Here is a 70346-nt window from a genome sequence, read left to right on the forward strand (position 1 = left end):
ACATCGACAAATCCTCGTACCAAAGCCTTTATTCCAGAAAGATTAGCTTGGCTCAACATTGTCGACAGCGAAGTAAAAATAAAATTTTTGACACAGTAAAGCAGAGATATCAACTGAGGTCGGCAAGGGCAGCCGACCCAGAAGAAATATCCCCAAAGACGAGAACTTTAAAGCAAGCACATAGAGGAAGATGAGACTGCCAAACCTTGAAGACGGTAGAGAAGAGAACTGGTGGGTGGGATCAAAGGCCATGAGATGGCCAAGGTCTACCGTCTCCATTGTTCTCTCCACAACTCGAAGCTCTGTACTTCCTTCGCCCCCCTTGAAACCCTAATAAGCTGCCGGGAGGTTTTGTTTGGTCATCACCAGTAATCGAGTATTTATTTAGATATATACAGGTATTGAAGCAGCCCGTACAGTACCTGGTGGGCGTGCCGGAGTGGTTATCGGGCATGACTAGAAATCATGTGGGCTTTGCCCGCGCAGGATCGAATCCTGCCGCTCACGCTTACTTTATTTTATTTCTAATTTCCTTGTCATGGTTTTTTCAGAATTCCCTTTTTTTTTTAAATTGTTTTTAAGGGTTTGAGGTTTTTTTTTAATATGTTTTTATTATTCTTTATTCTTTTAATATATAACCAACTAGTACGAAAATGGCATACAATGCACATAGAAAAAATCTCATTCACCTCACCATATTACGTATTATAGATGATACATAATAGTAACTATTGAAACAAAGAATCGCATAAAATTCATATTTTATATATTGGTGTTTAATTTTAGTGTCTTTTTTTCCTCACATATATTTAGTTTGAATTTTACATGAATTGCATTTCAAATATTAATTTATCATTCAAGTATCATAATTAAGAATGAAAAATCGAAGAACGTATATCTCAGCAAATATAAGATGATAAAAGGATGAAAACGAAATGCCAGTGTTTCATATGATAAGGCAGAGAAATTCACAAACTGGAGAAAGATGAAATATAAAATTGGAGCAAATTTACCGTGGCAAATAAAAAGACGAAGAATAAAAAAGAAATTGAAAATGTAGTCCTTCGTGTAGAATATCTACAAGCTTGTCCAGGAGCCATCGAATTGCCTTTGCTATATTAAGCGTGTTGTGATTCCAGCATCGAATAAAGCCGTAAATTGAGCCAATGACTGGCATTGCCGCAACCATATGATCCACAGGTTGGGTCCTCTGTGACCACCAACTGGTGGAGGAGGAGGAGCAACACGATAAATCATCAGCGTGGTGCACAAAATAGTGCGAATGGAGCTTGAAGGGTGGGGGCGGCAGCGACAATGCCACGGTCGGGAACAGGGAAATGGGGGTCGGCCATGGTTTGGTTTGGGGCCGGGGGTGGTACAGGAGATTGGAACATTTTTCTCATGTTTGAGAAGGGAGGGGACATATGATAGAGGATAGTTGCAATTCAAGAATAATCAATGTGACTACACGACAGACAGGAGCAAATGCGCTTGCTAGAAGTATTGGTAGCAATAGATTCTCTTTTAATATGAATGAATCTATAAATTTAAAACGTAAAAATTAATATCTTGAATGGACATATAATTAAAGTTAAAGAGTGATGGAGAAACTAAAATATTGACAGAAAAACTTTTTCCCACTTCTTAGTACCGTGCTTACATATATTCGTACTTATAAATTGCAAAGAAAAAAAAAGAGTATACTATCACTATTGCCCTCCACTTATTCATTAGTAATCGTTTTTGCCCATGACATATTTTTGTTACTAATTAGCTCCAAACGTTGGCATTCCGTTTAACATTTATAACCTTTTGTGACGGAAAACATAACGCCGTCCATGAATTTTCCATTACAGAAGTTAACGGAATGGTATAAATGTTAGACAAAAATATGTCATGGGCAAAAACGGTTACTAATGAATAAGTGGAGAACGACAATGATAGTCACTCAAGAAAAAACTTACATTTTCGTATAATGTCCTGTGCAAAGGTAGATAATTCTCTATAGAATAAAAATAAAATACAATTAAAATGACGAGGTTTATATAAAATGCTAGTGAGTTAAACTATCAAAATATCTTATCATTAAAGTTATTATATAACTGCAATTGTCAATCCAATAAATTCCCTTATTGTTTTTGCTTATGATGATCCATTGTAGAAACCCAATCAAATAACGTAGTCATTATATCAAGTGGGCGCGTCGGAGTAATTATCGGGCATGACTAGAAATCATGTGGGCTCTGTATGCGCATGTTCGAATCATGCCGCTCACATCTTTTATTTTCTATGTTTTTCTTTTTAAATTCTCATAATTCTTTTAGCTTTATCTATAAACTATAATGATTATTACGATACGGATCACAACATATTAATTTTCGACTTTTTTATACTAGCTGATATGGACATGAATAAGAAATGTGCTCGGCCTAATATAAGAGATTCGATGATCCTCAGAGGTTGTTCGCAGATGGTCCAACTCAAGACCCTCGGGACCTCGCGTATGCTGGATAGCTCCTCTGGTGTGATGGCTCAAATGGGATACTGATGGCTCATCCATTGGAAAACCGAGCCCCTCAGGAATTGACGGAGTCTCACGCAACTTAGATGGTTCCTTTATTTGCCTTTTTACTGCCCCGACTGGAATCATAGATTCCAATCTCGCAGAACTACTTGCCATAAAGCAAGCTCTTCATCTTTGAGTTCTCATTAGGTGATATCTGGTTCCTCTCTTATTATCGAATCGGCCTCTTCAACTGTTGTTGGTTGGATACAAAAGGGATCGGGTGATCCATGGAAAAACCGTTAGATCTTCATTGACATTCATCTTTTCTCTCTTCACTTCAATCGTATTAGGTTTCAGCACACTTTCAGGGAATGAAACGTTGTAGTTGACTGGTTAGCTAAATCTGGCGTTAAGAGAAACCATGATTTTGTTGCTTGGCTTGAAGTTCTTTATTGTTGGCTTTACTTTTCCTACTGTCACTCCTCTTCATGTTTTCTTCTTTGTTGCTGATTCTATGTTATATTGACTCTATATGACTTTTGTAGCCACATTTTACTAATGATAATCTGGGTTGATTAATAAAAAAAAACAGCTTTCACATTTTTCTAATAAGTGAGTTCATCGCTAGTTATACACAAAAATCTTCCTTTTACCTGCGTAAAACCTACTTTTAATAGTATTTTCTATTATTTTGTATTTATTTATGGATATCATTTGCTCCCTATATGGTTTGATTTACTTTTCATTACTATTTATAAGTTTTAAATTAAGTATTAAAAACTAATAGATAAGATTGAAATCTAATCTAAATCAAAAGGTGATAGGAAATATATTATCATTTGAAGGATGAAAAATATATATATATATATATATATATGTATGTATATTATGTAAACCAATATTTATTTTAAGAATATGCAAAATAATTGTATAAAATTACCTTATCTTCGTGTGAAAGACATGTCGCACACGATGGTTATCTTACTAGTATATATACATGAAAGGGCTGCTAATATCCTTTTCACCCTTTTAGTGCTCATCAATATTTTTTGCTGCGTTTGGTTTCAAAGTAAAATTTTAAAATCAGATTTTGATTTTGAAAAAGAGTGGTATAAATGGGGCATACCATTTGACTTTATATGAGTTATTTTGTTTTGTTGTGGAAAAAGAGTGATATAAATGGGGCACACCCTTTGACTTTGTATAAATTATTTTATTTTGTTGTAAGTAGAATTAAGTTAAAGTAGGATTTTAAAATCCTACTTTGAAATCAAACAAGCCTTTTCATGATGCTTTTCATGTTCATCGTATTTCTTCAACTTTCTTTTATAGGATGAATTCCAGAAGAATTGCTTTGTCTGATAAATTATAATCTTCCAGATAAGGATATATATGAAGATCATTATGGTCATTTTCCTCTGGTCCACATGCAAAAATGAGATAGAGCCTAAATAAAGCATTAGGATCCTATCATTTGGCACCATGTTTTTTTCTCTGAAGTACGTAAAAGACACGTTGTTCCCAAGATATATATTCAGATATTTCATTAACCATCGACGGAATCCGGCTAGTTTCGAGTCGCAGAGTTATCACAATGCGCTATATCCCTAACAATAATTTGTTCCGATTCGGATGAGATTTATCTCTTATATATATATAAATACATATATGTTTGAGTTCTCTTTGTTGGGAAGCAGAGAACATATATCTTCTATATATATATATATATATATATATATGTGCACGATATATATGTGACAACCAGCCGGGATTTGTCTTATATATTACGGTGTCGTGTACTGTATAGAATTTCAGCTGGTTGTCACATATACAGTACACGATATTGTAATGTTATATATATATATATATATATATTATATTTTTGAACTTCAAAGTAGTCCCCGGTCTTCATTGAGATCTTACACATGGGCAAAACAACAAACTGGGAGAGTTCGAGTGGAAGATAACTTTCCATTAACAATCAACAAAAGTGCTCCTGTCTTTATAAAGAAAAAAGGGTCACTCCCTTACCCCCCCCAAAAAAAAAGGTCACTTACATACCTTTCCCACGCCCATCAAAAAAGTTCGTAGATCAATAAATATAGGAGCGATCATGGACGAAAGAAATCACGAGAAGTACTGTATTAGTAAAATGTATTACATGTTGTGGACTTTATCTGTAATAAAAGAGGTTCAAAAAACCTTATAGAAAGCACATAATGAACATGGTTAACTTGATAGTAAAATGAGATTTAATTTCAGTTAATAAATTGAAAACATCTCACGATTCCATAAAAATAGAATTATTGGGAAAGGGTAGTGGAGGGAAAAGAAAACTGAATGATACTTTAGAAAGGATGCCTCAAAAATATCTAGCCATTGGCAGGTTGAATGTACCAAAAGCGCGAGCACTTAAGAGTCAAGTTCAAGGAGTAAACTTGCATTATAATAAAGCCATTTCGACCCGTAACTTAAGAAACTTATTTTTAACGTGTCCATATTTTATATTTGACTCATAGATCTAGACCAGCACTACGTGCTAACCTATCAAATAAATATTACTTTAGCTATTGTTTATTTCTTGACACATTACATGAATATATATGTGTAAAATATTTAATTAATGATACTAAAGAAAAGCAATAAAAAAATCCACTGCCGCAAAAATAAATAATTAAATAAAAATACTGTTGAAAAATGAACTTTTAACATCAAAGGATAGCAAGTTGAGATCTAAAGTGATATACAGAGAGAAGAAGAAAAGGAGATGAGGGAGCAGATGGAGTGTTGCAAATATTGTTGGTGCACAGTCTTGAGGGAGTTCTAGGGAAAAAAAAAAGATTTTTACATCGTACAACATCCGTGGAAATTAATTTTTCATAAGTGGTTTCTATTGTTGTGATATTTGTCATTTCCATCCCAAGAACTAATACCATTAATTTTAATTTAATTTTATCTTTACAAATTAATGTTATCATACGTAGAGTATTGATTTTCTATAATAATCTATATATATATTTAATATATATATATATATATAAAAGGAAGGATCATGATAGTTTTATTTAAAAATCCTAACCTCTCGGTTAGATGTGGAAAACCCACAACTCTTCTTGGTGAGTGTCTTGAGTTGTTCCATTTAATAGAAAATATCTCATCGATCACCACAATCTCAATCAATCCCATACTCACTGCAAAAGCTTCAAACGGTCTGCTTACATCTCCCTCTCTCTTAATCAAATAACGAGACGTATTGGTATTATTTATCAAATGGATGCTGCATAGAATTACTTTATATTCGATGGGTAATCGAAATGAGTTGTACGTAGCTTAACGCAACGTTATTTAATTTATGTTTTCACGGTGCACAAGTCCAACAAATTTACTTAACTAGGCCTTTTTGCATCATATGATACACAATACAATTCTAACGTGCTTTCTAAAATGACAGCATAAAGTATATTATCTATCTAAAAGTGACTACACAAAATCGCCAGCGCAACGCGCTGGATGACGGGCTAGTTACAATTTAAATGAGAAATGATCACAAACAATGTGTAAAATATACAAAATTTCTAAACTTCTTTGTACATTCGTTATCCTCTTCTCCAATATTCTCCAAGCTCCATGAAATTTCAATCAGAGAAGTTAACAAAAATTCATGTTGATGGGTGGCCACAAAGTGATACAACATAATTTTACTTTAACATCTTCAAGTAGCAATTTATTTATAAGGTTGCTAAAGAAGCAAAAATTTTGAGAAGAATCTCAAATCTTTAATGAAATCAAATAGATATAATGAATGACTTCCCGGTAGATTATACATAACTCAATTACTATGAAAAATTAAATTAAAACAAGAAATAAAAAAGTGTAAATTTTGTAACTTGTTTACATTAGTCTTTTGCCATTGTTGAGCAGAGTAGTGACCCCCTTATTGGATCTTTTGCTGTCCATGGAGCTTAAAGAATATTCAGACAATGGCGGAAAATGTGGAGTTCTAGAGTGAAAGGTTTGGAGACTCAGACTGATGTAAATGATTTTTTTTTTCGGTGTAAACTCTGGTATCTGTAAAGCCCAATTGAGTATGACTAATCCGGTCGAGTCAGGTCGGCTCACTAAGGGTAAAGTTTTCTCAACATGGATTTTCTGCATTTATAAAGACTTGAATCCGAGACCTTATTTAAACGGAACAAATTTCAAATTGCTTGAACCAATTCACATTGGTAATGCGAAGGATATTTAGACTAGAGGATCTGAATGGCATGGAGGTCAGAATTGATGGTTCAGAAAAACTACCGCCACTACCGAGGAAATTTACCGGTCAGAATTGAATTCCAGAAGAACTGATGGTATTTTCCTATATTCCTATCATTTTGTCTCCATGTATGTTTGTTTTTCCTCAATAAACATTATCTTAAAGAAACTCTCTTCCTAAGCTTTTGAAGATGATACGTAAAGTCTCGATTTAATTTGTAAAACCAGAGACTATGCGTTCCTGCTGACCATAGATGGGACCCTGTTCTAGAAGCACAATCCTCCTCGTGGTTTCGAATTGCAATGTTATCACAAATGATGCGCTATCTCTAATGATAAATATTTATGTTCGGATTCGGATGAGATTGAAGTCATGTTTGTATATGTTTTTCTCCATAGTGGGAGGCACAGGCCCAGTCGTGCTTCAACATACGGTACACTATTGGGCTATTACTTAAACTAATAAACTTAAAGTAGTCTATGGTTCTCATTGAGATCATCCATATGGACAAAACGATAACGGGAAGAGTTCAAATGGAAAATGACTACCGTCGTTCAATCACAAAGTTCTACCTTTAAAAAGGAAAAGGGTCATTTACCTACCGTTCCCACGCCCATCCAAAATTAAACAAACAAATAAATAAATAAATAAGAGAGAGATATTTATTGTAATTATATAAATGGACAGAATCGCGAGAAGTGATATAGTTGACAAATTACTCCAATACTTTGGAGGTGTAAATTTTACTTGTAATACAAATAATTCAAAAACTTCTAAAAACTACCTCGTGAATAGGATGAGATGATTGATGTTGCATGGAGGATTTGTTTCAGTTACTACGTTGAGATGGATATGCAAGTTAAAAATATGTGTATGTGTGTGTGGGGAAGAGGTTAAGGGAGGGAAAAGAAAATTGACAGATCCTCAATACAGACAGGAATGCCACGAAAACATCCAGCCATTGGTATGTTGAATGCACCAAAAAAAGCGAGTTCTAGCTTGACGGTTACGTTCAGTATTGTACGTAGTAAATACATGCACAAAAGCCATCTCTACAAATATGATTAATAGGTTCCAAGTTCGATATTTGTTGTGGAACTATCCATATTTTTTTTATTAAGATATTAGATTTTTATTTTAGTATACTAAGTCTATGAGCCTCCTTTGTAATTGAGGAAAAAAAATCATCTCGATCCATCACGCGAAACTTATATTTAATGCGTCCCATGCTCTATATATATTTGACTTAATATAACTCTATATGACATCAATTATGTATATATGCATATATGCAACCGTATTGTGGCTGGAATCAAAATCATGACTAGCCCCATGCTTGGCAACTCCTATTGTGGTTGGCCCAGCCGACACACGTGATCTTTGCCATGGACTCTCTGTGTATTAGTATACTAGGCCCATGAGTCACCCTTGTAATCGAGAAAAAAAAATTCATCTTGACCCATGACTCAAAACTTATTTTTAATGTGTCCCATGCTCTATATATATTTGACTTAATATAACTCCATATATGACATCGATTATGTATACTGTACATATGCAACTGTACTGTAGCCGGAATCAAAATTATGACAAGCCCATGCTTGGTAACTCCAATTGTGGTTGGGCCAGTTGAGGTATGTGATCTTAGTTACGGATTCTCCGTGTATTAGTGTACTAAGCTCATGAGCCTCCTTTATAATCAAGAAAAAAAAAATCATCTTGACCCATGACTCAAAACTTATTTTTAATGTTTCCCATGCTCTATATATTATCTATATATATATTTGACTTAATATAACTCCATATATGACATCGATTATGAATATATGTATATATGCAACCGTCTGTGGCCGGAATCAAAATCATGACGAGCCCCGCGCTCGGCAACTCCAATTGTGTGGTCGGCCCAGCTGACTCTCCATGTATTATATATGTGGATGCATACCATGCATGAAGGATAACTAATGTCGTTGATCGTTGTTGCTCGGTAGTCTTCCGCCACGACTATAGCCACGCAGCTGGGTATTATTGCGCTCTCACCGGTTGCGTATCTACTTAATTAATTTATATTACATGCCAAAATTGTTCGACTTTACAATAGTGTTGATTTGGTGAACATCCTAACCTTATGTGTACCTTTTACTCGAGATTATTCTTGCTAGAATTCATATTAAAAAAAAGAAAAGGACTTCCTTAGCTAAAGTAAAAGATCTAGTGGAGGACCTCCTTAATTAAAATAACTAAATCAAGACAGAGCAAATAAACTTTTATAAAGTCCCAAAAGAAATCACCTTATGAGGATTATTGAGCTTTTGAAGCACAACATTTTTGAAGCGTAGCTACCCGTGAAAAGTTCAATAATATCTAACCCCACAATAGATGAAGATGGAATAATCCAGATGTCAGCTGCCCGAGCATCTGATCAACCCCAATTTGACCTTTTTCAGCGGAAAAATGGTCCTAATAATATGTTAATGAAAAGCAAGCAAATGATTTAATTGAAGTTCTTTTTCTCTATTCTAAACATTTATATGTATGTGGAGATTGCACGCTGCTGTAATGCATATATATATATATATATAGCCATTTAACTCAATCATATACATCTAAATATATTTATATATATCTAATTTAGTTTGCTAGCCAGCATTACCCTACACAAATGTAGCAAAGATGGCAAGAAACAACATCAGACAATTATCTTTACGACAAATTATGTTAGTGGCTTAGTGCGCAAATACATATCTTATCTCCAACAGGACATTCTTAATTAATAATAATTAATGCTGCTGGTAATTTTTCATGACATGAAACATATTGTTATTAAGAACTATACAGTGTCGGGCATGCTCACGATTCTCTCATAATAAATAATTCATGGTGCGATCGAGATTTATACGCAAAAGAAACTTATTGTAAATAAATTAATCTAACACTTGGAAAGAAGTCTTCATCGTATTAATAGAGTATGTATGTGCGTAAGTCAAATGAAAGGTGTATATATATATATATATATATATATATTCTTTTCGGTGGATTGAAAGGTATACTTTTTATTAGTTTTTGTCGTATTTTAATCTCATTTTATCGATTTTCTAGAGATATCGACTGATGATGTAGAGATATCATATATGCACAAGGCGGCCAGCCACTAGTGTTCAAAACAAGTGCTTTTGTACTATACCATTGATCGCTGTTAGTTTAAAATTCTTCATCGCGCACAGAAAAGCTTATTACAAGCTGATTCTTGTGTACATACTTATGTTCGTGTATCTTATTACAATTTGATTTGCACTGAAGAGCTATATACCAAATTCTAGTACAACGTATCGCTAACCCTTTATCGTTTGCCAGGTCCTTGCTTCCTGTTAATGATCTATATCACGGGGTATGAGAATGAAGTACGTACAAGGAACAATAACCGGGTGTATCTATACTAGGATGTAATGAGAGGTGTACATAAACTAAGTGGGCATTAATCTAGCTAATTAATAGAGACTAGAGTGCAATTGCTTGAATTAACGTGGACTGACCCCTAAAGTTCATATATATATATACATACACGTACTATTAAAATAACCAAATGCGTTGAGCGTGAAGATAATGTAATTTGATATAATATTTGCCAAATTTTAAAATAAAATATTTGTTACTACGTACATGAATGTAGAAATTTTATATTATTCATTTTCAAATGGTAATATATTTCCAAAGACGTTTTGATTTTGATTATATTTCAAGGTATTTCATCCATTAGTTTTTATGTTTAAATAAAATATTACATAGATAACTAAAAATTAATCAAAACATATAGTAAATGATATGTATAAAAATATATAAAATGATAGAAAACACTCAACTCTCAGAAAAAAATGTTAAGAGTTACTTATTTTATTTAAGTAGAATATGGGAAGTCAAAGCAAAAAATGGATGTGTTTATTCAGTAATACAATTTAAAAATGTGTTTATTCGTCTAACATATATCACTGTTTGTAATTTCTTATTTAAATATTTGTTACACGTCGTACTTGTATAAAATATCGACTAATTTACTAAAAGCTATCATCGGAGCAAGCTCATGATGTATTTTGGTTTGGGATAATTCCAACCAAAGATGGTGAGAGAAAACGAGAAAATATAATTCTATCTCATACTGACGTGGTGAAAAAAAATCAATAATAATTATTTAATAAAAAATAATTATGTTAATTATCCGAGTGATTAGTATAAATTTATCTATTTCATGCAATTCAATTGGTGTTTCTTCATGTCATATGACGAGGTAAGAACACCTCAATAACTTCTTGAGACAAACCTTTTTCAACGTCAATCTGTTAAGCAGGATTAATTAAGAAAGATATTAAATTATAAGGAAATTAAATAATGTGATCAATGGTACTAATAAGATAATTTCTAAATAAATCGAAATTGTATAGTCACAAATAAAATTAGTCTCTATACATCAAATAATAAAAATAGTCTAAATGTATGAAATGAAATAAAATATATATATAGGTATATTGATAGTGTAAAAATTATCTAAATATACCTCAAAAACTTATGAGATGGAAAAAAAAATGTGACTAGATATATTGAAATGACAAAAGTGAAATTACGAAAATTCGAAAAATAATCCGTTAATATATCTATAGTTTTATATTAGTTATATATATATATATATATATAATAAGTGAATCTATACATGCTTGACTTTTGAAAGGTTTCTTGATTAAGTGGTAAGACATAATAATAATCTTATTAGTTGGTTTAAAGGTACCAAATCAATAAATATGAACTACTTAGTATCATTAGTGTATGTTGATAATTTTTTATTTAGATATACATAATTTAATATCAATAATTATAAATAATTAATTCAATTTTTTGCCATAATTAACTCAATTTTCCTTTAAAAAATTAAGATTAATATAAGAAGTCAAGGTATCATCTTTTAATATTTCACATTCCCAAACTATTGAACATTTATTGGAATTTTGAGGTAGTTAGTTGAAACAAAAGAAGAAAAAAATTTCCATTCTAATGTTTAATAGAAAAAAAAACTGTAATAAATATTCATTTTAAGACACTAGTAAGTTAATATTCTTGTTGTATTACACACATAATAAATTTTAAAATACGTAAAAATAAAATGTGAGCAATAACGAATTAATGTAAAAAGCCTTAGCTGAATACATGATTAAAATCATGCTAATAAAGAACAAAAAGAGTGAACATTGTTAAAGGAAAATGAGAAAAGCAGAATATCAAAAAAAGATTGTCTAATTGCTTATAATTCTAATTCTTCATAAAAAATTATTTCGAAAGTAATGAATAATTATTACTAATCTTCTTTTATCTGTAAATCACATATAATGTTAATTTCTTCTTTTATTTGGAATAAGTACCTAAAAGATATTTGAAATATTTTTTCTTTCAAATCAAAATGTTTATTTTGTATAAACGAGACATAACATTTGTTAATATTTTTATAAAACCTTTATAATATTTTAATTTTTTTTTGTTACAAAAGTTAAACCTAAATCTATAAATTCTAAAAAAATCAGAATAGTTATATATGTATACACATAAAGAGCAAATTTACGGAATTTGAAAAATGAAAGAGAAAAGCAGATCGAGCCATGGTGGTTCGTCGAAGGGCACCATCGCCCTTGGCGAGATCGGCAGCGAGTGGTGGTTGTTGGCCAAAGGCCCTTACCACTCAATTTTCAACTTTCTATGAAGACATGAGCAAGATTATGAAGAAAAAATTAAAAAGAAAACGCTAAAAGATAATCAAATAATATCTCTTAACATAGAGAGAAACATATGATATCCTAGAAAAAGGTAAAATCTATTAAGAACAACATATGATATTCTCTAATAAAGACCCATAAAGACTATAAATTATAAGTGAATAGATATTTTATAAGTGATGACATTCCTTTTGAAATATAAGAACGAGAACATTAAGAGTGCGTTTGGATTTAGAGTTGAATTGAGTTGAGTTTTGATTTTAATTGGTTTGTAATGATTGTATTATTGAATTATAAGAAAAAGTGTGAAAAAGTAATAAATAATTGAGAGAAAGTAATGATTAAGTAATGATTGTGTTGTTGAAATGTGAAAAAGTAACGAATAGTTGAGAGAATTTAATATTAAAAATTGAATTGAATGGTTAAAAAAAATTTAAAAATGAAAAAAGTAATGATTGTGATGTTGAATTAAAGATAAGTTGAGTGGAGTTGAGTTGAGTTGAAAATTTTTTTAAAAACAAACACACCCTAAGATTTTCGGGTAACAACATCGAGAATCTTTTGAGACTTTATAATGAAACTATCAAGGAGAAAAGTTTTAGAGGAAGAAATGAGTTAAAATGATTTTTCTATGTCTATTTGAAAATTGAAAGGTATATATAGCATAAATAAATGCACATTTTTCAATAGTTACATCTCTTTAGTAATTACATCCTTTTACCATAAAATTATTTAACCAAATATGAAATAGTATTTGATAATTACATTTTTTTATACTAATTTAACTAATCTTCTTATTAAATTATAACTTTCTCTTTATTTTTCTGATCTAATTTTTACAGTTTTATATTATATTAAAGAAGATATAATTTTCGAATAAAAATATAAAATTAAGTGATGTATGAATTTTATTTAGCCCTAGGGGATGCAAAGGCCACTTGAAAATTGTTTTCCTTGTATTATTTGAATATATTGACATTTTCCAGAAGGTAAAATGGCGTAAAGAATTAATTTAGTTTTGTTCATTATATAAAGAAGCAAATTTGTACTACCATTATTTAAATAAGAAAAAAATAAGAAGAATAGTTGGAGAAATACCTCATACTTTTATTTTTTGTCATTGAAAACGTAAAAGGGTCCAAGAAACGAAGATTGTGTAAAATCGTTAGGTAACAAACATATGATATAATAACGTTTTGAAATTATAAATCGATAAGAAAAAAATAGGACAAACGTACTTGTAATAGAGACTTACTTGGTTGAAATAGATGTAAAAGGAAAAAATATCAAAAATTAATGAAAAGAGAAAAAAAATTAAATATAAGCATTATGAAAGTATACAACAAAAAGCAACGAATCTAAAAAGGTGTAACGAAAAGTCACTAGAGTACTAAAGTATGTTCGGAATAATGAAAATTGGAGAACCTCCTCATACTATTATATATAATATAGATATAGATATAGATATAGATATAGATATAGATATAGGTATTATGCGTATTGGATCGGTGGATTTTTCTTTGTATCATCATGACAAAGAAGAAGAAAAAGAATACAGTTTGTGGAACTAGCTCTTCTGTAAAGTGGGAAGGGGGCACGCAGGCTGTCGCATAATAATTGTTCGTAACTAAACTAAGTTGTTTTTCATGAATACACATACTGAAACCATAGGCAAGTTAATCATGTAATTAGCTGTTGATAACTGTAACGGGCAAATTAAACCTTCAAACTGTGAAAAGGGGGCGCATTATACGTACAGTCCAATGTTTTCCGGCAAGCTAGAAATATCAACTCCTAGTTTCAGCGTTGCTAAAAACCGAAAATACTTTTGGCCGAAAGAAAATGAGCTGAGACACAGTTCTTCGTATTGAACATTTGACGAGTAGAAATAGATCGATCGCATCTACTTATAAAGGGTTGTTCACAATATTCCCCATAAAGAGAATAATGGGAGAGGCCACCCCGCTTTTTGAACGTTTACAATGTGTCATGGGACAACTTTAGGATTATTCCAACAAATTTGCCCAAGACTATCACTCACCGATCTATGTTTTTTTTTTTGGTTGAAATATACGGTCGGACCAGAGCACATTCTATCACGGACATGCAAAAAGTGTTCCTTCCTGCAGTAAAAGCGAAACCCTGTCCTTTAATTTACTCAGCATTTTGGGGTTATATAAATAGTAAGACAAGCACTTCAAGGGGGGGAAAGCAGCCCATACCTTGCAACAGTAAAAGATCAGAGCCTCTCTTTTTCTTGAGTTTTAATTATTAACCCCAAATAAAAGCAAAAAAATAAGAAAATTGTATATTATGTCTCTTTGTGTGTAGGGAGAGAGCTAGCCACTTATTTTCATTATGATAAGATTTGCAACTTGGAGAACAACATCCAGATAGGATAACCTATGATGATAACATATTGTTCTCTGGTTTTTAGAAGAGATAATTGTTTTATAAAAATATGATTATCTAAACGTTTCCATGATTTAGCTTCCGAGTACAAGTATATAAATATTATATAACCATTTCTAAAATTTAACTTGGTCCCAATGTCGGCACCCTGGGGATATCCTTCACTTCCTAAATCAAAATCACGAGCACGCCATTTGATGGGAAATTGAGTTTTTAAATATGAACTAATTTACTTTGTAGGAGTTCTGAATTTATTGAAAACACTTGATGATTCTTGAATAAAATTTGTCTCGACTAATAAATTGAGAATGTCCGTGATTTGACTGAAAAAAGAAAACACAAAATTGATCCATAACCCCAGAAATTTAACAAGTGGTTGTGTATGTGATTGATGTGATATCACATGTTAAGAGTCAAAAGGGGATTATATACGAATATGCTATTATTATAAGAACTCGCGAGCTCCATAAACTCTTCTTTTTCTTCCTCTGTTTCATATGAAATAATTCAATCTTAAGTAGTGGACTGGGGGGAGATCAGATGAACGATAATAATGAAGAGGTTCTGGGAAAAAATTGGCTGGAAGGGTATATTTGGCGGGGTCCACCCTCACCTCCTACTATGGAGTGGGAAGTACTGCACTATTACTCGCTTTTCCATGTTGCATGTTGCCCTAATGGCCGGTGGATTTGGATGGACCATAACCACCCATCCGTGGCCCCCGTCTGTTGGTACGTGCGCAGGTGCAAGTGATTACTCCTCCCCGGCACGTGCCAAATGAGAGGTGCACCACAGCTTAGGTGCTGGACCCTCGACTAAAATTTTACCGTACATTTACAGTGGCGATCGATCGACTGTGTTAGTTTTTGATGCGATTGTTTTAAAAGATCAATGCTAATGAGAAAAGATGCTGAATTTTTTTACATGCAACACAAATCGTGTGTCTTTGTACGGTGATAACAATGAACCTCCTGTTAAATATACCAAACCAATTTGCTGTCGAGTGTGAGTCCTACGTCTTACGAGCCCTGTGACCACACCACAAAATCCACTCGGGTCGGCCTGGAAAAGGATCACTAGCTAAATAACAAGTCACAGACTGGCAAAATTAAATTTTCCATTTGTAGTAAATCGTTTCTGTCTATGTGTTAAATGTATCTTTCAAGTTTTTTAACATTGATGTGTCGTTGTCCATGCTCCATATAGCTCAATGGAGACAGTCTACAAGCAAGTCTTAATTTGTGGAAACTAATGTACCATAGATGGCTGACTAGGGGAAGAATCTGAATATTTAGCCCCGGCAAATAATGGGTGAATATAGCCTCTTGAAATGAGTAACAAATCATTAAAATACATGTAAATGAAAATTTGGGACCATAGATTCGCACTTTCAAATATTCTAATTGGATGTTACTTATGTATAATGAATGAATAACATCCATTGAATGTTTAGATCAAGTTTTTCGAATTTCTACCAAGTCTAATTGCAAACTAATGACAGAAATAAATTAATTCACCTAAGAATTCAAGTGATCATCGGCCATCTGAGGATGGCACAATTGAAGTATGAACTAGATAACTTGGAAACTGCGACATGGGCAAGGATTAATAGTGTTCGTAACAACTATATACACTCGATGTGAGTTTTCTACACATCTATGAGTGACCATTAAAAAGTTAAGATCAGTTGTATACACACACACACACATACATGTATAATTCACGTGCAGGTCACATGCGTAGAGGCAACGGAGTAATAATGCAAGGGAAAAGCATGATTTGTACATGAACACACACACACACACACACACACAAAAGCTTTGATCTCAATGAAATGGTCAACTTTCCCTTGACCCTACTGAAGTATGTAGGGGGTGGTAGACACATCGATCGTTCTATGATGTGTCTGTGATAGTCAACGGATAGTATGCCGAATCTTCCCACATTATTGGTTTGAAAAATGTTGTTCCACTAACTTTGATCACTCTTAGCTTCATGAATATATTTTATTGATTTTTTCTGAACATCCCGTCGAATAATTGGGTGGGAACGAGTGATTTGATTAGATTAATTAATGAGACTTCAAAAGGTTCTTTAAATTATTTTCGAGTAGCACTCAATCGGCGATTTGGTATATATATGATTATGCATATTATATATTATAATATCCCTCATGGTTAACTTAATTTGTCTGAAAAACGCATATTATTACATTTTATAATCATGTTCTCAATTACTATCTAGAAACGGGAAAGACAAAAGGGCAAAAAATTGCAGTGATCAATCTCCGTTCTATGCCCTTTAGTAATTTCGATGCTGATTATGTGACCGATCAAATATAAGGTCGAGCTTAGCCCTATAATAATGTTATGGGTAGGCTTCAACTGCTTGGAGCAGAAAGCAGTTTGTCAATTAATCAATTTGCAAGCATGGCAAAAATAGGTTACCAAGTTTTCCTTTAATGATGGAAAAATTCGATGAAAAATTAATAGCAGCGCACGCTATTTGTCTCCCATGCTAGCCGGTCTAAATCCTCATTATTTAGAGGAAGAGGTGGTACAATGGCACAATGCGCCAATTCGAAATCAAGAGATCCTGTATTTAATTTTCATAAGTAAAACATTATGTGCCTATTTTTCTAGTTTTAATTCTTATTCTTATACTAGATTCATGAGCCTCCCTTATTGAAAAAAAAAATCATCATCATTCCTAACACCAACATATCTACATTAAATTGATTGACCGGGCCATTCATTAGCATGGTAATTTATGAATGGAGAATTTGTTACTCCTCTTGGTTTTGTTTCCGCTGTTTGAATTGACAACCCTTTTTACATGAAGTTACTATATATAGATAAGATTATGGCGGAGGTCGGATTGTTGTGATATATAATTTGTGAAAATCATTTGGACGAAGTGCGCGCGATTCCATTGGTCGTTTTTGTATGTGGGGATGGATCGAATCGATCACATTTTTGTATGGCGGCATAAACTATCGTTTTTTGTTTTGGTGGGGTAACAAAAGCACTAGCAAGGGTAGCTAGCAAATCAAATTAAACTGTGGTTCACAATCTTCATCACCGATCGAACCAATTTGCATCCTCGAAATAAAAAGGCAGCATATATGTTGTAAAATTCCCACTTGAGCCTACAAGATTTGAGCCCATCTGCAACCCAAAAGCTTAAGCTAATAGGTTACTGGACCCAAGCCTCATATAAACTTGTGGTTTCTTTCTTAATTTTTCGATGTGGGATAACGTATCTCAACACCCGCCCTCAAGTGGCAACGTGTGGTCCAACACGTGCCACGTGCCTTAAACATCCGCCCTTAACAATTGATCCGAGCCGGGCATCCTCTTCCGTGCTCGGGCAAGGGGGGACAAATACCAAACTAGCCTCGAGCTCCACACTGAGCCTAACTAGAGGTGCACCTTCAGCTACCTCGGAACTGGACTGGACCACTCTTGGACCTGATTAACATGAGACGCACTATTGGCTACCTCGAAATCGAATCTGGCGTGGTGTGAGACCACATGAGCTCGCGGAAGCATAACCCGCTATGATACCATGTAAAATTCCCACTTGGGCCTACACGGACTTGAGCCCATCTGCAACCCAAAAGCTTAAGCTAATAGGTTACTGGACCCAATTCTCGTATAGGCTTGTGGTTTCTTTCTCAATTTTTCGATGTGGGATAACGTATCTCAACATATGTGGAGGAGTTTTCGGATTCTATTTTTGGAATACTTATTGAAAAAAGTTCGGGTTAATTGGTCTATCATACATATAGTTAAAAATAAATATATGATACATGCAAGTAAATTATTTAAATATTTTTTTGAAAAAAGTTCGGGTTAATTGATCTATGATACATATAGTTAAAAATAAATATATGATACATGCAAATAAATTATTTAAATATTTTCAAGTAAATTACTTAATCTCAAGTAATTTACTTGTCTTTTACATAATTTACTTGAGTTATAAGTAATTTACATGAATTTTTTCAAGTAAATCCTTTTATGTACCATACATGCACTTTGGGTGTATGTATCATAGAATTTTCAAGAAAGTTCCTTTTGATAAAAAAAAAGAATCAATTACCCAAAGAAATTGAATCAATTCTCTTTTTCCTTGGATCATGTGCATGTGCTCCCCTTCTGAGGAGGAGAAATAGCCGTGTTTTCCCTTTAATTTCTTAACTTGATTGAATAGAAAACCATGCATAAAGTCTCACGAAAGAACAAAGCCATTTTTACATGTATCTTTTTCTATATTTTTTAATGAAAATAAGAGGAAACCGTGAAGGTTCTTCCAAATTCATTTGACAAATAAGAATAATAGTCGGATATATTTTCATCGTTGAATAAAAAGGCGATATGATGCAGAAGAGCCAATAAAAATGCTACACCCTTGTACGCATATGTATGTCATATTGCATGTTCAAGATTCCCTATATAGCTTGTTATCACCTCCCAATCAATATCACCTTTGAAATGTTCTTTTAAAAAATTCAAATTGCCCCTCAAATATTTCTAACTAAATGGGAAAAAAAAAACAAAGAAACCAAAACCTTAATTTAATTTTTGCCCCCTAGAAACTTCCCAAGTTCCCCTCCAAAAAGTTGATAAGCCTAATCTCTCTACTACCTTTTTTGAGGAGCTACCATGGAATGAGAGAGTAGAAAGAGAGAGAGAGAGAGAGAGATAGAGAGAGAGTAGAGAGAGAGAGAGAGAGAGAGAGAGAGAGAGAGAGAGAGAGAGATGTCTCAATTTCATAGTGGAAGGGTCACTTTACGTTGAGTGAATTAATTAAAGAGTAGGGGAGTCATGAAAGAGAGATCCTCTCTCTCGACCTCTGCCTATAAAAGGATAAGCTCCCATGTCCCCAATGAGTTGTGAGTTTCGGGAAATACACACACATAACTTCTTCAAATCAACACAACCATCATCATCATAAGGAGCTATAGCAGCTAGCTGGTCTTCCCTTCAATGGTCATTGTTGTTTTCTCTCTAGCTAGCTTCTCTCTCTCGCTACGTACTTGAATTGAGTAATAAGACGGTACAGTATATGATTTTCATGACAATGATTGGTTTGTGGATATGATTCCTCAGACATCGGAGAAGATGAGTTGGGCGGTGGCGGATGCTGTGGACTACAAAGGGTTCCCTGCTGATAAGGCCAGAACTGGGGGTTGGGTTCCTGCTGCTCTCATTCTTGGTCTGCCCTCTACATCTCATTATTCAACATATATATTTTATAGCGTGCATTAATCTTCTTCTGCTTTCGCTTATATTGGATGTTTAATTTTCATAGCCATACATGACTCATTTCCATCCGGACCAATGCATGCTTGCTCAAGCTCAGTTTGTGCAAGCAGTTGCCATATATATATATATTCACTCGTGCAGAACCAATATATATACCAATACCATCCCAAATATGCGTTTCATGGTTTGGTCCCGTATCTTGGCTTACATGTCTAATTATTATTTCATATTATAGCTGCCTTATGATGTGATGCGTGGGAGACTTCCAAGAGAGCATATATATGTTCATCTATTAATCACGAGCATATATAAGTCGGTGCAAACTTGGTTTCCATTTTAGGACAGATACCATGAGGTTGCTGAGCTTGACTGATGCTATGTTACTAAGCTAACCATATCGCACATATGCATGGGGTTCCGTTTATTATATGCAACAATAAGTTGGGAAAGAATAGATTAATTAGAAGTCAACAAAGTAATTACCCACTTGAATTCCTCTCGGCTAGCAACACTCTCTTCTCTAATTTAGTGATTAATTCATAGAAGACAGATTATGGGGCAGTTTGGCCAATCCAGCATCGATACGTGCCAACTTCTACATCCTTAGTGGATGAAAGGATTCTTGTTTTCAATCAGTCAAATGATGAGTCTAATACGGTTTTTTGGCCAGATCGATGTGTCTAATATGATTCACCCCTTCTGATTCATAAGCTGTCGCCTCCAGTCTTCAAAGCTGTGAAAAGGCCATTAGGGGGTGGGTCTCATTGCTCTTAAGTCCATATACTTGGTAAAGGGATGATAAAAGTCACGTCATTTTCTACTTCTTCCATTTCTTCTTTTCCCATCTTCTCTTATTTTTGTTTTCTCCTAAAAAATTCTTTCTTGGTGATGGGATCAGAGGGATAAGGCAAATATTCTTCCCATGCTAGAGTCGGGAATATCAAGTTATCATCGAATCATGCGAATTTATCTTATCCAGTATGTTCGAATCCATGGGGAATTTATTCGAAAAGGAAGAACAGTGATAGCATGTATATATATATATATATATGTATATATCCTCCTTGCTTGATAATTAAGTACCTGGCTTAGCACATCCTTGATTTTCGTTGGTTTTCGGTTCTTTTTTTAGCTTCTTAATTAGTTGAACGGCATTATTCCTAAATCTTGTTGCTTTAAGAGATGAATGAATATTTCGGGAGATATGCAAATCTCACTGTTTTGTCTCATGCACGTACAAAACCTTTTGTGCCAGCCTCTCTTTTGCTGGGCTTCGAGGCCATGTGGCTAAACAATGGGATTTTTGGACATTTCCCAACTTTAGTTTCCCCTCACAGAAAGAATTTGGAGTGGGGGCCATATTCTTCAGTATCTATATATATATGTGTGTGTATAATTTTCATGGATGTCATGTGAGGAGTAATTCTATGAACATATTCTAACTATTTCAAAAAATGAAAAATCGGATCGCAATTTCATAGTATATGAAAACTTTGACTTTATATAATATCATATTATTCGATGAGATCATGATATACTCTATATGGTTAACTTGATTATCCCGTCAAGTCTAGTTTTCCTTTAGTAGTGTTAAAATGCAAGTTAGATATTATGATATTATGATGTGTTCCCTGTTTACCGATTCTCACTGCATACTATATATATATGTTCCGTAGCAATGGAAAGCTGTAGCTCAAGATACCTGCAAAGCTAGCTTCAGTTCACTTTCAACCTTTGTTTTCTTACTTTTTCTGGTTCCACTTTTCCGTGTGAGACATTATTTTCCTTAGTGCTTTCCTCGATAATTGATTCGTGTTTCTCTATAACAGAACAATTTCGGACAGTATAGCATGATATTTTAAAAATTTTCACCACACAATACATATCGGATTAATTTCGTCTTTCAGCACAAAATTTTGAAATTCTTTTACCATATAGCAAAAAAATTGACAAAAAACTAACCTCGTACTGTGTGGTGAAAAAATTTCAAAATTTCATGTTATATGGTGAAATTATTATTTATTGTGCTATGTTATGAAAAAATTTAAAATATTGTGCTTAATGATGAAACTAATACGAAATGTGTTATGTGGTGAAAATTTTTAAAATATCGTATTATAAGGTGAATTTAAGCCATTTTAGAATGACATTTCCATGGGCAAGCTGCGTGGCAATAAAACCGTCCCAGCTAGCACCGCAATACGACTTTAATAATTAGTAGTTATATTTAGTTGAATTGGTAGTTGACAATCAGTTAATAATTTCTCTCTTTTATTGTGGACGTCAGCTCTTCATCATAAAAGATTCCTCCATATATATACTCGTAAGATATTACATAGATAAAAATAAGTTTTTTGTGAGAATAAAATGTGTATGTGCAAACACTGTTGCCCGTATATATAAAGGAATCTCCAGGAATTAATGATGCCTCCATTATGGAACTTATTCTATATGATAAGAACAACGACATATAAGTTGGGATTTACGGCTTTCGACTAACGTCATATATGATATTTAAGAATGTTCCGACTGATAGATCAATTCATGCCTCGATAGTCAATGCCCAATGAAATATGTTACGTGCTCGTCATAGTATATAGTCATCAGATTAATTTACCTGGTTAGTTCATTTTTGGTTCATTATCTCCCAGGGATTGAGATATGCGAGAGGCTGTCAACGATGGGAATAGCAGTGAACCTGGTGACATACTTGATCGGGACGATGCACCTTCCTAGTGCAACGTCCGCAAATATTGTCACTGATTTCATGGGCACCTCGTTTTTGCTTTGCTTGCTCGGTGGTTTCCTCGCTGACTCTTTTCTCGGCCGGTATAAGACCATCGCTATTTTTTCCCTAATCCAAACTTTGGTGAGTCTCTCCGCTCGTAATTATTGCTTAATTAAGTAGACCCTAGACCTATGAAAAGAGGATGAACCGCAGTTACTCGTACCTTCACCTTATAACCAAGAAATTTTAGGTTCGATACTCAATAGGACTAATTTTATTTCATTATACTAGACCTATGGGCCTTCTTTGTGACAAAAAAAGTAGACCCTAGACATACAGTTACTTGAAACATTTTTTTCTTTTTTTCGGCCATCAACTTGAAACATTTGTTTCAACAAAATAATTAAGGAAATCATGAAAGGTTAAATGAGTACCTTATAGATTGCACACGTGGTTATAAGGTCTGCTAAAGTTCAATTTACAACAATATAAATAGCTGCACCAGTTGATATAAGTTCATGTGCGTTCAATTTAAATGCAAGACTATATTTGTGTGTTTAATGATTTTCGCCAAAGTAATTGTTTGTCTTATGAAATGATATATCAAAGTTGGTGACATGATATTCTACTTTGTAGGGGACGGGCATGTTAGCAGTATCAACCAAACTGCCACAGCTCCGACCACCACCATGCCGACCTCACCAAACATCATGTCACCAAGCAACCGGCTTACAGATGGGGATCCTCTATCTGTCCCTCTACCTCATCGCCCTTGGGACTGGTGGGCTTAAGTCGAGCGTCTCCGGGTTTGGGACCGATCAGTTTGATGGGAATGACCCAAAGGAGAAGGCCCAGATGGCCTATTTCTTCAACCGGTTTTTTTTCTTCATCAGCACCGGAACTCTGTTGGCAGTCACAGTGCTAGTGTATATTCAGGACGAGGTAGGCAGGAGCTGGGCCTATGGGATCTGCTCAGTCTCCATGTTCAGCGCAATTTTGATCTTCCTCTCGGGGACAAAGAGGTATAGGTACAAGAAGAGCGTGGGGAGCCCCATAGTTCACATCTTTCAGGTCCTTGTGGCTTCCTTCAAGAAGAGGAACGTCGAGTTCCCATCGAGCATAGGGTACTTGTATGAAGATGCCCCTGAGTCCTCAAGGATTCTGCATACTGATCAGTTCCGGTACGTTCCTCCTGTCTTCCATCAACTACCGCACCTAGCTGGCTACTCTTGTTCACACTTTAGATTTTGGTGTCATACGAATAAATTGTACTATACAGGTGCTTGGACCGCGCTGCAGTCGTGGTGGAGGGGGATTTCCCAGGAGCCAATGGTGCTGCCGTCTCAATGCCACCAAACCCCTGGAGGCTAAGTTCTGTGACGAGAGTTGAGGAAGTGAAAATGATGGTGAAACTATTGCCTATTTGGGCCACGACCATTATATTCTGGACGACCTATGCGCAAATGATAACATTCTCGGTCGAGCAGGCCTCCACCATGGAGAGGACCATTGGAGGCTTCATGATCCCGGCTGGGTCGCTGACCGTCTTTTTTGTTGCCGCCATCTTGATCTCATTAGGCGTATACGACAGAGTCATTATGCCCTTCTGGAAGAAATGGAAGGGGAAGCCAGGTAGAACTACTACATATAAAAATATTTAGAGATATATATATATATATACACATACATCTATCTACATGGCATACACATCAATGATAACTAATAATACAATTCTCACGTGTCATCGCGCAGGTTTCACCAACCTGCAGAGAATTGCCTTAGGGCTGGTCCTTTCTACTTTTGGAATGGCAGCCTCTGCCTTGATCGAGCGAAAGCGGCTCTCGGTTGCTAAAGCCGCAGGCCCAACAACCCCAACCCTTCCAGTGAGTGTATTCTACTTGATCCCGCAGTTCTTCCTGGTTGGTGCCGGCGAGGCCTTCATATACACTGGCCAGCTCGACTTCTTCATAACCCAATCCCCGAAGGGCATGAAGACGATGAGCACTGGCCTGTTCCTCACGACTCTCTCCCTTGGTTTCTTCATCAGCAGCTTCCTCGTCTCCATCGTGAAGCGGGTAATATATAAAACTGCTGGAATTCGAATGCGTATTGCGCTAGCTCTACATTTATATTGAATTTGATTCACAAGATATATACTCTATCATCATGCATATTGTATTGACATGTTTTGGTAATACGGATTGATCGCTATATATATGCAGGTCACGAGAACTAGAGGACGGCAGGGGTGGCTTGCTGACAACATTAACTTCGGGCGGCTCGATCTCTTCTACGGCCTTTTGGCTATCCTAAGCCTGATAAACTTTGTGGCCTACCTCGTTTGTGCAGTTTGGTACAAGCCACAGGTCAACCTCAAACCGGTGGTAGAGATGGAGAATAATAAAATGGGCAATGGGTCCATGCAGGCGGAGGAGAGGGTCTGATCGGTTGTATAAAAAGTAACTACGGTTTCAATCGCCATACCATATATGAGGGCTCACGTATAGATGTTTTGTAATTTATCCAAGTAAATTAATTTGGGTTGCATTTTGGGTTTGGGCTTTTCATTTCTTCTTCCCCTCCTCTTGTATTTTCGATTATGGGTTGCCATGTCCAATGCATATATGTTCCGTGTTTGTGTGCCAAGTTCATGAATTAAAGTTAACTTTTGTTCCAGCAAAGTGTTGATTAAATGGTAAGCAATTTCAATCCATAAAATGGAGAACGCAAATTTAAATACTCTTAGAAAACACACTTATTGAGAGGATGAATAACTTTTAATACTCAATTTTTTGGAACTACGAAGGTATTATTTCTGATAATTTTTTACCCAAAAAAATGTTGACTTTTGCCTTCAACATATTCCCTCAATGAAATTTCACATGCACTTTCACAATTTGCTAATTTGGTAAATCGTCTAAACTTTTTCCTTTCCCCCTTTTGGATGAGTATGTCTCTATTACTACCGAAAAAAAGTATACGTGTCTCTATTGATTGATCAAATTCTATATACAATGAGCAAACCCCAACAACTAACCCAAAGAATCAATCCCTCAAATAGAAATTCTCATCACAAGCAATATATGTCTATCACTCTAAAGCTAGAGAACCCAAAACAATAGCTAAACACCCAGTGTTTTAGTAATGACAGAACCAAATATAATTAATTTACATAAGTAGTTAGGCAAAGAAATGATTCTTCACCTTACTCCCCGTAGAATTTGTTGTAGCGGGTACTGGAATCGTAGTAGAATTTTTCTGGAAGATCCTTGAATTCCATTTTTCCCAGAACGAGTGAATGTAGAAATTCCATATATAAAAGTGTCGAAATATAACGGCATCTAGCTTCCTCCCTTTGATTGCAGAAACCCAAATTAATCCGGAGTTGCGATCTAATACAGTTCTACTAACTCCTGCTCTCTACTCAGAGTTCTCGACCAAAGGGCTTTAGTAACAGAAAGAGAGGAATAAATTTGGTCTGTCGTCTAGATCTCTCGCCTGCAAAAACTCACAAAGTGCAGTAGAGAGCTGAGGACCTCCAGTTTGTAGGCCTTGTTTTCGCATTTAGCTAGTCCAGTACAGTAAAGCAAGCCAACAGATAAAAGAGACCTTCGGATCATTGCCCGGACACCACAAAACTCGACGCCATGAAACCCGAGCAATCCTAGGCCTCATATTGTTCCAAGCACTAGCTGTGGTGAGCACCCCTAACTAATTTTGCTTGGCCGCCGCCACTATTTATCGAGTCATGCATGAGAAGCAGAGGTTCTATAGGCCAACACCATTCAGCACCTTTCAGGATACGAGTCACTGCATCATCAATTCTTGCAATACGAAATTAAGCAATTGATTAGTCCTCTCTCACAATAATCGAAAAGAGGTCCAATGGGTAGTTAACCCGGGGATCGTGCCGGAAAGAGTGTATCGTGCACCATAGCCTACAACAACACCTGTTACACCTCCCTTGTTTTCTTGGACTGTTCACTTGTTCAGCGCGTCTCACTTTCGTAGCAGTGTCTAAACTGGACACAATTTTTACATTACTTGAAAATTCGACGTAATAATTAATATCAATGGGTGCTTTTGATATAATGGTAAATGCAAAATATATATGGTCCTGCCCGGCCTTGGCCTTATCTTTTGATCAGGATAATCAGTGCTCGTACGTGCCTATATATGAAGATCTTTTCTCGACCACAACCACCGTCCAAAATAAAAAACAAGAGAAGCATATCCTCCCCACCCCGAAAAGGTTCTCAGCTTTCATTTTTGTCAATTTCTGGCTCCTTTTTTCTGTGGTTCTAGTTCGATTTTGAAGAAAGTAAATATAAGACAAGAATGAGAGTGGAAATATCGGAATGTGGTAGTCAAATAACACAAATAACACAACTTACTGCTAGAGGAAATCTTGATGCATATATTCATAGATACATAACAAAAACTAAATCAAATTTAAGATATCTCGAGGATATAACCAACCTAATTGACCAATAAAAAGCTCAAACCCAAAATGCAACCTAAATTAATTTAGAGGTTCTACGCCTTTGTAGAGCGTAAATTGTTTTTCTTTTTCCTTTGGGCTTAGGCCCGTTTCAACTACCAGAAAAAAAAAACTTCTAATTCCTAAAATTTAGAGATAATATCTCTCACGCATTTGAGACCCAATAAAGGCAACTTTTGGAAATGGTGGTGGTGCAAACACTTAAAATAAATAAATAAATCGAATTCAGTTTCTTTACAAGTATTCGATGGAAGTGAGGTTATTAAAAAAAAAAAAGTGCAAGAAAATGACGGAACGCACACGCACACGAACAGGATATTCGAGAAATGAGCATCAAACCGGGAAAGTATAGAATATCAAACACCATCAACTACATATATATATATATATATATATAGATATATATGGCATGGACAGATCTACGATATCAAACGGTATCCATATTTAAAAAATTTTATGTTTTAATGACCTGACTCAACTCTAATATAATTTTTATTTTTATTTTGCAATAAAGGATTCATGTATTAACTTAGCAATTCATGTTGAGGAAGGAAATTTGGTACAATGACAAAGTCGCCGTCTGAAATTATGGGGTGTCGGGTTCGATTCTCATCCGTGAAACTTTCATACTCATTTATTTGGTTTCATTACTCTTGTATTAGACCATAGGTCTTCTTTATTATCGAAAAATTTAGCAATTCATGTTCACCGCGTGAGAGTGAATAGTGCAAACTGAACGGATGCTGGAAGCACAAATAAGGTCAGCAAATAAAAAGATCCAAAGGTCCACTAGGGGGGAAAGCATCAAACTGCATGGAACATAACGGGGACCATACTAGGCTCGGACTAGCAGGATTGAACCGGTTAACGGAGATGTAACGAGCTCGTCTATGCCTTCGGAAAGGGAGCAAATATAGTATATGATCTACTTGTGTCGTCTCTTTTTGGCATTTTGAGGATCAATGAATGAGTCAATAGCTGGGCCAACAAGGGAACCCAGTTTTCCATTGAAACGAGAAAGTGAAGCCGCCGACCCCAGCAGTCCATTAATAAAACATTTTGTGTGCGTCAACGTGTAATGTAAGTCAGAAGTCCATGTGAATAGTCCTCAAGCACGTTAGGAATTCGTAGAAAAATTAATTCGAATTTATTGATGGTTTGATTCAATTGCGTATGGTCACAACTAACCTAATTTCAGCCTAACTCTCTCTCTCTCTCAATCAAGACTCTGATTTCTTTGACTCCCCTTTTCCAAGCCATGCTCCTATTATTACGGACTTAATTAGATTTAGGTTCAGCTGGCTAAAGAAAATTACATTTAGATTCAGAAAATAAAGATTATGTCTAATATAAATCTGAATTCAGAATGACGAAGAAATTTACGGGGATGTGATAATTTATTCGCTTACTAGAATCTCCACGTAATTGGCAATTTGGCAAGTGTATTTTTTTGTTGGTGTAAACTCCGATATCCAAAAGTCCAATTGGATCCCGATTAATCCAATCGAGCTGGGTCGGCCCATTAATGGGTAAAGCTCTCCCGATGTAGATTTTATCTATTCACAAAATTCGAATCTTGTTTAAGGAAAATAAGTGTCGAACCTCCTAAATCAACCCATGTAGAGTTTTAAGTCCTCCAAATCAACTATAGATCATTTGTCATTGAGTCCCACAAATCCCTGCTAATTAATCATCTCATGTAAACAGTTCAAGAAGATGCTGCACCGTACATCATGGACCTTGACAATTTAAATTGAAAAGAAATAAACACTAAAATAATCCTAAATCATCGATAAACTCAATGATAATTTAAACAATTTCATTCCAATCTGCGCACTTTTCCTACGGTACTTTTGCCCCCTAGATTACAGAAACCTCAACATATCTTCCCTTTTCTTGGATCCCCTTTCTTATGGTAAAATTATGAAATTGATCTACTTAAAAGAAGATCTCAAATTTAATTACAAATATTTTCGATGAAATCAAGACTTGTTCTTATTTTAAATAGGAATAATTCCGTTTAAATAAATCTATCGAATTAAGATTTTAATAAGTCAATTCCAGATGCTTTAATAAAACGCAAAATATACAATAAATAACAAGTTTTTTTTTTCTGCTGGGCAATAAATTAAAAATAAACAATTAGACATTTATTTATTTACTTCTTGAATTTGACTCGAGAATTCTCTCATCCCAATTTTTATTGGGGTCCATACATTTTAGTAGGTGGTAGAGTTCAGTATTTTGGAATTGGCTTATATCTAAAATTTTCGGATTGATTTTCTATCAACCAACAAATAAAAAAACATTGGAAATAATTAAATATTGAAAAATTAAAGCAAAAGAAAATCTCTCATTGGACTTATACAACCAAATCGCACGCCACACAAGTCAACAATCCCCGAATCCATTTAGAAAATTCAAACAGCTCATCGATTTCAATCCCCCTTCCATCCCAAACTCATTCTATATACTCCTCAGTCCCTTCCTCCAAACTCTGAAACCAGCCGGAAAGTCGACAAAGGTATTCGTTCCTCGGAGGCAGTCGATATGGCCCTGTCCCCGGCGGTCGTGAAGAAGGTCCTCCTGTCCTATGCCTATGTGGCAATATGGATCTTTCTGTCGTTCAGCGTGATCGTGTACAACAAGTACATCCTCGACCGGAAGCTCTACGACTGGCCGTATCCGATCTCCCTCACGATGATCCACATGGCCTTCTGCTCCTCCCTCGCATACCTCCTCATCAACGTCTTCAAGGTCGTCGAGCCAGTGTCAATGTCCCGGGAGCTCTACCTCAAGTCGGTCGTCCCCATCGGGGCGCTGTACTCCCTTAGCCTTTGGTTCTCCAACTCCGCCTATATCTACCTTTCCGTGTCGTTCATCCAGATGCTCAAGGCTCTTATGCCCGTGGCCGTGTACTCTATCGGGATTTTGTTCAAGAAGGATACTTTTCGGGCTAATGTGATGGCTAACATGGTCTCCATCACGGTTGGAGTCGCGATTGCCGCCTATGGCGAGGCCAAGTTCGACCTTTTCGGGGTGCTCCTCCAGCTTGGGGCCGTGGCCTTCGAGGCCACCCGGCTCGTCCTGATCCAAATCCTGCTCACCTCTATGGGCATCAAACTTAATCCGATCACATCCCTCTACTATGTCGCCCCCTGCTGCCTAGTCTTCCTATCGATCCCGTGGGCAATTATGGAATTCCCCATCCTGAGGCAGACCTCGAGCTTCCACTTCGACTTCTTCATCTTCGGGACGAACGCGCTTTGCGCCTTCGCATTGAACCTCGCGGTCTTCTTGCTTGTCGGGAAGACGTCCGCCCTCACGATGAATGTGGCGGGCGTAGTCAAAGACTGGCTTTTGATTGCTTTCTCGTGGTCAGTGATTAAGGACACTGTGACCCCAATCAATCTGTTCGGGTACGGGATCGCGTTCTTGGGCGTGGCCTATTATAACCACGCTAAGCTGCAGGCTCTCAAGGCCTCGGAGGCGAACCAGCAAGCAAAGGGCCCCCAGCAAGACGATGAGGAGGTCGGGAAGCTCTTGGAGGTGAAAGACAGTGAGAAGAGCCAATCGCAGGGTTGATCTCGCCAAACTTATCGGTATGAAAAAGCTAGAAGTAATGATAAATCACCCTGCATAAATCGTATGAATTAGTCCTTCCGGACACTGTACTTGTTGCAACGCAATGAAATGACTAGCTTCTCTGTTCTGTTATACGAGTACCACGAACGCATAGTCCAAAATCCGATGTAGTTTCGTGAAGTTTTATCGTCGATAGTTAGGATACTGTCGCACTTTTATCGGTATAACTTAAAAGTGAACCTTTGGAACTAAGAATCGAGACAATAATCTGTCATATTCTGCCTCAAAACAAGATGTTCTTCATTGGTTGTGCAAAGCTTGGGGGCAGACATAGGGTCTCTAATTTGCATATGTAATACTCTTAGTCGTATATCGAGATTTTTACGTAACTGCAGATTATATTGCAGGTTCTTAATGTGATGATCGAAACACCAAAGTTGTTCTGGATCTTTCAGCAGATAGCAAACTGCAAGAGACCAGATTCTGCTGAAGCAATCCATTGGAGAGTCAACAAGGCAAGAACCGGAAGAAATTGACCTGCCTCTCCTGTTTCTTTCTTTTTTTCTTTCTCTATTTAGTTGTTATTTAAGTGGCTGTCGTGTCGTGATCTCTTTTAGTCATTCAAGAGAAACACTGCCAAGATTAGGAATTATATTATTATGTTAGGATTAGGACTGCTTATATATATATATACATATATATATATATATCATATTTTATATTATACAGAAAATGTGCACGATGTGCACACTCTTTGGCCCTCAAGGATTGCTGAATTTTCAGTAGTTGGAGCAATGTCCCTGTCTTCAGAGCACTAAATGGCACACGTATGGCAATACTCAAATGTTCAATCATGGAAATGAAGTTGTTGACACGACTCAATTTTGTTGTGGGTTTTCCACCTAAAAAAGAAAAGTTGTAGGTGTAACCACTATATTATATTTTTAACATTTATGCGTAAAATTTTTTTTCTTATAAGATCTTCCTATCAATAACGTTATACGGAGATGCCTTTTTCGGTTGAAAGAGATACCAAAGGGAGGTTTCATGTTCCATTTATAATGAAATGGAATCGTGGGTGAGTTGGTGCCAACGATGAACGATGGCCATATACTCCTACTCCTAGCTGACGAGGAAGAGGTTGAGATTGGCTCTGAATGCGCCAAGCTCAAGTGCCGGGAATCGAGCCTGGAACACGGACACTCCGGAGAAAAGGCATAGAGGCATGCTAAATAGATTGTCCGACCTCGCCATTAACCCAAGATGTTCAGGATTCGAGATGTATCAGATAATATCTATTGTGATATTTTCTAGATTTATTAGGAGATTCTCGAGGGGAGAGAAAGAGAGACTGTTTTTTCACTTAAGTCGGCATTTGGGCCTTGATTAGGTGACGAGGTCATATGCAATGATGGGCCTGCTCAGTGAGCCACCACGGCGGACTCCATCAATAGGGTCTCTAAGGCCTCACGGGTGTCGATTGCGGTGAAGATGGGCCTAAAGTGAAAGGCCATCTTCGTGACGGCTGGCCCGAATTTTTCCGACCACCGACCGAATGGAGTGCCACCCATGCGGGCCAGGTTGGTGGGCTTGGCAAGTTTCATATGAGTGGCCCACCGACCCGGCGGGTCCAATGCCGGGCAGTTGACGGGGCAGGACTGAGGATACTGAACGGGAACTTTACTCTAGTTCTTGATCACTTTTCTTTTCTAATTTGACGTCGCATTCCTGAGTAAACGGTGTGTCCTAAGCTGCTCTTCTCGGCCATCGAATTTGCTCTTATCAGCCCTACCACGCAGGCTCCAGCTCAGCATGTCGAGCTGATTCATGCCCTCCGGAAGTCCCGATTGTGAGTCCTTGAACTTTGAAGGATTAAGAAATGAAACTTGAATGACGAAGAGAAGTTTTATTATTGATGACTGGATTGATCATAAGAACGGGTATATACAAGCCATTCCCATAATATACGGAATAGCGCCCTCCGAGTCTCTGACACCTTGCTACCATTCGATGAAACTCAGCGAGGACATCTCTGCAAGCGAACGCCCTCGGCCTCGTCGTGTAGACTGCAGAGCTAGCCCCCTCTTGCACCCACAGCTACTGGCTATAGAAGCAAGGATTCAAAACAGTCGAAATGTAACCACTACGAGAATTATGCCAATCCCGAAGAAGAAAAGTCCATCGAAAAATTCTTCCTCGAAAACTTTTTTTTTGAGAAAATTTCCATCAAGAATCCCTTGGTGAAAGGCCTTTGGTATTTCATAGGCAACAAACATTCTGATGGAAACTCCGTCGAGAACTCCAAGGGATTTCCAAAAGACTTTCCTTCAGAAATTTCCAAGGATTCTTCCCGAGGGAATTTCCCTCGGAACTCCGTCGGACGGAATCTCCTTCAAAAATTTTCCTCGAAAATTTCCAAAGCCTTATGATAAAAAACCGTCGAAAATTCGAGATGTTTCACTTAGAAAGCCGCCGCTTTCCCCCCTTTTTTTAAAGTAAAACTAAAATTCATAAAAAAATCTGATTTTGAAATTCTATTTAACTACAAATTAGAGTATGACGAATTCAAAATCCATATAATCTAATAAGTACTGCCGACAAAAGATGCCATACATACGATTCATAACTAAAAACATGCGTGGGGAAATCTAAGCATCGTTACCTAGATAATCATCCTGCGCTTGCTGTTATGCCCGCCATTCCCTTCCAGGTGCTCATAATCTCCTTCGTCTTCAGTCTGATAAGAATTCACCAGAAATGCTGCTTAGTGTTTAAACATCACAAACATTACAGATTATACGATAATAAAATACCCAAAAAAAAAAAAGAAAAAAGAAAAGAGGGTTGAGTCTTCAGTGATAACTATGCAGAGTAAGCGAATTCAAAATCAAAGGGCTGAATGGAGTTCTACAGCAGTCTTGCTGGTCTTCTTATGTTATCTTTCAACTTACAATCAAAAACTATAACATCGTTCCCGAAAGCAGTCCAGAGAGCACCCTGCTCAGTCAACAAATTATCTTATCCTGCAATGATATATTGAAAATACAAGGATAAGAAGGGAGTTATAGAGATACGTATGTTGCACGATGTATTTTTACAAACTGCACATATTAAATTTTCACAGCATCAGTAGCGAATAAAAAAATTCCAGGATAATAGAGGTGCGCTTGACGTGAAATAACTCCAATTGATGCAGCTGATTCAAAGTTCACGGGATTCTAGAACTTCTATTCGGTCACACTAGTTAGATGCTACCTGCTACATCCAGCCACGAGGATAAACAAAAGGATCTGAGCTCTGGGTTGAGATATAACATATGTTTAAAACTCCAGAAAAGCTAGGCATTGGAGAATCCAAGACCCAATTGCAGCAGCAGCTATCAAACAGAGCAAGAAAATTTTGGGCCCTGAAAGTTCGAAAGTCATGAAAGATATTCATTTCCAACAATCTGAATTATCAATGGACTACACATGACTAAGATCATAGGATCGCAATGACACGATCCAATTACCCAAAACCTTTTGCAACCAAATCTAGCCTTTTCAATTTGATCATTACGATGCTAAAGCTTGCGGACGAAAGAGAAAAAAGGTGATTGTTCCTGAAGCATACTATTGCACAAGTAATGAAAATTACATTAATTTCAAGCAGACCTTACCACCCGTTAAAAGGTGAAGGCTTCTCACGGGCATTATAACGAACAGTTACACGCAAACATTTTGAATTGAACCGACATACATAAAAGAAGAATATGCCATTTACTTTACGATTGAGGAGTCCTCTCAACGAACCTAGTGGCGGATCACTCTTTCACTCCATTCGTTAAAATTGCAGCAGAAAGCTACAGTTATTGCTTCACCAAGCAATAGAGAAAAGACAGGAGGCATCTTACCGTAGAAAAAAAAACAGTAACTAAAGGCTTATTTGGTTTGCAAATGTGATTTTTAAATCACAACTTTAATATAATTTTACCCACAACAAAACAAAATAACTTATACAAAGTCAAAGAGTGACCCCATTTATATCACTTTTTTTTTTCATAACAAAATAAAATAACTCATATAAAGTTAATGAGTGTGCTCCATTTATATCACTCTTTTTCAAAATTAAAATCTAATTTTAAAATCTAATTTTGAAATCAAACGCAACATAAATATCAGAGCCATTAGGGAGAAGAGTTGGAATCAGAGTGGGAACTGCGGTCTGCTCATCACTGCGGGGCCGGAGAGTAGCGGCCGGAGGAAGCCGCAACTTTGTTTCTGTATAGTACATAAGGAAGCAAAAAAGACAAAAAACAAACCCTTTAATTACGACAATGAGATAAATAAAACAGTACAAAGAAACCATAGAGCGATTTTGTGTTATTCTGGAAAAATAGAGAAACCATAAATAAAAAAAATAATTTTTTTTTGGGTTTTATTCAGGCTAACTAATTACCAAATTATAGACAGAAATGTGGACGATGTTCTCATTCTCGACATGACTTAACTATACAAAAGTACGGCTTAAGCTGAGTTGAGATGGCCTACTCGACTCGCTCGTCTACAAGGCCAGCTCGACTATAGCATGTCGATCAATATTAGCCTACTTCATCGGGAATCAGCCCTCCGTTAAGCATTCTATTATATTAAAGAGTTCACAGCATGAATCCCGTGATCGTGAGTGTATCAACAGTCCTAGTATTACGGAGCACTAGTACACAACACAAGGTCTCGTATGGGAAGTTTCTGGAGCAGCTCCATCGCCCTTGCGCCCTCTGTTTCTTCGGCAAACACAAGCTCTGTCAATCGGAGCCGACGGATAAGAATTGCTGCAGAGCTTCTATCCAGAACTGAAGTAGCTTGCTGGAAAATAGACCTCAGGGCTAGCCTCACTGTCTCAAAGGTAGACGGGTGAGACCTCAAACTGAGAACAGCAGCTTTCAAAAAGAACGAACGAACCGGCCGAATGGAGAGCCTCCCAGCGGGCCGGTCCAATGCCGGTCGACAAGCAAAGTTTGTTCATAACGAGCCGGGCCGGTTTGTTCGACGCGTCAGGGCTGATACCGCGAGAGGCGCCGGGGCGGCGGGGGGTTTAGTTTTGGTTTCACTTCCAGTCTTCTTCTTCTACTTCTTCTTCTTCTTCCTCCCTCTCTCCCCGTTCCAATTCTTTCCCGCCCTCGGAGCTGAGCTCAGACTGTGGTAGACCTCACAAGCTCTTCAAATCAAATCTTTCTGCTTCTACATCGCATTCCCGTCTAAATGGTGACCCCTAAGCAGCTTCTCTCGGCTATCGAGTCCGCCCTCCTTGGCCCTTTACCGCCGGCTCCAGCTCAGCGGGTCGAGCTGATTCACGCCCTCCGGAAGTCCCGGTCATCGTTTCAGAATCTGCTCTCTTACCCAGTAATGCCCTTTTCTTTTCCCCTAGTTTCATTGCCCCACTACAGTTTGGATTGCTCTCAGGTGTCAAATAGTTAGCTGAAGATATAAATCTCCCCCCCCTTGAGATAGTATTTAATCAGTATAACCTGTGGGAAATAGCTCATTCTTAATGTTGAGGTCTATTTTTCGGAATGGTTGGTTTAGCATTGTTGATGCTTGTGGAATGCGGTAAAAGGACTGTTGTTAAGTAAAGTGGTTATTCTTAAATTCCTGTGTTGCTCTGATCAGTGCTTGTCACCTCAAATTTCAATTGCGATGTCTCATTGGTATAATATGAACTTTTCATAATATTTTAAGGGCAATTCTTAAGTTATAGAGTCTTCTATAACTTCACTTTGAAGTCGGTGTACCATAAGATTATGCGGTATTTCACCTATTCAGGCTCTTATATTTGGGTACTCTGCCACTTCTCTGGAATTAGTAATTTTAGATCATGAATGCTTTTAGTTATATGCAACATATGTGAGATGAGATATATGTTATGTGACATGTTGCTTTCGTTGGCATGTCAACCTTTGGCTTTCAAGCCTCCAAAGCCATCGGATCGAGCGCAGGTTCAGGGAAAGGAAGTCAGGCTTCCAGATTCACCACCAATCTCACTCGATGATCAGGATGTTCAAATTGTAAGCTACCATTGCTTCTACAAACTTCCTCTATGAATTCTTATTTGGCTTGTTTTGCTTTCCACTTGGTTTGTTGGGTAGAAAATATAATGGAGGAGAACTGGTGCAGCTGTGAAAGTTGGTGAGTCTCTTTAGGAAAGCTGAACTTAATTAATATAAGATATTCTGCAAAGTTGAAAGTATTGTTGTCTTGGAACAGTCATGGGCGTTTTTGACTTCAAATGAACTAACAAAATACTAGTCATGTTGCTACATGATGACCGAGTCTTGTTTAATTTAATTTCAACCTTTTTGTGGACCTCGTGGTTCTAACTTTTTGGTTTAGAAGTATACAAATAGATCTCTGCATCTTTCCACTTCCATATAAGTGGGGATTTTCAAGACCGTTCAGTGCTTCCTATGCAGTAAACTAGTTGTAAAAGATTCATATATATATATATACATATACATATACACATATATATACACATATACATATACATATATATATATATATATATATATATATATATATATATATAATCAGTTTTTTTGATATTTCACATTTGGGATTTTTGACTTTTCCTATTTTCCTTTATAGAGGCTGGCCTTTTTCTTTCGTTACCATGATTATTAATTTAAGGTTTTATTGGTGATGAATGACGCAGGCTCTGAAATTGAGCGATGACCTCCACCTTAATGAAATAGATTCTGTTCATTTACTGGTTTCCGCCAATCAAGAGGTAAGCATTGTTGAGGGGATTTTAGACAAATCTTTTAATGCACTTTCTCTATCTTTAATTTCAGATTATTTTTCCCATGTAACTCTAATTTGGTTTTTCCTTATGCACTGATGCTGTTTTTCCATTTTCTTTTTTGTCCTTTTTGTGCTCACCTCTCTGTATCTCAATCATAGTGGGGCATAATGGGAAGAGAGCCATTAGAGATACTTCGACTTGCTGCTGGACTCTGGTACACAGAGAGAAGAGATCTGATAACTGCACTTTATACTCTTCTAAGGGTAGCCTCTGGTTTCTTTACTCATTTTACTTTGACTAACTCCAGAAGTTCTTTTATTCCCCTGCGATGTGATTAACTCGTAGTCCTTCCTCGCAGGCTGTTGTTCTCGATCAAGCAGTGGAAGCTGATAATGTGCTTGACATACAAAAGTACCTGGAAGATCTAATAGGTGCTGGTTTGAGACAGCGTTTGATCTTGTTAATTAAGGTTCGAGTGAGAACTCTGTCTTTAGCTCAAGCTTTATCACTGTCTTTCAGGCTTTCCATGACCAAGTTTACTTCTCCTTGATATTAGGAACTTGCTCGAGAAGAACCTGCTGGTTTGGGTGGGCCACAGTGTGAACCTTACATTTTAGATTCTAGAGGGACACTTGTTGAGCGAAGAGCTGTTGTTTGCAGGGAAAGACTCATCCTTGGACACTGTCTTGTCCTCTCTATTCTTGTTGTGCGCCCAAGTAAGATAGAATGCAGCTCAGTAGATATAGTCTATGAAAATCAAATTCTGCCATTACAGAGTAGGCATTTCTTACAGGTTCAAGGGAAGTTAAGGAAGTCTTTTCCCTTTTGAAAGATAGTGCTACTGAACTCAATGAGGACAATTCCACTACAAAGCAGCAGGTATACTGCAAATGTTAATAATATTTCTCTTCAGCACATTATTATGTTGCATTTGGTACAAAGAACCGAAGACAAAATGGAATTAGTTTTTCCCCTTTTCTTGGGATACGTAGATGGAGCAGCATTGCTACATAAAACTGGTGATTTTATATGTTGTTTTATTCTGCTTCCTTCTTCTTGTAAGATATATGACTGTTTTTTCCTGATTGGATGATGTGTGATCGCTCTTTACTGCAGATTACATATAGTCTTCTCTTCTCCCTCGTGATCAGTTTTATCTCAGATGCTTTGGGCGCGGTGCCAGATAAAGCGGCGGTCTTGACTCAAGATGTTTCCTTCAGAAATGAGTTTCAAGAAATGGTGAGACAAAATTTGGAAAATTTACTCTGAGAGGTCTAAAAGTGGTAATTAGAACTAATTGGTTTTTATGCTATATTAGGTGATAGCTTCTGGAAACGACCCAAATATTGAGGCTCTTGTTGACGGGGTGAGACTTGCTTGGACCGTGCACTTGATGTTAATTCAAGATTCTATTGCTCCAAGGGAGACAACTTCAAGTTCACCGGATGACTTGACTAAACTCCTTTCATGCTTAGAAGTGATCTCGTCAAACAATGTTTTTCGGTCTTTATTGGACAAAGTTTTGAGAACGGCAGCCTTCCAGGTGAGTTGGCACTATATACTTTTTTCCTCTTTCCAGAGCAGGTGCTTAGAAGTGCAGTTTTATGTTGCTCTGGAAAATTTTTCTCAGCTATCTACTTTTTCATTTATTTCTTCTAAAGAAATGGGAAAAATATGTGGTAGATGCTATTCGAGAAGCCATTTATAAATCAATGCAATGCATTTCTTCCTTTATTTCTGTCCTATTCAATAAGAGAAAAAAATATTAAAAAACTTGAAGATTTCCCCAGTTTACTAGAATCTCATGGACAAAGGTATCTTTTGACTGTGGAGAAGATTGGATAATTATTATTCGAGTCTCTCCATCTTCTTTGTCTGAAAAGAAAATTCTTGCAGAACGATGATGAGGATATGATCTATATGTACAACGCTTACCTCCACAAGCTGATTACTTGCTTCTTGTCTCACCCACTTGCTAGAGACAAGGTCAGCTCAATTTTTCTAAATCTTTTATCACCTTTTCATTTACGCAAACCATTGTTTGTGGCTTAAGCTGGTTTCAATATCTTAATTCCTATTATCAGGTAAAAGAATCCAAAGATAAGGCAATGGCCATACTTACACCATACCGAGTTGCTGGATCACATGATTTGTTTCATGAAGGCAGTTCGAGTTCTCAACAGGCTGGTGAAACTGGCCCCATAATGTTTGTCTCTCTTTTGGAGTTCATGAGTGAGATATATCAGGTTTGTTTGATAATCCTTTATTAAGATGATTCCTGTGTTTTTGTTTTTTCTCCCTTGTTTATTTTTGAGGAAATTCTCTTCATGGATCTTAACTTGGGCCCATGAACACCCCATGAGCCTATAAATCCAACAAATTTGGTTCTTTTCACGATATCCAATTCGGGTGGCTAGATGGCACAAATGAGAGGTGGGACATTGGCTTGAAATAAGTTATTTAATTTTGCTCTGTAATAACGTCGTTGTATCTTTTTATTGCGTCAGAGAGAACCTGAGCTGTTATCTGGAAATGATGTCTTGTGGACATTCATCAATTTTGCTGGAGAGGATCACACAAATATTCAGACGCTTGTCGCTTTCCTAAAAATGTTGAGTACCTTGGTATGCGAAGCAATTTTCTCTTCCTTTCTTGTAGAAAATATTGCATGTTTGTATGTTTATTCTAGTGTATTAGCTTTGCTGTTGCTTTAGAAGTTCTCGTTTGTGTTTGTCAGGCCTCGAGTGAGGAAGGTGCTTCAAAGGTTTTTGACTTGCTTAAGGGAAAAACGTTCCGTTCTGTTGGGTGGGGCACTCTATTTGACTGCCTCTCAATTTATGCTGACAGATTTAAGCAATGCCTCCAAACTGCTGGGGCTATGCTACCTGAGTTTCAAGAGGGGGATGCAAAAGCCCTTGTTGCTTACTTGCATGTTCTTCAAAAGGTCAGATTATGGTATTTCCCAATATTTCCTTAATCGTTGATCTTGACACGTTACTATATGCACGGCAATGTTTAGTGAAATCCTTTCCTGCATATAACTGAATGATAAGTACCAGGAACAGATTTTATAAAGAAGCATCCTGTGTGAAGGTTGATTATGTTTCATCTTGTAAGTATTGAAAATATTAATTTCAAAGGTTGATTCTTTTAGCCTATTTTCTTTTAATTGAAGCTGAAGCATGTTATGCGGTAATGCATGAAATATATATTATGTGGTTTGTTAGATGTATCTGTACAAGTATTCTTTTCTAAATCGAGAATCCAATTTCCATCTACTAATATATGGTCTGCTATATATTCACAACTAAAAAATGTCTTTATTGTAGGTGACATTTATATACTTAACGGCCCAATATTTTTAATTTGTCATGTGATCAGGTTGTGGAAAATGGAAATCTCCATGAAAGGAAAAACTGGTTTCCCGATATTGAACCTCTATTCAAGCTCCTTAGTTATGAGAATGTTCCTCCTTATCTGAAGGTCTTGTTCACTCTGTTTCCTAATTTTAAGCTAGTTAAGATTGTTTTAGTCCTCTTTGTTTTATTCTTCAGGTTGAGATGTTTCTTGGTTTTTCAGGGTGCTCTTCGAAATGCCATAGCCGCCTTTATCCATGTTTCTCCAGCCCATAAAGATACTATTTGGAGTTACCTTGAGCAGTATGATCTACCCGTAGTGGTGGGTCCCCCAGTAGGGAACATAGTTCAACCAGTTACTCCGGTTAGTTTGCTAAGGCATTTTCACTAAACGTTCCCTCCAAAATACTTATATTTTACTTTTTGCTCATTGAACATGAATATTTTACAGTCTGTTTGACTCTAGAGGGCTACTTTGATCTATCGTGTTTACCCTTTCCTTTCTCTAGAAACAAAGAAAAAAAATACATGAGTTACATTGCAGTCCACGGGAGGCTTAAAACTCCAATACGATTTGTAGAATGCGGTTTAGTGCATTCTCTATAGTTCATTTTAAGGAGGGAAAAAATGGAAAACTGGAAAGTTTCCTCAGTTTTCTCTGACAAAAGAAATTATTTGTCTATTCAGTGATGTACATAAGCACGTTCTACTCGTTATAATAATTCCTGTATGAGTACCTTGCTTATGACTTTGCTAAAGATGGTGTAAGGTTGAGGATTAAATTGCAATAGGTTTAAATATATCTGGGAGTTACTCTTGTAATGCACGACAATCATGTCCTTTGCAGGTTTATGATATGCAATTCGAGTTGAATGAGATTGAAGCAAGAAGAGAACGATATCCTTCTACTATATCGTTTATTAACCTGATAAATTCTCTCATTGCCGAAGAAAGAGATGTCAGCGATAGGGGGCGGAGGTATGGATATTTTTGAAAATTTAATGCCTCCTTTATGCCATACTTCTTACTGTCATGCTTTAATTGTTATACAATTAATGCATTTTTTTTTTTGCAGATTTATCGGCATATTTAGATTTATATATGATCACGTGTTTGGACCATTTCCTCAAAGAGCTTATGCCGATCCACATGAGAAATGGGAGCTTGTTATTGGGTGCCTACAGCATTTTCATATGTGAGTAGGATATATCCTTCCTTCTATTTCTGGAGAGACTTCTTTGTCTCCCCTGCATTTGACTCTGTACATTCATAATTTCCATTTTGATTGGTAAACCTGAGAATATATTTTTCATTTTTTTTAGATACATTGTCTAGAAAACTGTGCTCCCTAAGCCAGTCTTAAGGTACATTGACAATGTATATTAAGCATGATTAATCACTTATAGAATGTTTGGTAAAGTAGGATGGAAAAGTGATGTGATGCAATGATATTTTCTATTTTCTCTCTTAATTAACTCCACCTTGTCATCCCATTTAGGATGTATTTTACATTTATAGGATGATTACTGAAGAGGGAACTTAGTGGTTGTACAGAATAAGAACAAGCAAAAACAATTAGAATAAACTAGAATAGGGATTACCTGAAACTGAACATAGAACATTTTGCACTGCTACGATATTAAGCTACTGATTCTCCTGGAAAACTTAGGTTAGGCTAAAAGGGAGGTTCCCCAGTATAAAAAATCAAGCGTAATTTAATATACAGGTTTCAGTTTCTCCCAGCTTCTATCTTCTTGTGCAGTTCCAAACTCCCTCCCAAGTATTTATAATTTGATTACTATTTAACTTGTTTTGCAGGATATTGAGAAAGTATGAAATTAAGGATGAGGATGTCGAAAGTGTCACTGAACAATCACAGCCATCTTCACTTCAGTTGCAGCTTCCCCTCTTAGAATTGCTGAAGGACTTTATGAGCGGGAAAATTGTTTTCCGGACCATAATGGGGATAATTCTTCCTGGGGTCAACACTACAATTACAGAACGAACCACCAAAACTTATGGCCAACTTCTCGAGAAGGCTGTGCAACTTTCTCTTGAAATCATTGTCCTTGTTCTTGAAAGAGACTTACTCGTCTCTGATTTCTGGCGCCCTTTGTACCAGCCATTGGATTTGATCCTCTTGCAAGATCACAATCAGATCATTGCTCTGTTGGCGTATGTAAGATTTGATCTTCAACCCCAGATTCAGCTCTGCTCTATCAAGATCATGAGTGTTTTGAGTTCTCGAATGGTTGGCCTTGTTCAGTTGCTCCTCAAATCTAATGATGGTAATGTTCTGATTGAGGACTATGCAGCTTGCCTCGAGTCCCGATTGGATGAGTCACAGGAAATTGAGCATGCCAATGACCCGGGGATCCTCATCATGCAGCTCTTGATTGATAATATTAGCCGACCCGCTCCAAATATCACACATTTGCTGCTCAAGTTTGACCTTGACGGGCCCATTGAGCGGAGTGTGCTTCAGCCCAAATTTCACTTCAGTTGCTTGAAGATCATTCTAGATTTTCTGGAGAAACTTGCTAAGCCTGAAGTCAATGCTCTGCTTCATGAGTTCGGGTTCCAACTCCTTTACGAACTATGCTTGGATCCACTAACAAGTGGGCCCATTATGGATCTTCTAAGCACCAAAAAGTATCAGTTCTTTGCTTATCACCTCGATACGATTGGTGTGGCCTCTCTCCATAGACGCAGCAGTGACCACACGCTTCGCGTCAGCTCTCTGCACCAGCGGGCATGGCTTCTGAAGCTCTTAGCTTTGGAATTGCATGCTGGTGATATGAACAGTTCAACCCACCGAGAGACCTGTCGGAGGATTCTTGGTCATCTTTTTGGGCAGGAAGCTATTGAGAGTGGGACAGATTTTAACATATCAAACTCTTTAGCTCCTTATAATGATGCCGAACATCTTGGAGCTAGGACCAGAACAATTGGTAAGAGTAAGGTTCTTGAGTTGCTCGACATAGTACAGTTCAGATCTCCCGATACTGCCATGAAGCTCTCTTCAATTGTCCCAAGTGGAAGATACCATATTTTAGCTGAGGAGGTCCTCGTAAATCCTGCGACTTCTGACAAGGGCGGGACCTATTACTACACTGAGCGTGGGGACCGCCTGATTGACCTTGCTGCATTTAGTGACAAGCTCTGGCAGAGGTTCACTGTTGGGACTGAACCTGAACTGAACCAAGTGAGAGAGACGATTCAGCTCTTGCTTCGTTGGGGATGGAAGCACAACAAGAACCTTGAGGAACAGGCGGCACAGCTCCACATGCTGACTGGGTGGTCCCAAATTGTTGAGATCTCTGCCTCAAGAAAACTATCGTTTCTTGAGAACCGGACGGAGATCTTGTATGAGGTTCTTGACGCTTCGTTGACTGCTTCAGCCTCTCCTGACTGTTCTTTGAAGATGGCATACATATTGACTCAGGTTGCTCTCACCTTTATGGCAAAATTACGGGATGAAAGATTTCTGTCATCTAGTGGTCTAAATTCAGATGCTCTTACGTGTCTTGATATAATAACAGTGAGACAACTCTCGAATGGTGCATGCCATTCCATATTGTTTAAGCTCATTATGGCAATTTTGAGACAAGAATCTTCTGAACCCTTAAGGAGACGACAGTATGCTCTGCTTCTCAGCTACTTCCAGTACTGTGGGCATGTTCTCGACCCAGAAATCCCAACTAGTGTTATTGGATCATTATTACTAGATGAACAGGATGGTGAGGATTCAGATCTTGAGAAAATTGATAAGGAACATGTAGAGCTTGCTCGAGTGAATTTCTCCATTCTGAGGAAGGAGGCTCAGGGAATACTTGATTTAGTGACAAAGGATGCGGTTCATGGGAGTGAACCAGGGAAGACAGTCTCATTCTATGTTCTAGATGCTCTGATTTGCGTGGACCAGGACAAGTACTTCTTGAACCAGCTTCAGAGTAGGGGATTCTTGAGATCATGCCTGATGGGCATTGGGAATTTCTCATACCATGAAGGAGCCCACTCCTTCAACTCATCCCAGCGGGCATGCACCCTCGAGTCTGAGTTGGCATTCCTCTTGAGGATCAGTCATAAGTATGGGAATTCAGGGGCTAAGGTTTTGTTCTCGATGGGCGTATTGGAGCATATTTCTTCATGCAGAGTGATCTACTTGCAGGGAAGTTTAAGGAATGTGGACTCAAAGCTTCGGACTTATGTAGCAATCGATGTTAACAGGCAGAGAACGGTCGTTACACCAGTTTTGAGACTTCTCTTCTCTCTGACTTCCTTGGTCGAGAATTGTGATATTTTTGAGGTGAAGAACAAGATTGTTCGAGAAATCTTAGAATTTATCAGAGGGCATCAGCTGCTCTTTGATCAAGTTCTGCACCAGGATCTCTTAGCCGAGGATGATCAGACGATGGAGCAGATGAATCTTGTGGTGGGTACACTGAGCAAGGTTTGGCCTTACGAGGAGAGCAATGATTATGGTTTCGTGCAGGCGCTATTCTCTATGATGCACATTCTCTTCTCGCGCAATTTCGATGCTCCCAACATGGCATCACAGGTTCATCGTCTCGAGGTATTCTTCTGTTCCCATAGTTTCATAGCCTTTTCTTTTCTAATTTCTTGAATGATTTGGATTTTTTTAAAATTTTTTTATGTTATTATCAGGGTAAGAGGAAGTCAGAAGTGGGCTTGTTTCGGTTGTGCTTCAGCCTGAGCTCCTATCTCTATTTCCTTGTCATGAAAAAATCCCTTAGATTGCAGGTAATCCTCAGGGTGAACTATATATGGATATCGATAATGTTAAGAAGCAAAGAATTTGGTCATTTCCCAGGAAATTTGTCCTTGGTTGTGGAGAGCTGTTCAAATGTTTTGTATTTTTCCTCTCTCTCTCTCTCTAGATATATATATATATATATATAAGGTAGTAATATGTCATAAAGTATATAGATCTCTCTTTTTTGCCCCCTCAAATAAGGATATTGTCACACATCTTTCACTTAAGAAAATCGAGAACTGCAAGCTTTCTGAACATTTAAGCGGGGCTGCTTCTTTACTGTGATGCGTCAACTAGATATATTGTCCTTTCAGCAATGCCATCAGAAACATATATATCAGAAAGAACATTTCGCTCAAAAACCTCTTTCATTGAGATTGAAAATTATTCACGATTGTTTTAAAGTTCAGATCTTACTCTTCCAACTAAATTTTTCTCTAGCAGGTTTCAGATTTCTCAAGCAATCAGCCTTCTCCATCTGGAATGTTACAGCCCACCTTGATGTTAGTTGCTTCTCTTCTGAATGCCGTGACCACTGCCCTTGAGAGAGCAGCTGAGGAGAAGTCCATATTTCTAAATAAGGTGCAGTAAAGAAATTGACCCCTAGAGTGACAGATCTTTTTTTTTTTTTAGTTATTTGCTTATTTTAATTTGTAAAAATTGCCTTTGCAGATACGGAACATAAACGAGCTGTCCCGACAGGAGGTGGACATGATAATAAGCATGTGCTCTCGTAAGGACTGTGTTTCATCGTCCGACAACATTCAGAAAAGGTAAAGATACAGGATTTTATTTTCTTATATTCCTATCACTTTTCGAAGAGATTTTTGTTTTCCTGGGCATCGGTCTAATAAGTTGGTTTTTTTTTTTGCATGGTTGACGCTCATTATTTCAGGAGATATATTGCAATGGTGGAAATGTGCCAGGTCGCAGGGAATAGAGACCAGCTGGTAGCCCTATTGCTTCCACTTGCAGAGCAGCTTCTCAATGTTCTTCTCGTCCATTTTCAGGATAGGTACAATAATTTGTCCCTGTTTTCCCTTTTCGTATCTTAAAACACAAAATAAGGTGACAGTTAACGGATCGAACTTTCGAGAATATGGTTTTTGACGAAATCACGAAAACTTTGATTTCGTTTTCTGAGAGAAATCGGGAAAAGGGAATTTGGGACCCATTTTCATGTGAGAAATAAAAAATCTGGAGGTTTCTCCAAAATCTCACCATCTCGGAAGAACTAGGGGTCTGTGTTGGCATCCATTCAACTGGGTGTCATGTTTTTGGCGAAAAGCGAAGAGATGCTGCAATGCGGGTAAAGTGAGATAAAATGCAAGTACTTGATTTGTGCTCTTTTCTGCAGTGTCCCTTCATCCGATGCTAGCCAGTCGATCAGAGCGATAACTTCTGGTGACCAATTGGATTCAGCACATGACATATCTTCTATATGTGGAAAGTTAATTCCGGTCTTGGAACGGCTCGAGTTGCTGAGTGAGGTACTACAATTCAGCCCCTCCAACTTCTTCCAAGAAGTTGTACCTTCTCGATGTGTGACGGGAGCTCCATCGCTGCAAAAGTGATTTCTTTTGGCGTCTTTCCCTTTCATGGTTATTCATTCTGTGTTCTTTCATTGGATTTGCAGGAGAAAACGGGGCACAATCATAAACTTTTCCGCAGATTGGTGGCCTCACTCAAGGAAATGGTGATCAAGAAGATGTCTCTATAAAGTTCTTCGGAAAGCCGCCTCAGTTATATTGATGTAATTCCGGATAGATTCTTGGGCAATGAAGTTCATTGTTAACAGCCATTGCGTGCTCTCGCTCACTTTTGTCTGAGTTTTGTTGTATATCGGCAGTCATTAATGTACAAATCTAGACAAAATTGGCATCATTCGAGTTTTTTTCATGAGCAATACATCGGCACATTTGGGTTTATGAAATTTATAATTTTCGCTACTGAATTCGGTCCCAACTTCTACCAGTAAATCGCGGCTTGATTTGAGCAGGTGTGCATGACATTGCATCATTACAAGCCCAGGTGAATTAAGAAACTTGTTCATTCATCACGAGTCAACATAAATTGAGCTATATATACACCAAAATACGATGATGGTGATGATAATAATATAAGTAATTGGTAGTTCTTTTTAATTGTTACTAATAAAAAAAGTATAGTACTTAATTAGAGAGAACAGAAATTTTAATTTTAATTAAAAAAGGCTAGAAAAAATGGAAGCGCGCCAGGTAGGGGTCGAACCTACGACTTTCTGCTTAGGAAACAGACGCTCTATCCACTGAGCTACAGGCGCTGTTGGTGATGTAATGCCAATGCACAATTATATATATTCAGTGTATCAAGTTTCCATGAATTAGTTGAGTGTTAACCAATTAAAATACATATAAGTGAGAATTTGTAAGCCTATTATGGATTTTTTCCACTTTCATGCATTCTGATTGGGTGTTACAACAGTTAAGTGATTGAGTAATACTCATCAAATTTATTTGCTCATCAATTGATATATGGTGCCCAAAATAACATAAATATCCCATTCGGAATCAATTCCAATAAGAAATGTTAAATTTTTCATTAGGCCTATAAGTTAGTAGATCTATATTCACCCTAAAAATTCGAGCTAACAATTTACAATATTCAATTTCTTATGAACCCATATATTTGTAATTTGTTTTCCAATGCGGGACAATGAATTCTCAACATCCATCTTCACGTGCTAACGTGTCTCTTTGTCGAGACAGAGACATTAAACTTGGCATAGTGTGAGCCCACATCGGTAGGTAGATGCGTGAAACTTACTATGATATGATAATATGTAAAATTTTCACTTGGGCTAAGAAAAAAATTGGCTCATTTTCAATCCAAAACTCGAGCAAATAAATTTTGGAACCAAATTCCTTATAAACTTGTGGTTTACTATTTATTTTATTTTTATTTTGTGTAGGAGTTTTTTTAACTCTCAACAAGAAATTATTTGAATTTATTTTTGTTCAATTCAATTTAGTTATAGATGAATTATATTATGTTCATGGATTTAATTGCAATGAATTGAATAATATTGTTTAGAATGCATTTTAAAATGGATTAATTGCAATGAATTGAATAATCCCGAGCCTCCTGCTGTCCTCCTCTTGCCTGTTCTCTAGTGTGCAGTTTCATTGCCACGGACCTCGTCTCCTCCGCAAACCCGCCATGCTTGATCCTGGGTACCTCAATAGGTGCTGCTGCTGTCAGGGTCATCTTGGTAAATTTCCCCAAGGCGTTCTTGATCTTGATCTGCACTGGCCAACGTAGGATCACCGGACGGGTCGCTTGGGGTTGATTTCAACTGGTTATTGCTTGGAGAAAGTGTTAGGACAGTTTTCTATATATGGGAAGTTTGATGAATTCTATAATTTGATAAAATAAATGATATGGGGAGGCAATCGCCATTATTGGAGCTGAAGATACTGTCTGTCAGTGCAAAGCTCATTGTGTTTGCCTCGTGGAACTTCTGGCAATATTAATAATCAGTTGAACATGTGGGTCTTGCCAGAGTAGAAGCTTACTTCTACTCCATTCCCTGCCGCGATCACTGATCAGCTGGATGGACAGATGACCCAACGAAAGTAGCCTCTGTTTTGAATCGGTTGAATCCATCATGATGCAAGTTTTGTCAACTTGAGCGAGCCAAGTCCGAACCCATTGATATATAGCACCCAACCTGCAGACATACCCTGATCTCAGGGCATAAGATCCAGAGTTCATAATGAATGGTCTGGAGTCCCATACAAATTGTGCTTTAAAAATGCAATAGCCGTCCAAGCTTAGATAATTGTTTCGTCGGGTAACGCAATCTGGTAAATCTGATATTACGAGTTAGATTGAGTAAGATAATTGCATACCAAAAACCTGATCTCCTTTTCTCTCCTAAGAAGGCAAGAAGCTTCTGGCTTAGCTGTATTTTCCTTTATGGATTAACAAGGCAACTAGGAATAATGGTTACACAATAGAACATCAAACTTTCATTCAACTTGCGACTGTAGAGAAAAATAATACTTCTGAGTTCAATGAGATAGATGATGGAGGCAATTAAAGCCAAGAGATATAATTTACAAAATGAACCATAGAGTTTAAGATTATCATTATTCTTTCTCATGAGCTGCATTGTACATCATATCAATATCAGGCAAAGAATATCGCCGGGGTAATATGCTCTATCCACTGAGCTACATGCGCCTAGTTGGTGTAATACGCAGACAAATATATTGAGCGTAAGCTCACCCAGTGCATCGAGTCAAGTCCATGTCGTTCGACATATGATGGATAAAATAACATTAACTTTGTGCGGAAGTGCAGAAAATGAGTAGTATGAAAAGAAGACTTTTATTGAACTTGAACTTGAACTTGGGGTTGCATACACAATGTTAGAACATCAACATTTTATTAAGCTTGCGACAATAAATAAAGTAATAAGCCCGAGGTTTAACGTGATAAAAGGATAGAGGCTCCGAAAGAAATTCTTGTCTCATACTCAGCAGTACATCACATCAGTATCAAACGGAAAATGTTTCTCGAATACTTGAACGACTGCCCTGTCTCTTCCAAGCAACGATTCTTCTCCTCCATAGTCCAGCCCTTCCAATCACCAAAACGACCACAGATAAAAGACTAACGAATAACTCGACAGTAACATGCATAGTCCTACTGATTAGTATGGCCATCCTGAGTCAATATGTTTCAACCCTTTTGTACAAAGCTTAATGTCAGGTCATTTATGTAGTCAGGTACTTATGATCTCAAGTTTGATTCTGATGAGTACTTTTGACAGCGAACATAGAGGTGATGCTTTCTGGAGAAGCAGAAGATTAGTGCAAAAGAGAGCACAACAAGAAACTTACCTCGGAAACTCTGTTGAGCTTCTCCCTTGCAGCCTGCAAGAGTTGTGGAAGTTCACCATCCCACTTGTAGAATTCCAACTGCTTCTTATCAAGTATCTTCTCAGCAATCTACATCAGAAGTTCCCATCAGAGAATGCAGAAAACCCAATCCCAAAAACCCATTGGGGAATAAGGAGCAAGGAAGGCGAGGTGGCCTTTATTTTATTACCTTCTTCCCAATCATTTGACCACCAGCACTGTGGCCGCAGTAGATATTGTAGAAATGGCAAATAAATGCCAGAGCATCCTTCTCAGAGAGATCCTCGAGAAAACTTGCATAGCGAACTCCAGGATCAGATGGTTCAGGGATGGCTTGGCCTTGGTCTTTGAACCACTCCAGATCTTTAGCCAGATTATCCGATCTCTCCAGACCCGTGTTTCTGAACTCAGCATCTGATATGAAAAGCAAATATATTAAACTTGCAAACATTATCAAGTGAAGACCAACCCGATGATCAAAGAAAATGATGGCCACACAAGAATCATCTGATGAACTGATATCACACCCGACAACCAGAACTTCATAAATTTCATAATTCATAGCAATCTGTTAACTCACAGCAAGGATGGGCAGCCTTGTGAACAATTCCCTCAAGGGTATAAAACACCATATAACTGTCAACCAGGAACTTCAGGTACCCTTCAATGGTGGGCTCCCACTTAGCCACAGACCGCTCCTCGGGCCCCTCAGCCTCCTTCTCTCCCCCTCTTGCCTGCTCCCTGGTGTGCAGTTTCATTGCAGCGGATCTCATCTCATCTGCAAAGCCGCCATGCTTGATCCTGGGTACTTCAACAGGCGCTGCTTCTGTCAGGGTCATCTTGGTATATTTCCCAAGGCGCTCTTTATTTTGATCTTGCTCTGCTCATGCGAGGTAGCAACACCGGATAGGTCGCTTGGGGCTGATCTCAATTGGTTATTGCTTGGAGTAACATTGATGAAAGCAAAGAGGAAGTGTTGGGACAGTTTTTTATGTAAGATAAGATTGATGATATGTGGAATTGCGAGCTAAGCATACTGTCTGTGTGCAAGCCCATTCTGTTTGCCTCATGGGACTTCTGGTAATATTAATATTAAAAATCAGTTGAACACGTTGGCGCTTGCTGGAGTAGAAAGCTTCTTATTATTCTTCTCCATCCCTTCCCGTGTTTGCTGATCAGCTGGAAAGATGACTCACCGTAAGTAGCCTCTGTTTAGCCTGTTTAATCCATCATGATGAAAGTTTTCTCAACTTGAGCAAGCCAAGTTTGAATCCATTGATATATGATTCCCGACCTACAAATATCTACCCTGATCTCAGGGCATAAAATCCAGAAGAGTTCATAATGATTGGTCCAGAGCGCAGATATAAATTGTGCGCTAACAACTTTAATTCCAATACTTTTCCAAACTTAGACTTAAATATTGTTTCGCCAGACTAACAATATGGTACATTCGATATCACTGAGTTACATTAAGGAAAATAATCGCTTGACTGAGAGCTGAACCTTTGCTATTTTAGGTAGGTAAGAAGCTTCTGGTGTAGCTATATTTTCCTTATGGATTAACAAGGCAACTAGGACTTATGGTTACATAATAGAACATCGAACTTTCTTTGAACATGCGACTGTACAGAAATAATACTTCCAAGTTCAATTGGATGGAGGATGGAGGATTTGCAACGCGAGGGATTGTTTACACATGACCTGTAGAGTTTAAGATCGTTATTCTTTCTCGTGAGCTATGCATCATATCAGTATCAGACGAAGTATGTCTCCTGAGTACTTGAATGACTTATCCGTCTCTTCCAAGCAATGGTTCTTCTCCTCCCTAGTCCAACCCTATCAATTACCAGAACAAATCTTCATCTATTAACACATAACAGAGATAAACAGGAAATTTATCATGCTTGATCATCTATCACTAGCACTGATAGCGATTGTCCCTGACTTGATTTTACTTTTACGAATAGTTCTAAAGCCATCACAATCTGTATCAGATGGTTGTTTTCGCATGCAAATGCCATGTTATAAAACTCGTGATGGGGCAGAAGCAGCATTATTGTGAGTAATTAACTACTCAGGGAAGAATGGAATGTAATTGCTATAGAAAAAGGTCCTGACTCATGTGGCCATCCCATTTATTCATCACTTTCGTATCAAAATCGATATCAGATAATTTATACAACCAAGAAACTAATGACCTCAGGTTTGCTATTTATAGGCATGCTTAGATGGCGGGTATCACAGTGGCGTTTTTCGATAATCAGAAGATTAGTGCAAAGGGAAGGTGCAGAGAAAGTTACCTCAGAAACTTTGTTGAGCTTCTCCCTTACATTCTGCAGGAGGAGGGGAAGGTCACCATCCCACTTGTAGAATTCCAACTGCTTCTTATCAAGTATCTTCTCAGCAACCTACATCCAATTTACCAGCAGAGAACATGAAAACTCGATCTCAAATCTCCATAAGTGATGAAGAACAGAGATCAATGAAAGCAGAGATGGACTGTGTTTCATTACCTTCTTCCCGATCATTCGACCACCGGCACTGTGGGCGAAGTAGATGTTGTAGAAGTGGCAAATGAATGCCTGAGGATCCTTCTCAGATAGATCCTCGAGAAAACCCGCGTAGCAAACTCCGGGATCAGATGGTTCAGGAATGTTGTGGCCTTGGTCTTTGAACCACTCCAGATCCTTAGCCAAATTTTCCGATCTCTCAAGACCGGTGTTTCTGAACTCAGCATCTATAAGTGAAAAAGACAAGATGGTATTAGTCATCATGATTCAGGACTCGCAAAAACAAAATATCGACCACTGAGAGAATAAAAGCTTCTGCAGATGCTGATTTTTTTTTTACCATTCACAGCTGTATTCACCCTTGGAAATAGGACCTGTCTTAACTCTAAAGACTATTCGACCAAAATTGACAGATGAACATAGTCAAATGAACACACTCTTGTAACAAATCAACTGGGAAGAATCAGGACACATGGTAGTTGCCCTTGTCTAAGCTTTGATCTATGTCATGTTACAACAGGTATACGTCGAGTGGGACCTGCTGTATGCGCACTTCCCAATGATCATAACAGTCTCAAATTCCAATTATGCCCTTGGGAATCCGGCCAATATAAAGGTATAATCTTATGATGGTTCATTAAAGTGGATGATCAGAAAAGAACATATATGATGGCCCCACAAGAACCATTCAATCAACCAATATCATGCCGCACCGCGACAATCAGGAACTTCATAAAATTTAATAAATCAAATCAAACAATTAACTCACAGCAAGGAAGGGCAGCCTTGTGGACGATCCCCTCGAGGGTATCAAAAACCAGCTTACTGTCCACCAGGAACTTCAGGTACCCTTCAATGGTGGGGTCCCACTTAGCTATGGACCTCTCCTCGGGCCCCTTGGCCTCCTTCTCTCCCCCTCTTGCCTGCTCCCTGGTGTGCAGCTTCATCGCCACGGACCTCATCTCGTCCACAAAACCGCCCTGCCTCCTCCTGGGCACCTCAACCGGGGCTGCTGATGTCAGGGTCATCTTGGGAAATTCCTCAAGGTGGTTCTTGATCTTGATCTTGATCTTGATCTAGCTCTGCAAATTAAGCTCCTTGAAGGGACAGAAGAGGTGGGCAGGGGTCGTTTTCAAGTGGGTGTATGCTTAAATGATAGCCAGGATGGGAAAAAATAGCGATCGGGAATTGGAAGTGTACAAGGTAGCCTTCCAGCAGAGAAAAGAGAAAAAAGGGTTGTGAATAAGAAAATGAAAGATTTGGACCAATGAAAAGGAAGCAAAGGAAAAGGAATGGATTAAGGAGTGACGTCGAAGGCAAAGAGATAATGGTTGGGGACCCGTTTTGTTTTCCATACTATGGGCAAGATGGACGGATGAAAAGAATGAATTGTTTTAATACGAAAATAATGACTTGGGGATGGTGCAACCTTCCATTATTGCAGCAGCAACAGTTTCCTTCCCTGCAAGGTCATTGTTTTTGCCTTGTGGGACTTGGTAAGATCATCAATGGTATAGTAATAGCCAGTTGACTCCGTTGGTGCTTCCCAGTCCTCGGAGAGTTCCTTCTTTTTCTTCTTCTTCCATGACAGCCTTCGCTGATCACCGCAAAGCAGCGTGCAACAATTCCTGAGACCGGGATCAGTTGTGGAGCTTTTAAGATATCAGAATTGGGATCAGAAAACTTCCATTTCATGAGCTGTGTAAGGTTCACACGGGGAACTTGCCAAGGCAAGATTTATCTAGCTCGATGAAATCAACATGGCTTAAAAACTTGAGAAGAGATGATGCTGAATGAACCGTAATAATGACAGTATGCGAACTTGTTTAGGCCGTCGGCATTGATCCATTTTTGGCATAAAGTAAGAGATTATTCGGCTCGATCATGGAAAATAGACTCATTACGCTAAGGGGATACATCAAAGGCACGTGTGTTGTCCCTAAGCTTAATAAGTGTTACGTTGTATCACATGAGTGCTGATGTACTACGACTTTGAACCAGAAACCTGGAAACAATTTCACGTGGTTTTCATCGTGAGACTATACAACTTAATAAATTTTCCAATCTACCGTTGTCTCTTGCCTTATCCTTTCCCTACAGCTTTTAATGAATTGATGCAATAACAGGGCAGGGCTTATCCAATCGACGGCAAAAGTACATTAATTTTTTTTTTCCCATAATGAAACGAGGCAAGTCCACTACAGAAGTCCACTACAGAAATAAAACAATTACTAACTACAGAGGCGGGGTATGGAAGCCCCAATAATATTGCCAAATAGTAGCAGTCCAAGGTCAATCGGGGGGTTATGATTGGTATGAACCCCTAACGGCAATGGGAGTGCACGACGAGTCAACCGGTCAGCGCAAGCATTTCCCTCGCAGAAAGTGTGTAAGATGTCCACCTCCCAACTTCGTGTCAGCATTTCCCGAATGGAACTCACAAGTGACACAAGGTGTGGAGCACATGGTTCACGGGAGCAAATCAGTCAACGTACCATCTCGGAATCAACTTCCATAACCAATCGTCGGTATCCAAGTCTCCAGGCTTCATCAAGACCTGTTAACACTCCCCAAAGTTCAGCAGCCACTGCAGTAGATATCTCGATCATTTGTGCAAAACATGCGATCCAATTCCCGTCATCATCACGAAGTATTCCTCCCACACCAGCCAGCCCGGGATTACCCAAAGAAGATCCGTCTGTGTTTAGCTTTATCCAGCCCAGTTGAGGACAAATCCAATGCAAAGATCATGGTTGGTTTGATCCTCGCAGATTAGAAAGCGGACACTAGACGGTCGACCACTTAGCAGAGGTGATTCAAATTGGAGAAGCATAATGTGCAGAACTCCTGCTTTTAAGCATTTTGAGAAAACGAGCAAATATTCACATGCTTTCAGAAATTTGTTTTTCTGGAATGCTCCTCAGTTCACTCTTCACAAGCGGAAGGCATCGTCACTGTCGTAAACAGAAGTTCTGGATATGCTTTCCATATAATACTCATGGAACGGAACTCTAGGGACAAACTTTCACGCCAAACAGGTTGCACAACAAAAAGATTAATGAAACTGCTTAATGATTAAGATTCTTAATTATACAGATTAGCTTAGGTTTTAATCTTGCTCCTAAGACGCTTTAACCCTATAGCATCGTACATATGTGTCACTGTATGTATCAATCCTGCATATCAGATGCATGGAGTGGGAGAAAAAAAAAAAAAAAAAACAAAAATCGAACTACTTGGCGACTTGCTCAAGGATTGGGATCTTCTTCCATGTCTCCTCCACCCCGCTTATTTGCAGAGGCGGCAGAGAGAACACACTAACAGTCGAGCTCTTGCTTCTAATCTCCTTCAATACCCGTAAAGCAGATACCGTGCTCTTCATGTACAGGCTCTTCATGTGCTCTATCTCTATGAGTTCTTTGTTCTGTTTAAGTATGCCTTCATTGTCAATGGAGCAGGAGGTAGAGGTGGAGGTTGATGGATCAGACCCTTCCTCTGCATCTCCATTGCCATTGGCTGCGGCCTTGGGTAAAGAAGGGGATGCAATTTTCGGGAAGAGGTGGTCGAGCATTGCCTCACACTCTTTCACAAGCTTGTAAAGGAGGTCGGTGGTGAAGAAGGGCTGCTGCAGGACCTTTTGGATAAAGGGTAAGCGGATTAGGGCTCCAGTTCTTTTGTCATACTTCTTGAGTATCTTCACAAGACCTGCAAAAGAACCAAATGTCAACCTCATCAAACCGCTATGACTTATTCGGAAATTTAATCATCATCGTAGTCTAGTCTCAAGACTTGCATAACGCATCAAACAGAGCATATTGATGGATATTCCATAAACTACTGATCTATGAGTCTTTTTGGGCCTAAAACCCGCGTAACACAGTCTGCATTTGGGATCTTATATCTTTACGAATCATGGATGAAGATTTAGCAATAAATGAATCACGTGCGACCAAACAAAAATGTGAATATGATTAACCAGACAATCATGACCATGGATAGCTAGGATTTTCCTGGCAATTGTCCCTCTAAAGATATTTTCTTGCCTGTGGTGAAGGGACTATGGAAGCTCAGCTAGGATTTTCTTGGCAACTTTCCCACTAGAGATATATTCTTGCATGTGATGAAAGGACTATGGAAGTTTATATCTCTCGAGTAAATATTTTGGAGGCAACTTCCAGCATAATTGAAGAGGTACCAGTTCTCCTCCACTAATGACCATACACAGAGAAGTCAAGAGACGAGTAAGAAAGGAAGATACCTGTATAATTGAGCGCGCTATAGTTTTCCAGCAAAACCATCTCTCCATGGAAGTCCACAATTTCTCTCCTAATTTTAATAATTTCTTCATTTAAATCCTTTGATTTAGCCACTCTATCCTGTAATTCCTGTATCAATCATATGGACATACAAAGTGTTATTCACTTCCCAACCATCTTGATCCACTTTCATATAGCAAATTGAGAGTATTCTAGATCATTCTCAACTATAGGAATAGTTGTAGGGATAATATACTAGAGACACCAGCACAAGACTAAATCAATTTCCTCAAATAGACACAACAAATGACAATATCAATGCTCCAAACAAGATTCAAAACTTATGTGGGTCTAGGATAAAATAAACAACTCGAAGCTCAACCTTCAATATGAAGAAGTACCGAAAAAATACCTCCGGAGCCAAACAGGACAACCAATACCTTTAAGTTCCATAGCTTTAGACCAACATGTACATATTTCCAAAAATACCAATACTTTATGAAATGTTTTGCATCTGTGCCAATTGAAATACTTCTGAACTTTCCGGATTACCTCTAACTTTGGGTATAAGCTAATCTCTAGCAGATTTGGCCGAGGCGATCACTAGCACGGGCTAGACTGTTCAAATACCGCTAAAAAATACTACATCTTTGACCAAGTAGATCGTGTGATACTGTACACGGTCAACGATGATTTAGACATAATGCGGTCAGAAAAGACATGGACCCACATGATGTCAGACCGCCATTACAATAAAGGCGGAGTCAAGACTCAATATTTGAATCCTAACTTTGCCAACTTTCCATTTCCATCTAAAGCACATAAAAGATTCTACCCGGTCCTTTCTCCATTCGAGTTTCGGTATGTGATTCGATATGCTTTAATGGACAACAAGGCCCCTCTGAGCCAGAAATGAGTTTGTCACACAAATAATCTGTCCTCAATCTTTACAGGATCAAATGCTTTCCTAACAGGTCAAATTTCTTATCTTAGAAGCTAAAATTGGCCATGAAAGGTCAACCTCAACTGATAATTCAATACAAAATTTTGCCTTAATTGGGATTTGCCATAGAAATGATCCTATCGAAGGTGCTATGAGGAACTACAGCCAAGGAATTTTCAACAACAAGCACCATTGCAAGCAGAGATTCAGCTCCATAATTCATAGATTAACGCTAAAATTCCAACATGTATGCTCTGTTTCAGCTCAGGCTTAAACAAACCGCTAAAGTACAAAATTTGATGAACTTGAAGGAAAGCGTGATGATTTCGCCTCCCCTCGATCAGATAGAATCTCACTCAGGGAACACGCTGAAACCGAATCGCGTACCTTCAGTCTGATGATATACTCCTCCTCCTTCTCAACGAAGAAGGAATTGAACTTCTCGAGCTCGTTCTCCAGCAGCTGAATGAACTCGATCTCCTCCTTCGACATCGTCCCTCCATCGGAAGCCTCCCCGGCGTCGACCCGCGGCCTCTTGCCGGGCCTCTCACCGGTCCGGCGGTTCGGATCGATGAGCTTGAGCTTCTTCTTGAGGTCCTTGTAGGAGAGGAACTTGTCGCGCCATTCCGGCAATGTCTCCTCGATCTGGTTGCTGAGGCTCTTCCCGAACTTCATGGCGTAAGGGACCGTTTGGCTGGCTGACGAGAAATCAGCGAGAGGGCGGTTGCTAACTGAAGAAGTGAGAAGGTGAAGAAGGCGAAGGCGGAATATAACGGATAGGACAAGAATATTCGGCGACACGTTCTTCGAATATCCTTCATTTTTTATTACCCAAAAAAAAGTTAAAAATAAAAAATAAAGCAGAGCATATCTCTTGGTTTTATTCCCTCTCGTGGAAAAGAGGACAGATACGGTTGGAATGGAAAAAATTCATGATGGAGAGAATCTTGTTTTAATAAGCTTTGAGTCGGCTAGAATTAGATTAGTTAAAATTTGTTGCATTGTTGGATTTCATGGTATATCCTGTAGAAAGACATTTTGTGTATTTAAAAAAAAAAGGTAAGATAAGTTTTTTTACAGTATGATGAAAATAATTAAATTAACTTTTTCTTTATGAAAATTTAAATCAAATGCAATCATTGTCTTTTCAATGGAGATGTTACGGATGTATTTCTTTATCAATTTATTTTTACTTTCTTTTGCCTCTTGTTTTGGAGATGGCCCCCAATGGGGCATCTTTGAAGTATTTATCATGATCAATTTCTTTAATTTTCTTTTTGGCAGGTTAAGTATTTACATGGATTAACATAAACCATGTCATGTGGGAAGTTTGGGGAGACTTCCTTTCAAGCAAAGAAATGTGGAATGTTCGAAGATTCGGAATTTCTCATTTTTCAATAAAAGTTTTTTTAGAATTTTTTATGTTTATTAAAGAAATAAAAAAAATGTGACTATTACCCACCTCAAAAAGGAAAAATGACTGTACATATTCCTTGACTGCTGTTAGTTTTGACTGCCGAGTTTTTCTTTTAAAATATCGGGTTAATCACATCAAAAATCATAAACTTATACTGTTTTTCCAAATCTAACATTAACTCTCAACTTTTCCAAATTGAGCAGCACGTTATTCACATTAGACCAAATATGTCACTTGTCTCTAATTATGTCACGGTCTCCCACGTGGAAACTAACGATTGCTGACATGGCCTGATTCGGGTGAGTAATCATAGAAATTAGGGTTTAGAATTTGGAAATTGGAGAGCGATTGAGCTACACGCCTGATTTGGACGAGCAATTAGAGAAATTAGGGTTTAGGATTTGGGAATTGGAGAGCGATTGACTTCACACCCGATTTGGACGAGTAATCAAAGCAATTTGGGTTTTAGAATTTGGGAATTGGAGAGATATCGAAAGGTGAAAGAGGAAGTGTTGAGTGGTGGTAGTTGAGGCAACGCATTGGTATTGACTTGTTGGTGGGTCTGGTTAATGTGATCCTTTTCGCGATAGGCCTTTGCTATCCTCTTTGGCTGTTGTGATCTTGCGCGTGGTGGTCCCTTGCTATCTACTGAAGCAACTATTTACACTTTCTGAATCACATTTCATAACGTAAGTTCCCCTAGTTCCACTATAGAATTGGGTTATTGCAGTTCGAGCAAGATGACCTCTTTTTTTCTTTTTTCTTTTTCATTTTTTGAGTCGTTGTGGTCCCTTGATGTATGTTGCAGACATGCATTTGTAGGTTGTTTTCCTATTTTGGAATATATAACAGTTTTGGCAGTACATCCACAATGTAAAATTCTTTATTGTCGTTTTCAATTTATTGATTTGTTAATTAGCTTAGGGTTTACATAAATATAGGTATTTACAATATTAATGTGCTATATGCATGTCTTCTTTAATTGTAGATGAAAGACAACTTTACTTTGCTTTTATATACCATGGAGGGAAGGTCACATTTGAACCTAAAGTTGAATATGTGGATGGTAACTTGAATATTGCCAGGATGGAGGCTGGTAGGATTTCCCTGAAAGATCTTACAGAGAAATTAGTTGACTTTGGTGGTTATAACCCCAAGAAGATTTGATACAAAAATCTCAATGACAATATACTGATTGAGATTAGTAGAGACTCTGATGTTACTAAGATGGCTAAGTTTGGGCTTACTCATGAGTTTATTGTTGTTTATGCTGAAGAAGATGGGGAGTTTGATGTTGTTGGTGGTGTAAAGCGTAGTGAGATTACTGATAAAGACAGTGATTATGATCCCGACAAGGATGAGGATTATGTGGGGTTAGAGGATGATGATTATCAAAGTGCTGCTTTTGATGATTTGTTTGTTGAAGCTAAGAGGAAGCTGAGGCTCTACAGGCAGGGTTAGGATGATAATGATGATCAAAATAATTATCAACATAATGGGCAAGGTAAGGATGAGCCTGATGAGAATGAGCATGATAAGGCTGACCATGATGAGGCTGACCATAGTGAATATGCTGAATCTAATGATGAACCAGTCACTCCACATAGTATTGTTGATGATGAATGTAAGCACAACAATAGGGAATGGAAGAGAAAGGGGAGGACCTACAAAGGAAATGGAAATAGTGAAAATAATCCATTTTGCTATGAAATGAGGTTTGAGACACCAAAGCAATTTAAGAAAGTTGTGCTGGATTATGCAGTTCCAAGAAGGAAAGCTATTAAGAGGAAAAGAGCTGGGGATAAGAGATTTGAGGCAAAATGTACTAGTCCATGTCCATGGAAAATAATGGCAAGTTGGACACAAAAAAATGATGTTTTTATGGTGAAGACGTGTGAAAATGAGCACAGACGTTCTAGGTCTACAAGGAACAAACAAGCAACTTTTGAATGCCTTGTCATAGAATATTTAGAGAGGTTTCGAGAAAATCCCAAGTGGTCTGTGAATGAGATGGCTTCAGATGCTCAAAGAAGATTTGCCATTACAGTGAGCAAGGGCACAAAATACAGAGCCAAGGCAATTGCCCTAAACATGATACATGGGTCTTTGGGTAAGCAGTATAGCATGCTTCCATCATATGTAAAGGAGTTAAGGAGGGTGAATCCTGATGGTTTCTTTGATTTACAGTTGGCGAGAGTTATTACAGATGCAACACTAATATTCAAGAGATTTTATGTTAGATTTTATGGATTGAGAGAGGGGTTTCGCAATGCTTGTAGGCCTATAATTAGTTTGGATGGATGCTTTCTTAAGACCCCTTTCGGTGGGCAATTATTATATGTTGTAGGTCGATATGGAAAGAATCAAATGTTTCTAATCTCATGGTTGTAGTAGAAGGAGAGAACCAAGAGTCGTGGACATGGTTTATTTTGAGGTTATGTGACGACTTAGGTATACAAGATGGAATTGTGCACGGCACATCTATGCTAACTGGAAGAAGAAACATGGGTTAGAGCTTTTGAAGATTATTTTCTAAAGAACAATGAAAAGCGCAACTATTGCTGATTCTGAAGAAAGCCAGATTGAAATGAGAGCAATTTCAGAGAAAGCTTATGATGATTTTACAGCTAATGGAGTAGAAGAATTATGTAGGAGCAAGATCAAGATATTGCCTAAATGTGATGCAATAGGCAATAACTTGTATGAGTGCTTTGATGCCTACATTCTGGAAGCAAAAAGCAAGCCTATCATCGACTTGCTTGAATATGTTACAAGAGCTGTGATGAGGAAGATGGGTGGGAATATGGAGATGATTAAGAAGTGGATTACTTCATATGCCCAATGATAAGAAAGATATTAGAAGAAAACAAGTTGAAGAGTGAGGCATACTCTTTTATACATGCTGGTAATCATAAGTTCGAGGTTCTCTATGGTGCAGATGCATTTGTTGTTGATCTACCAGTTAAGACTTGCTCTTGCATGGTATGGGATCTAATTGGGATCCCCTGCCCTCATGTCATATGCTGTATCAATTTGTTGAGGCTAGATCCTCAAAATATTAGTAGATGAATATCTGCTCATTAGGAGATACAAGAAGGCATATCATAATCCTCCCTAGCCATTAAACGGCTATAGAATATGGCCCAAGGTTGATAGTGAAACTGTCTTGCCTCTAACTATCAAGAAACAGCTAGGTAGACCAAAGAAGTCGAGAAGGAAAGACAAGAGTGAGACATAATGAGCTATAGCTAAGCATACTTCTAAGAAGTGTGTCATAATGAGATACTCCATATATAAGGAGTATGGGCATAACAAAAAGACTTGCAAGAATATTAGGACATCCCAAACTCTCACCTCAGACCAGGAAATTGGATCAGAACATGCAAAAGTATGTTATATTTTATGTTTTAACTTCATTTGATGTGACATTAATAAATTATACCTCCTGGGTATATCTCTACAGGTCAAGAAAAAGGGAAGGCCATGTATTAAGGTTCTTATTGCATCAATTAATAATGATGAAGGGGTTGGAGAGATCTAATAACACATACAATCCTCATTAAGGCCAATGCTTCCGGTAAGTACAGATGTCTACATACATTGAATATTCCTTGAGATAATTGGTGAGATGAACACCCAAAATATGCTTAAACAGGTTAAGAGGTCTACCCTAACTTATGAGCAACTTGTCCACAAAGAAAGGACACAAGTAATGAAAGGATATGGGTAATTTACATCCATAGAGACCGGATATACCTATATACATGTAAGTTAGAGATTTGTTAATGTTTTTCCTTCTTGGTTTTGCTACATTATATCTTTTTGTCTAACATGTGTTGTCATGTCAATTTTAGATGCCTGGTGAAAGCTTGAGGACCACCTACATAAGCAGGCTTAGAGAACAATTCACAAGTGCAACTCTCGTCAACTAATAGCAGAACTACGGATTTGCTACACCAAGTCAGCGGCAGCCACGACAGCAGCCCCAAAGGCCTACTATACCAAGTCAACAACAACCATAACAGCAGTCCTAATGACCTGCTACACCAAATCAGTTGCAACGCCACCAATAGAAAAAAAAATAGTTCATGCTCGAGGAGAAGTCTTAGGCTTAAACACAGGCAGTAAATGGGTGCAGATGGTGGAAGTCAGGCATCTAATAGCTCAAAAATTGGTTAAAAACCTATGTTATGATTGATGAGGATCTGCAAGGTCTTTTTTCTTTTGTTGGTTCAATCATGGGAATGTTATGACTTATTGTATCTGTGTTTTTTTGGTTGGTTTAAACAATCAAATATTCTTTTTTGTGTGGTGTTATGACTTAGTAGTTATTGATTGAAGATTTGTATTGTGACCTTTGTTATGGCTAGGCTAGTACTTTGTGGGATGATAAGGAAATGAATGAGATGGCAATTCAATAAGTATTATCTCTTTCATTCCATAATATTTACTCATAATCCATTACAGCAAAATATTGACCCAATGACACAAATTACATAACCCAATTTAGGGCAGTGCCTTTGGCATTTCATTTTTCCCACCACTAAATAACATAATCATTAAGACACCCATCATGAACAATAAGAACAAACCACTTAAAACTCTTCATCTTTGGAACATCTTCGAAAACTTCTTGTTTTCCCACATGCTATAGCTACAACCTCAACATATATATATATATATATATCATGTTCCAAAGCATTGTTCTTCCGCTCCAATGCTTGATGCTTCTTTTCTAGCAACTTTACTTGTTCAAGTAGGATTCTTTTCTCAGCAATCAAACATCTCAAAACCTCATTTGGATGCGACTGATTATCGGGATCATGCCATTGGAAGAACTTACCCGTCATCGTCCTGAACAATTAAAAAAAATCAAAATACATATTTAATCAATGTTGCCACCAACAAACAATCTTAGCATTTGCCAAAAAAAAAAAAGGGTACCTTCCAATGTCTACAACCCTAGAATCTTCTACCTGGATTATGGTAGCTCCATGACATTAACAGTTTGGTTTCGAATCCATTGTGACAAATTTTGTGAGCTCCACTAGCTCTATAACTAGCTGAATCCACCGACTCAGTTGATCCCACTTGGCACCATTGCGTAAACCCTAATTTCTCCAAATCACGTATGAAGAAGAAGCAGCAATTGGGCTTGAAGGGGTTGGATTAGAATTACTTGTTTGCCCGTCGATCGATAGCTCAAACAGAATAGGTGATTAGGTCAAAAATGTCTTTTCTCTCTTCTTTTTGCCATGGATGAAAATGGTAGGTCACATCGATAGTCGTTAGCTGTCACGTTAGAGACTATGATGGAATTGGAGACGAATGATATATTTGGTCTAGGGTAAATTGCACTGGTGGTGCAAAAAGTTTTATAAATATTTCAATACGGTACAAAAAGTTTTTTTTGCTACTTGATGGTACAAAATGTTTCAAAGTTGTTTCAGTATAGTACAAACCGTCATCTCGCCATTGACGTCGTCAAGCCGATGCTGATGGTGCAAAATCGGTTTTTGTGGGACGTTACATGATGGTGCAAAATGTTTTGAAATTGTAACTTAATAGTACAAAATGTTTTACGTAAGTTACATGATGGTGCAACATTTACAGATCTTGTAAAGGACGGTTGAACGGCGTCAAATGACGGTTTGTACTATACTGAAACAACTTTAAAATATTTTGTACTATTAAGTAGCAAAAAAAACTTTTTGTACCATATTGAAACATTTATAAAACTTTTTGAACCACCAGTGCAATGTATCCTTTGGTCTAACGTGGGTAAAATGTTGCTAATTTGGAAAAATTGAAAGTTGATGCGAGATTTGAAAAATGTGCAAGTTTATGATTTTTTATGTGATTAACCCTTAAAATATCACTGCGAAAATCGTATTGTCCCATCTGAATTAATAAATTTTATTGGAAGCAAGCGAATAGTAAACATATCAGTGATCATGACTTCTTTTGACTTCAAGATACGTGTGAGAATACAGTTATGACCGTTTCGAAGATGCTTCTTCATCGCGCGCTGGGGCTGTCGGGGGCTTAACTGAACAACTGTCGAGTCGCCACAGGATGCGAGCCGGGAGTAACGAGATGGGTATGGCTGAAAATAGTATTTCGTAGCCAAGTACTAATTTGTCAAAAGAAGGTGCCTGTTAAAATGTAGAAAAGTCTGAAACTCCGAAGGGCATAGAAGGTGGAATATTCTTCCGGAGATTTCATCATTTGTCTATGGGAAGATTCGGATATGCGGCGGCAGATACTTTTTACTTAAATGTGCCTTTGCTTGCAGAAGAAAAATGAAATATTCCTTTTCTTTTTTTATTGTTCCTTCTTCATAATACTTATTTAATATAATTTATGGTCTCGAAATCCATTCTCTTTACTGAATCACGAAATACGATACAGTTGGCAAATCGTACTCAATACAGGTGAATACTTTATCTGTAGTTCATGGATACTAAACTTGATAGAAGCATCTCGTGATTAAATTCAAACATATGTTCATATAGGAAATAATCTCAGTTAATCAACTGATGATGACCTTATTTTATCAGATTGATTCCTTCCTTTTTTTATAGTCTCCCGGGAACTTTAGAATTTTCTGATGTCAAGATCTCCATGATCATATATTTGTTTTTATTTCTTCAACAAATACTAAACAATTATGTTATCAATAATAAGTTTCGATAAACTAGAACGGTTTGTATCTTCATTAGTTCAATTTGGAAGTTGTAAACACCAATATCCAGTAACAACATGTTTGTCGTACTGGTAAAAATAGTGCAAGATAATTTTAAAGGTTGATGATGATGATGAAAGTGAACATATCATCATTATAATATGAAAGAGAGATTAGCATATTCTTAGGATGGTGCCATTGCCACCGGTCCACCATGACTATTAAAACGGAAAATCTTGGTGGGTCCATATTAGATATTACTAATATTGTCCCATCACCAATGAGCAAACATCTTGGTCAAGTTTATTCAAATTGCATTGCAATTCACATAACATTTTCTAATTAAAGAAATTGGAAAAGAAAGGATGGGGTGCACTCAAAGATCTTATGAGTCAATACTTAACTAAGAAAATACGTTTCGCATTTTCCTTTTCTTTTTAATTATTATATAATATATATTTTTAAAGGCATTAACTGACTAATTGTAGAGCTAACAAAAGAGTTAGGTACAATACTGGCATAAGTCACCAAAACTGAGAAGTATTGAATTCATTTATTGTCAATAGAACTTTTATAAGTCTTTTTTATATATATTCTTATACAAGACTCTTCTGATAGATCTCCCTTATAATTCGGCAAAGGAAAAAAAAAACTGTAAAGCTTGCTAGGATCAAACCCTCAGCAGAATATTCCATGATACAATTCCATGACTTTGGAAGTCTTCCTCAAAATTTAAATGCTAAAAAAATATATCCAGTCACCTGTATCATATTAATATTATTTAATTAAATTTATTTACTATCCCTCTATCTGTCAGTCATAAGATAATATAATTTAACTAATTTGTGGGCACAAATATTGAATATGTTCATGTGAGGGTGACTCATATGGGCATATGCCGTAACAATTGGCATGGATTCCATGCCGTTAATTTTTCCTGGATATATTTTTCTAGGCCTCTAGCACCTTATTGAATAGACTTCATTATCGATGGGCTTAGCCCAACGAATTCTCTTTCAGTCCAGTCCGTCCGAACTTTTTTTTTTCCTTTTTTTTAATCTTCAAAGAGCGCCTCGTACCATACTCAGCTAATATACTTCATAACTATCTTTTTTTCGTGTAATCCAAGCTCAAGCCTCCTCAACCAAAGTATTAAAAAAAAAGGATCGCCTCGTTCATAACTATGTCAAAATCATATTTTGCTCGAAAATCAGTCTGATATTTTAGCTGTTTAACATGTAAAAGAAAAATAAATATAAAACAACTACTATATCTATGTAGATATTACTGTGAATTCTTATCCGTGTACTCTTGGATAGATAATAAGGTAACCAGGGAGCCGTGCAACGCACTTGTGTCCACCAATATGAATTTTTTGTCTATATAAATTACTAACAAAGTTCTTTTGTCGCTCAATTAAGAAACTAAGAGGTTTTTATGGAAAATATAGAAAAGCTTGTTCTTTCTCATTATTCTCCTGGCATAAAATATGGAGAGAATAAAAATATTATATATATATATATTCGGTTGAAAAGTGATAGTAATAACAAAATTAACTTTATAGTATTTAGATTTAGATTTAGATCAACATTAATTAGATAGATAGATAGACAAGAAATAAGGCGAGAAGCAGTCCATAATGATTTTGGGCTTCATCTCATGGATTTGGACTCACGTACTATTGGAGAAGGCCCGTTCTTGTTTTGAACCCAAATCAAAAGAGAGAGCCAAACTAGCTTATTTTCTTCTCCAATCAAAGTGGACATATGCCAACTACTATCGGTTGAGGACATCACTTATTCACATTGTCGTTGTCTTTGAAAAAAAAGAAATAAAAAAGACAAATAATATCGGTCGAGGACATCACATTGTCGTTGTCTTTTTAAAACCAAAAAAAAAAAATGCAATATTTACCATAAGATTGCTCATATCATATACGCTCTAAAACACATTATAAGAAATTTACAGAAAGTTTGTTATCTCTTAATGACATGATTCGACTCAAATCTAAATACATTTTTAATAGAAAATTATTATTTATGGTATCAGAGCCACCGTACCCAACTCCTCATCACTATTAGATCAGCTTCCAATGAAAAGAGAAAATATAGCGCCACCCAAAAGTCACGCTATATTTTCCGAAAGGGAAAAAAAAAAGAAGAAGAAGAAACACAAAGAAGCAGTTTAAATATCACTAAACGCTAGTTTAATTAAAATTTCGAAAAGTAAGCCAGTCCACAACAAAAATTAGTATCTTAATACTCTAATTGGAGTTGAAAATTTTAATATGGAGAATATGTACATATAGAAACATAAAGTATATTATATGGACAATAATTTTTTGTATTATGCATCACCTTATAAATCTCAATAGATTTCGATTTATTCAGATTTGAACTGGATCAACTCATTGAGAGAGAATTCTTCAAATCGTGAATTTTCTCTATTTATACAAGACTTTAAATCCGAAACTTTGTTTAAGCAGGGTAGATGTTGAATCTTTAAATCAACCCACATTCATCTATTATGGATAAAGAATAATAATTACGATATAACTTTCGGATAGACAGCTTCCATGCATTGCCATGCAACAAAGAGAAGTGCGTTTAGTTAAGTCCTCATCAAAGAAATATATCAGTAGTCAGAATCTGACATAACATGAGAAAGAGGATTTGCTCGAAATCAATGTTTTCTGATTAATCAAATCCCTAAGATATATTTTACGCTAAGAGAGGTCGTTCAAATATATATTATTAGAGTATCAATTTCAAAGTCGACACCAGCGATTGTAACACAACAATACGAATTACGGTCCCTATCTGATAGCAACAACATTTGCAGGCCTCTGAGTTGTAAATGGACCCGACGGTGCCTGGGGCGAAATCTCCCGTTGGCGCGGGGTTCTTTTATTAATGAATTTAAGAGGTTGGAAAGTGTCGTTTTCGAGCTATTTATTTAAGGATTTCTTTTCATATGTTCTATTGAGTTCCAATAAGCTGGGGGAAGAAAGGCGAACAACCTAACCCAAATATTGCGCCGAACTGTATAATTATTTGATATGACATACCCATAACCACAAAAATCAAAGGTAAAATAAAATTAACCAACTATAGAAGGACAAAGAGACTTCAATATTTAATCAGTATATATGTATGTTTTTAGAAAGTGAAAATGCTCTTCCTTCTTAGGATAATCGGTCTGTTCTGAACAAAATCCTTGTGAGCAAAAAGTTTGTCACGATTCGCTCTTCATAAAGTTTTGTAAAAATATCAAGTTACATTTTCTTTGAAGAAACGCTTTCGCTTCTTATAAATTAACAATAATTAACATGGCGCATGTAATTTTCGTTCATCCATTTTAATTAAATTTGCCCATAAGGTAGACACTAAATTATGCGTATTTAGTTATGAAAAGCTTATTAGAAAACTAAGATGAACAAAACAATTGGGAAAACCGTCTAAGTATATATGACTTTCCAAAACCTATAATGTATGTCCAATTTCACTATCATCTATATTTTTTTAACTTTACTAATAGTCGATAAATCTAAGTATATATATCTCAGTTATGCATATTTTCTGCTGTTACATTTAGAGAAAAAGAAAACAAGTTATTCAATAAGCGATTTTTTTTTAAAAAGGGATATCTTTTGGGCCTTTCCTTTTCATAATTCATCCGTTCTTTTTTTTTTTTGGCTTGTTT

General features: G+C 37.2%; 7 protein-coding genes, 1 long non-coding RNA gene and 2 other non-coding genes across 14 annotated transcripts in view; 4 read left to right on the forward strand and 6 right to left on the reverse strand.

The window, feature by feature from the left end:
- LOC116201019 (ribosome biogenesis regulatory protein homolog) overlaps positions 1-362 on the reverse strand; it is a 3109-nt gene extending 2747 nt beyond the window's left edge. The window contains exon 1 of the mRNA XM_031532081.1: positions 206-362. Coding sequence (XP_031387941.1) covers positions 206-279 — 74 coding nt within the window. The 5' untranslated portion in view covers positions 280-362. The remainder of the gene's footprint in view (positions 1-205) is intronic.
- Positions 363-425: 63 nt separating this feature from the next.
- On the forward strand, positions 426-507 carry TRNAS-AGA. Its single transcript has one exon. It is a non-coding gene; the product is annotated as a tRNA-Ser (tRNA).
- Positions 508-19671: 19164 nt separating this feature from the next.
- On the forward strand, positions 19672-25603 carry LOC116201795 (protein NRT1/ PTR FAMILY 6.2). 2 transcript variants are annotated; one of them, XM_031533200.1, is made up of 7 exons: positions 19677-19923; positions 20044-20149; positions 22851-23068; positions 23564-24108; positions 24207-24559; positions 24680-25002; positions 25150-25603. In XM_031533200.1, the coding sequence occupies exons 1-7, from the start codon at positions 19921-19923 to the stop codon at positions 25369-25371; spliced, it is 1770 nt and encodes a 589-aa protein (XP_031389060.1). In that variant the 5' UTR covers positions 19677-19920; the 3' UTR covers positions 25372-25603. The 2 variants fall into 2 exon arrangements, with proteins under 2 accessions (XP_031389062.1, XP_031389060.1); XM_031533202.1 differs by lacking the exon at positions 22851-23068 and having other exon boundaries at positions 19672-19923.
- Positions 25604-29807: 4204 nt separating this feature from the next.
- Positions 29808-31873, forward strand: LOC116201110 (probable sugar phosphate/phosphate translocator At2g25520). Of its 2 annotated transcripts, none has more exons than XM_031532221.1 (2): positions 29808-31030; positions 31409-31873. In XM_031532221.1, exon 1 carries the CDS (start codon positions 29979-29981, stop codon positions 31011-31013), a length of 1035 nt encoding a protein of 344 aa, XP_031388081.1. In that variant the 5' UTR covers positions 29808-29978; the 3' UTR covers positions 31014-31030; positions 31409-31873. The 2 variants fall into 2 exon arrangements, with proteins under 2 accessions (XP_031388081.1, XP_031388080.1); XM_031532220.1 differs by having other exon boundaries at positions 29813-31030; positions 31421-31873.
- Positions 31874-32899: 1026 nt separating this feature from the next.
- On the reverse strand, positions 32900-35015 carry LOC116201111. Of its 2 annotated transcripts, XR_004155808.1 has the most exons (4): positions 34776-35015; positions 33965-34036; positions 33676-33750; positions 32900-33117 (listed from the first exon to the last, which is right to left on the reverse strand). It is a non-coding gene; the product is annotated as an uncharacterized LOC116201111 (long non-coding RNA). The 2 variants fall into 2 exon arrangements; XR_004155807.1 differs by having other exon boundaries at positions 33965-35015.
- A 1032-nt stretch (positions 35016-36047) lies between these two features.
- Positions 36048-47880, forward strand: LOC116199502 (nuclear pore complex protein NUP205). Of its 2 annotated transcripts, none has more exons than XM_031529871.1 (24): positions 36048-36394; positions 36961-37056; positions 37704-37778; positions 37952-38056; positions 38152-38262; positions 38350-38509; positions 38587-38672; positions 38910-39032; positions 39112-39336; positions 39690-39779; positions 39878-40039; positions 40301-40417; positions 40531-40737; positions 41175-41276; positions 41373-41513; positions 41997-42127; positions 42225-42344; positions 42968-45725; positions 45818-45913; positions 46368-46508; positions 46599-46699; positions 46822-46941; positions 47284-47416; positions 47563-47880. In XM_031529871.1, the coding sequence occupies exons 1-24, from the start codon at positions 36254-36256 to the stop codon at positions 47644-47646; spliced, it is 5625 nt and encodes a 1874-aa protein (XP_031385731.1). In that variant the 5' UTR covers positions 36048-36253; the 3' UTR covers positions 47647-47880. The 2 variants fall into 2 exon arrangements, with proteins under 2 accessions (XP_031385731.1, XP_031385732.1); XM_031529872.1 differs by having other exon boundaries at positions 36049-36394; positions 46371-46508.
- Positions 47881-48155: 275 nt separating this feature from the next.
- On the reverse strand, positions 48156-48228 carry TRNAR-CCU. The gene has a single exon. It is a non-coding gene; the product is annotated as a tRNA-Arg (tRNA).
- Positions 48229-50278: 2050 nt separating this feature from the next.
- On the reverse strand, positions 50279-51811 carry LOC116201079 (heme oxygenase 1, chloroplastic-like). Its single transcript, XM_031532168.1, has 4 exons — positions 51411-51811; positions 51021-51244; positions 50813-50920; positions 50279-50549 (listed from the first exon to the last, which is right to left on the reverse strand). Exons 1-4 carry the CDS (start codon positions 51667-51669, stop codon positions 50457-50459), a joined length of 684 nt encoding a protein of 227 aa, XP_031388028.1. The 5' UTR covers positions 51670-51811; the 3' UTR covers positions 50279-50456.
- A 379-nt stretch (positions 51812-52190) lies between these two features.
- On the reverse strand, positions 52191-54975 carry LOC116201078 (heme oxygenase 1, chloroplastic-like). The gene is made up of 4 exons (XM_031532167.1): positions 54113-54975; positions 53347-53570; positions 53134-53241; positions 52191-52669 (listed from the first exon to the last, which is right to left on the reverse strand). Exons 1-4 carry the CDS (start codon positions 54369-54371, stop codon positions 52577-52579), a joined length of 684 nt encoding a protein of 227 aa, XP_031388027.1. The 5' UTR covers positions 54372-54975; the 3' UTR covers positions 52191-52576.
- A 1407-nt stretch (positions 54976-56382) lies between these two features.
- Positions 56383-59292, reverse strand: LOC116202075 (SPX domain-containing protein 1-like). The gene is made up of 3 exons (XM_031533588.1): positions 58930-59292; positions 57602-57728; positions 56383-57048 (listed from the first exon to the last, which is right to left on the reverse strand). The coding sequence occupies exons 1-3, from the start codon at positions 59215-59217 to the stop codon at positions 56576-56578; spliced, it is 888 nt and encodes a 295-aa protein (XP_031389448.1). The 5' UTR covers positions 59218-59292; the 3' UTR covers positions 56383-56575.
- Positions 59293-70346: the final 11054 nt, after the last annotated feature.

The sequence above is a fragment of the Punica granatum genome, chromosome 3 (genome assembly GCF_007655135.1).
Source record: "Punica granatum isolate Tunisia-2019 chromosome 3, ASM765513v2, whole genome shotgun sequence".
NCBI classification, from domain to species: Eukaryota; Viridiplantae; Streptophyta; class Magnoliopsida; order Myrtales; family Lythraceae; genus Punica; species Punica granatum.

Excerpts from the sequence above, each read along its gene's own strand:
- LOC116201795 (XM_031533200.1), top strand. Across the intron at positions 20,150-22,850 it reads TCCTGCTGCTCTCATTCTTG|GGATTGAGATATGCGAGAGG; the intron begins GTCTGCCCTCTA and ends ATTATCTCCCAG. Across the intron at positions 24,109-24,206 it reads CTGCATACTGATCAGTTCCG|GTGCTTGGACCGCGCTGCAG; the intron begins GTACGTTCCTCC and ends TGTACTATACAG.
- LOC116202075 (XM_031533588.1), bottom strand. The coding sequence starts at position 59,217 with ATGAAGTTCGGGAAGAGCCTCAGCAACCAGATCGAGGAGACATTGCCG. Across the intron at positions 57,729-58,929 it reads AGTATATCATCAGACTGAAG|GAATTACAGGATAGAGTGGC; the intron begins GTACGCGATTCG and ends TGATTGATACAG. Across the intron at positions 57,049-57,601 it reads TAGCGCGCTCAATTATACAG|GTCTTGTGAAGATACTCAAG; the intron begins GTATCTTCCTTT and ends GTTCTTTTGCAG.
- LOC116201110 (XM_031532221.1), top strand. The coding sequence starts at position 29,979 with ATGGCCCTGTCCCCGGCGGTCGTGAAGAAGGTCCTCCTGTCCTATGCC.
- LOC116199502 (XM_031529871.1), top strand. The coding sequence starts at position 36,254 with ATGGTGACCCCTAAGCAGCTTCTCTCGGCTATCGAGTCCGCCCTCCTT. Across the intron at positions 42,345-42,967 it reads TGCCTACAGCATTTTCATAT|GATATTGAGAAAGTATGAAA; the intron begins GTGAGTAGGATA and ends CTTGTTTTGCAG. Across the intron at positions 46,700-46,821 it reads TCCGACAACATTCAGAAAAG|GAGATATATTGCAATGGTGG; the intron begins GTAAAGATACAG and ends TCATTATTTCAG.
- LOC116201079 (XM_031532168.1), bottom strand. The coding sequence starts at position 51,669 with ATGACCCTGACAGAAGCAGCGCCTGTTGAAGTACCCAGGATCAAGCAT. Across the intron at positions 51,245-51,410 it reads CAAGGCTGCCCATCCTTGCT|ATGCTGAGTTCAGAAACACG; the intron begins GTGAGTTAACAG and ends TTTTCATATCAG. Across the intron at positions 50,921-51,020 it reads GTCAAATGATTGGGAAGAAG|ATTGCTGAGAAGATACTTGA; the intron begins GTAATAAAATAA and ends CTTCTGATGTAG.
- LOC116201078 (XM_031532167.1), bottom strand. The coding sequence starts at position 54,371 with ATGACCCTGACATCAGCAGCCCCGGTTGAGGTGCCCAGGAGGAGGCAG. Across the intron at positions 53,571-54,112 it reads CAAGGCTGCCCTTCCTTGCT|ATGCTGAGTTCAGAAACACC; the intron begins GTGAGTTAATTG and ends TTTCACTTATAG. Across the intron at positions 53,242-53,346 it reads GTCGAATGATCGGGAAGAAG|GTTGCTGAGAAGATACTTGA; the intron begins GTAATGAAACAC and ends AATTGGATGTAG.